Genomic DNA, 72,089 nt, shown 5'->3' on the forward strand with positions numbered 1-72,089 from the left:
AGCAATAGGCTACTGTAGTAGAGACTTAAGCCCTCCATAAAAATGTATATTGCATTTCTCGATAGTATAGGTTAGTGGTTACCGCCGCAATAGAACGGAACCCAGATTTTAACATGTTGCCAGTTAACTGGGAGGACTGTTCATTCTCCCATCTACTTTGCAATAATAGGCTAGGATCCTGCTCATGACGGACCCTCAATTGTTTATAGTATTTAGAGAGGGAGGGTGGGCAAGGGTGGCTAAAAGATAAAAACTCTTCTATTTTATGGAATACTGCAGTCTGTATCCTCTCAGTGGGCAGTGAGTGTATATGAATAAGTTGCAAATAAGAGTACATATGTACGCTGGATAGGCCATATATAGCCTTTAATTCCGACCAGGGAAGCATCGCCCCCTGTGCAGCCAAGACGTGGCCCAAGTCAGTAATCCCCATCGAATACCAGGTTTTAAACCCTAGTGTCTGAGACCCAGGAGTAAACTCAGGGTTTCTCTTGAGTGGCAGTAAATATGCACAAAGCCACGGAGTAACTAAGTAGCGGGTGAGGGACAACCATGCACGCCTAATAGGAGCTACTAACAGCCCAATTTCCCTAGGGAGCATTAAGCGTCGGGTATCTACTTACAACGTGAGGTGTAAACCAATTGGACCCAATAAGGTTTGCTCCGCTGCCAGATTCACCCAGGAAGAGCTCCCCAGCACCCAGTCTCATACTATACGAAGATTACCGGCTACATTATACACCCCAAAGTCTGGGACACTCATGCCCCCTCTCCCCCAATTGAGTTTTAGATAATTAAGTGGTATTCTTGCCTTTTTTTTCCCCCTCCACAGAAATGCCCTCAGGGATCATTCCAAAATATCTAAGTCCATATGCTTCAAAACAATGGGTACATTTTGGAAGAGATAAAGCCATTTGGGTAAAATGGTCATTTTGAAGAGATTTATCCTCCCACTCAATGATAGTGGCAAAGACATCCAAAGCTGTAACTTATCTTGCGTATAGGACATAAGGTGTTTGACATTCAAGTTATATAACTGGGAGAGTTGAAAAGGGATAACCACGCCTAAGTATTTAATTGAAGTCTGAGCCCACAGTAATGGGAAAGGTCCTCTCCATTCCTCGCAAAGTGCTCCGGGGAACGCTAGAGCTTCAGATTTATCCTTATCCAGCCTAAGTCCTGAGAAGGAACCAAACTGGTCAAAAAGCTCCAGTAGCGAGGAAGACTAAAATGGCATTCGCAAATGTGGCATTTTTTAAGGTCTCCTCTTGGAATCTCACTCCCTTCACCACCCTGTGCCCCTGAATAGCTAGCAGCAGAGGTTCTAATTGCAAAAGAAATAATATAGGGAAAGGTGGCACCCCTGCCTAGTTCCTCTGCCCACCTGGAACGCCTCTAATGTTTCACCATTAGCTACTATTTTCGCTACAGGGTCCATGTATAAGAGTTTTATGGCATCATGAAAATAACAGGTAAACCCCATATGCTCAAGTATGCGGGACAGATATGCTCAATCCACCCTATCAAAAGCCTTTTCCGCATCAAAGCTGATGGCTAGATAGGGCGTATCCATCTGTTGGCACAGTGTCAATGCCACCAAGGTTTTCCGAATGTTGGTGTTATGGGTCTATTGAGCCCATCCGCCTGCTCTCTTGTTAACTGGGGCAATGTAAGTGTGGAAAGGAACTGGTCACAATTTCTGGAGTCCCACGGCCCAGCTTTGAAGAGATCTACGTAAAAAGTTTGAAAGGTGTGAAGAATTTCAGCGGTATCTGAGGTGGGTTGACCTGCTCTGTTCCTTAAAGCCATTATACAGCAGGATCCCTGATGGGTCTTCATAAGGTTGGCCATAAGTTTACCCAGCTTATTGCCATTGTGAAACAGCCTATGTTGGTAATGCGTTAGGCTTTTTTTCACACGCTGGTGAAGCAATGTGTTGAGGGCTCCCTGGATGGATCTGAAATTATCGCGATTAACCTTGGAATTGCTACGTGAAAGAGAATCCCTTGCCCGGCGGAGCTGAGTTTCGAGAGCCAGAATTTGCTTATCTCTCATTTTCCTACGTCTAGTCAGATAAGAAATAATGTCCCCCCTGATAACAGCTTTGGCTGTATACCAGAATAGCTCGGGGTTCTCCCTATGCACCCCATTAAACAGGGAATAGTCCTTCCAACGCTTATGAAGATAATCTTTGAAATGACAATCATCGGCCAGGAAATAAGGGAACCGCCATAAAGCTGTGGAAGGGTGAGTAGAAAAACCAGATAGAGTCATCCCCACCGGCGCATGGTCTGATATAATAATGTCATCTATATGCGCTTCTTGGACCGCAGAGAAATGGTGCTTACTGATAAGAAGGTAATCTAAGCGTGTTTGCGTGGTATGGGCCCGGGAAATATGGGTATATTCCCTTTCTGTGGGGTGCAACGTGTGCCAGACATCAGTTAGTGCAAGAATCATTTAAGGAAATCACCCCATTATCTGACGGCAGATGGCGCCTGGGGTGGCGGTCTCTGTCCAGATGACCATCACGAAGGGTATTTAAGCCGCCTCCCAGAATAAGGGCCTGATCTTTATAGGCTACTAAGAGCCGGTACACTTGACGAAAGAAAGTCAAACCAGGATTATTGGGAGCGTATATATCACAAAAGATATAGGTTTGCTGTCGGACTTCGGTAACTAAGATAATATATCGCCCCTCCGGATCTTTGATCTCCTGTGTAACCGTGATAGGAGCATGTTTAACAATTAGTATCGCCACCCCTGCTGACTTATTTGTTGCTGATGCATAGTGGACCCCCCTACCCAGGCCCTACACAATTTCCCATGTTCTCTATCGTCTAAATGCGTTTCCTGTAGAAATGCAACATCAGTACTTTTTCCTTTGCAAGGCAGACAATATTTTGGCTCTTTTGATTGGGGAATGTATACCACAGACATTCCAGGTGTACAATTTCAAACCTTTGTTAGCCATTTAGCATAAGCTTAGCACTATCCTGATAATAAAGTGAAAGGAAAGGAACAAAATCATGATGGGAACCCCCCCAGCTAGGGCACCCATCCATCTAAGCAGCCCGATGCCGCCTGGAGATTAAGAGTAAGAATCCAGCAATATAACCTTACGAAGCAGTATAACGGATTGGTTTGATGTACGTCTCAGATAACTATCCCTCCCCCCATGTCCCGTCCCCCCACCATCCATCCAACCCCCCATCCCCCCTTTTTTCCCCAACTATTCCCAACATATGAACAGCAGTGAAGACCACGTATTCTGATAGTTCCCCCCCCCCCTCCTTCCATCTCCAACTCAGTAACTTAAAGCTCTACCAAAAAGGGGATCAGCAGTGCGTGACAGAAAAATAGAGAGAAAATATATATCGAACCCACAAACATGGATATTAAACAGTGCAACAATTTTAAACCAACAAGGAAACTCAGCAACTGTTCAGATTTCTCCAGCATCAGCAGGCATCGATCAGCTCCAGGAACACATTTGTGCCGGATCGCAGAGGCAATTTGTAAGGAGCATAAAAAACCAGCCTGACAGAACCTCGCCCTCAGGGTGCCAGGATACATCCATACCACCTGCTACAACTCTGAAAGTATGATCACCAAACGACCAGTTCTTTTCAGTATGCAACGCAATGGAGGCCTCGGTGCTGCACCAATACATCCTCCGAGCGCTGATTTTCATGGCGCTTTAAAAATTGCTGGGCAGCTTCCACCATTTATTTATTTATTTGTTTATTTATTTATTTATTAATTAATTAACTTTTATTTACCGACATTCGTGCAGCACATCATGCCGGTTTACAAAGAACTCAGGTGGGCGATACAATAAAACAATAAAACAATGTACAAAGAATAAAATAAAAGTAACAAAACATAACAATATAACCTTAGAACAAAATACTATTTCTTACAAAAGGACACATTAACCGATCGTGATCAAAAAGAGATAAATTAAGCAGTAGAGGGGGATGTTGTTTCTTCTAGGGTATCCATGGGTGGTGTGGGGGGAAGCGGGGAAACATAGGGAGGGGTGGAGAAAGTTCGAGCAGAGGGGGCTGGGAGAAATTAAATTTGGTTTGTGTCGGGATAGGCCTGTCGAAATAGCCATGTTTTGACTCCTTTCTTGAAAATTTGCAGGGATGTCTCTTGGCATAGGAGGGTGGGGAGGGAGTTCCAGAGGGTGGGGCCAGCGACGGAAAAGGCTCTCTCTCTGGTGTGAGTAGAATGTGCTGCCTTTAGAGATGGGGTGTGTAGAGTGCCTGCATGGGTTGTTCTTGTGGGTCGGTCGGAGGAACGGTAACGAGGCATTTCATCGAGCCAGGTGTGATTATGTTTGTGTAGGGAATTGTGAAGGATGGTGAGGGTTTTGTATTGTGAGCGGAAGGAGATGGGTAACCAATGTAGGTCTTTTAGTATGGGGGTGATGTGGTCTCTTTTTTGTGTGCCTGTTATGATTCTAGCCATGGAGTTTTGTAGAATTTGGAGGGGTTTGATGGTGGTGGCGGGGAGCACTGGGTGCCCTGAGAGGTGGTCACTCGTAAGAGCGCAGGATACATCAGGGCAGGTTTGAGGCCCAGCGCATAAAGCTGTGAGCAGATGGGGTAAAAGCCAGATGCTTGGCAGTAAGGGCAACAGAAAAATCCTGTAACACTAAAACTTTTTTATTGTCATGCAGGAGAGACTTGCCCGACCATAATGCTCACATGATTTCACTTTTATTTATTTATTTATTTAATACATTTATATACCGTTTCACCAAATACTAGAAATGACCGAAGCGGTTTACAATATTTTCAAAAGAAAATTTAAAATAAAGTAAGTTTATAGAAATTAAAATAAAAAACGGATATGAAATAAAACTTACTTAACTAAAATAAAAACCAAAATTACATTAAAACATCATGATCAAATCCAACTAACCAAAAATAAAAAAAAAATGGATATAACTTAACATTAATTTATAAAAAGAAGTTTAAATAAAAACACTACAGTTTGCAAACTTATTTGATATTAGGTTGACAGCTAAACGACTAACCTTTCTAAATAGTATCTAGAATACTGAAGGCTTCTTTGAAAAAATGAGTTTTTAAGGCTTTTTTAAATTCTTTTTTATTATAAATTTGCCTTAAAGGGTCAGGCTAGGCGTTCCACAATATGGGTCCCGCAACTGAAAATGCTCTATGTCTGGTGACGTTTAAGGCGGCCTTTTTTACTGAAGGGACTTCTAGGAGATTTCTTCCTTTTGATCTAAGATCCCTAGGAGGTTTATAAATTCTGAGTTCGGAATAGAGCCAGGTAGAATCGATATTGTTTAGTAGCGAGTGAATAAGATTAAGAATCTTTATTTTATTCGATACTTTACCGGCAACCAATGTAATTTCTGTAAAACTGGGGAAATGTGTTGCCTCATCGGAGTAGCTGTAAGTAGTCTCGCTGCAGAATTTTGAATAATTTGAAGCAGTTTAATGGTGGATTCGGGTAAGCCTAAATATAGGCCATTACAGTAGTCTATACCAGAAAGACTTGCAAGACTGATCTGAAATCATTGAAAAATAATAAGGGTCTTAATCTTTTTACCACATGTAACTTAAAGAATGAGTTTTTCCACAACCTTAGTGATATGTTGTGTAAGTGATAAATTTGAATCAATCCAAACTCCCAAGTTCTGGGCGATTTTGGTAATTTGGATGGTATCTTTTCCCAGCTTAATATTTACAGGAGGAGCATTTTTTGAATTTGATATAAAGCTCAGTAATAGAATTTCGGTTTTCTTTTTGTTTAATTTTAAACAGTTATGGGCCATCCATTTTTCGATGGTACTTATATATAGCTGCACCATAGCCAATGTTTCTGTCCAAGAAGATTTATACGGTACAAAGAGTTGAACTTACATCAGCGTAGATCTTATACTGTACATTCAGTGCTGAAAGAATATGACACAAGGGAAGCAGATAAATATTGAACAGTATTGGTGATAAAGATGATCCCTGAGGTATGCCTGTAGATTGGGAATAATGGGAAGAAGAATGGGAACCTATATTGATTTGACATTGACGGTGTTCAAGAAAGCTTTTAAACCAATTTAGTACTGTAGAACGCAATCCTATATAATGTAGGATAGATAGTAGAATTTTATGGTCCAAGGTGTCAAATGCAGCTGATATATCCAAAAAGATCACCAAGTAATCTGTGTAGGAGTCAAAACCTCTCAGGAATGTATCGAAAGATGAAAGAAGAAGAGTCTCTGTGGAATAGCCCTTGCGAAATCCATGTTGATTTGAGTTTAGAATACTGTGTTCATTCAAATACTCTTTAAGTTGGAATAGCACAACGGATTCTAGGGTTTTGGCTAAGGATGATAAAGAGGCTATAGGTCTTAAATTTGAAAAATCCGAGAATGGGAGAGAGTTATTCTTCATTATAGGCAATACTGATGTTTGTTTCAGCGCATCTGGGAATTTTCCCGATTGTAATGACTGATTGAAAATTTGGCATATATGATTGGGATTATTCTCAATAACGCCTCTAAACAATGATCCTGGACACGAGTTAAAAGGCAAATTTGAAACTTTTTGTTTGCTCACAATTTTTTGTATACTTTTATGTGAAAAGTTGAGAATTTTTGCAATCGCCACCCTTGGCCTGCTGCCATCTTCCCGCTGAGCCCCCAAGCGATGTGCCCGCTCCACTCGCAGTGGGCCCAGAGCTACAGGGAGCTGGAGTTCCCTGGTTAGCCATGTTTCCAGAAAGGGTGCCAGGTCTTGGTCTGAAATAGATTCCGGGAGGCTCACGAATCAAAGATTGGAGTGCCGGGACCTGTTTTCTAGATCCTCGATGCGTTCCTCCTGCTTAGTGAGCTGTACCTTTAAGCCTGCAAGTTCTGCCTCATGGGCACGGTAGCCATCTTGCTGGTCTGACACCCATTGTTCCAGGGCTGCGAATCGTGGCTCAATTCCCTAAAATTTAGTGGAGGTCCGAGAGTTGTGCCAGGATGGACTGCAGGTCGGACCTCAAAGCTTCCTGGACAGCTGCTTTGATGTCCACAAGTGCCGCGAGCGGTGATGAGTCAGCCAGCCCCCGCTCCTCCTCCCCCAACGCGGCATCCAGTGGCTTGGCCCTCTCCTTCTCTCCCATTTCGCGCCACAGGCTGCCATCACAAATAAATTGTGCCGAATCAGAATCAGCAGATCCGTGGAGAGATATACCCGGTCGGGAAGATTTGAATTTCTGGCATTTGGGGCCTGAAAAGCGCCGAGAAGTAGAGCCGGAGAGGGAAGGGAACACGACCTCCCTCATTACGGCATCACGTGGTCTCCAAAATTCCAGTTTTGATTCTCTTCAGATTGCTGATAGGAGCAATCAGATACACAAAAACACAAAGAGAGGCAGCTACCATACCACATCCAGACAGGTACCTCACAGTAACAGCAGCACAAACTCCTTCCACTGCCAGACACATAGTAAACTAATATTAAACCCTACAAAAAAGACACTCAAAATCTATACAGCAAACTTATAAAATAACAGTAGTAACATGAAGAACTCAAACAAGAACCCTACCTGTGAAAAAGCAGCACTATAATATTACACTGGGGCCCAGAATACCAATACACCACCTACTGGGGAAACAAAACAAACCCAATCGCTATAGATCCCTACACAGTCACTACACACTAGCAAAATCCCTCACCTTGGTCCCACGCACAGAGCAGAAACAGACCCTCCCGAAATAGAGAATAAAAGATCACAAATTAGAACCAGCAATATGCAGACAAAAACTGAAATGGAAACTCCAAGAAGCTAGACTCTGTCTACAGTGTAACAATGGAAAATCAGAACCACCATTCCTCATAGAACAATAAAATCTAGAAACATAAATCATCAATTACAATAGTATGATCATACAAATAAACGAATAAATATTTCAAAACTACTGACAAATAGAACATCTTTTAAAGTCTTATACATTTTGTTAAATGTCCCAAGCATCCATAAAATATTTCAAAACAGCACACATATCAAATAACACCCAATAATTTAAACTAATGAGGATTTTAAAAAGCCTCTGCTGTCCATACCTGGGAACTTGATTTCCAGTCACCCTGAGATTGTCAAGAATTAGGGGGCTAGGGGGCCATCCAAACTTTATCCTCTCTTTCTCACACACATGTTCATTCTCTCTCAAACATACACATATATACATGCTGTCATACATACCCACACACACTCATACACAGGCTCTAAGTCCCTCTCCCTCTCCCCCTCCCATGCACAGCAAAGCTCTTACTCCTCCAGATTCCCTCATATACACCCAGGATTTCACCCACACAGACCCCCAGACAAGCACCCCATTCATTCTCACACACACAGACCTCAGGCAAGCACCCATTCTCACACACACACGTACGCAGACCAACCCTCAGGCAGGCACCCATTCTCTCACATACAGCTAGATCAACCCCTAGGCAGGTACTCATTCTCTCTCACACACAGAAGCTACAATTCATACACATACACACACACTGAAGGCAGGCCCCCTCTCTTTGTTTTGCCGGCAGCCTCAGAGCCTCTCTCATTCCTGCTACCACTGTCACTGCTGCCATGTGGCTGTTAGGGAGGAGCTGATCACGTGTCGCTGCTTCTGGCATTGCTCGTTCTTCTGCCTCCTCCTCGGTGCAGGCCCCGTGATACTAAAAATTGGCAGGACTAGCACTTTCTCCATGCAAGATCAGCATAGTGAAAGTGCTACTCTCGCAAATTGTACTACCACAGGCCTGCACAAACGGGATGTCCTCTGCTCAGCCATCGGTGGGATGTTGTCCACCAGCGGCTGCATGCACCTTCTCCCTCGGTAAGACATTCACGGCCCCCCCCCCCCCCTCCAGTCTAGAGGATGGAAATGGAGAAATTGGGTAACCAGTGTTGACTCTAGGTATAACATTTCTGCATGAGAGTAATATACACAGAACGACAGTCACTATCATTAACAGAAGGCATAGGATGACTTACATGAAGTGGCAATTACAACCCTAAACAATTTGCTGGGCAGACTGGATAGACCATGTGGGTCTTTATCTGCCATCAATTACTGTTACATTACTGTAATAGTAATAAAGCACTGTCTGGGGCTCGGGAATCTTTTTTGTTAATCTAATAGAAATAAGGCACAATGTGGGGCTCCAGTACCTTAGACATTACAGTAATAGTAATATAACCCCCCGAATGTGTACATAAAATGATGGAATGGGATTTCCCTGTTGTGTAGTGGTCGTCCCCTCCAAATTTATTTTGTGGGTTCTTCAGAATGGTCATTCAGATGGCAAAGTGGACCTTGATGGTGACAGTACGATTTAATACTACTCTGTTTCACTTTTGCTGTTAAGACAGAGAGGAAACCTGCTCACTCCCCTCCACTGTCTCTGACTTCATCCATAGGAATAGGCTGGTGTAATGGAGACTGGCACATTGTATCAACAAACCAACAGTAACTTTATTTCCTGGAATATCCAATCAGCCAGAATCATGTACATGGATGAGACGGTGTCATACATAGTTACTGAACAAGTCAGAAAATCATGGGCTTCCATAATGGTGAATATTACCGCTACTACTGGATGGATAGATCAACCTGTTATGTTCTCCACTGTCTTTTTCCTTCTCTCAGCTGTAATGGGTGGGCTGAATAGTTCAAACCTAACCATATCAAAACTCTTATCCATTGGGCATCAAATACATAATCACATTTTCCATAGCATTACTCACTCCTTATTTAGCCCTGGACCTTTCCCCTCTTAGTTCAGGCTTCCTCAGATACCGTGTATCAAAGACACCTTGGACATACTTTCACATGAAATCACCCCGCTCAAGCTTTTACTCTACACCTGTTTTGGGTAGTTCCTAGGGAGGAAAAAAATACAACACTCCACACGCAGGCCTCTGGCCTCTCCATTTCACCACCCCAGCAAGCTCCTCAGGGGGAAGAGAAAACCATTCCTTTCTATTTGTGCTGGTTTCTCAGACCTCTGCACATCAAAGGACACACTGAGGCACTAATTTTGTGAACTCAACCGAATCCTGTACTTCTCTTCCTTACTGCATGATAATTCCCTGGGGGGGAGGACAAAACCAACTCCTTGCCGCTCAGTGGTCACCATCATGTGCTTCTCTGCTCTGGTCCAAACCCCATAAAGGAGGTGGACTCCTCTTCTTGGCCTCAGGCCTCTCCCCCTTGAGGGGAAGAGCCCCTGCAGGATCCCACTCCTCTTAGAGAGTCCCTAGACCTCCCAACCCACAGGCTGTCTATCAAGTTGATCACCTAGGCTGAGGTCCCTAATCCTTACCCTATATGGGCAAGGGCAGGGGAAAAAAGGGCAAACCCCCACTAAAATGTTCCCCTTTATACTGTCCACTTCTCTTTCAGTAACCAATCAGAAAAAACAAAACCTTTAAGGAAATATATACACATTTTCCTAAATCTCATTATCAACTGTCTTATATTGCTTACACATGCCATCCTGTGGTCTTTTAGGGTATTACAACAATTGAAACTTATTTTACCTAAATTTGCGAACTGTGATAGTTTTTCGGAGTCTCCCTCACCCAGAGTCTTCTGTATGCTCCCGGGCTCATAAAAAAAAAAAAAAAAAAAAAAGCTGAAATAATTGTAGGTCTCCTCACTGTAACAAGGCATGTAGTAGGACACTCTCTACACCTTGTTTTTTTTTTCTCTAGGCTATAATATTCCTTTGGAAAATATGAGATCTGTTACTCCCCTTACCTGGTCAGATCATTCCCTAGTCACCTTTTGTATAAATAGTGTTTCAAGTTGTCATCCTTGAGGTAAAGTTCTGACTGCTCCAAAATGTGAACATGGCCTTTGCAGCTGACTTAAAGGGGATAATTTTTAAAGCCATTGATGCACTTAAAACCTGCTTTTCTGCATGTAAATGGCTATATATAAAAAAACCCCAAGAAAAACCATATTGGGTCAAACCACATGTCCATCAAGCCCAGCATTCTCTCTCTGACATTGTCCAATCCAGGTCACAAGTATCTGGCCAAATCCCAAAGAACAGATCCAATCTTTCTTGCTTGTAACCAGGGATAAGCAGTGGCTTTACCAAGTCTTTGTGGCTAATAATGGTTTACGGACTTTTCCTCCTGGAACTTGTCTAAATTCTTTTTAAACCTAGCTATGCCAACTGCTTTTACCATATCCTCTGGCCACAAATTCTACAGTTTAATTGTGCACTGTGTGAAAAAATACATTTTCCAATATTTTTAAACAACCTACCTACTAGTTTCATGGAGTGTCTCCTAGTCCTAGTACTATTTGAAAGGGTGAATAACCTTTCCCTGTTTACCCATTCCACCCCACTCAACATTTTATAGACCTCTATATCTCCTAGCAGCCATCTCCAGGTTGAAGAGCCTTAACTTGTTTAGTCTCTCATCTTATGGGAGCCGTTCCATTGCCTTTACCATTTTGGCTGCCCTTCTCTGTACTTTTTCTAGGTCCACTATATATTTTCTGAGATGGAATGACCAGAATTGCACACAGTACTCAAGGTGCAGGCACACCATGGATCTATCCAGAGGCATTATTATTATATCTTCCATTTTATTTCCATTTCTTTCCCTATAATACCTAATTCAATTCGCTTTTTTTTTTTTTTCAACCACCGCCATGCACTAGGCCAAAAATTTCAAAGTACTGTCCACAATGATTCCAAGATCCATTTTCTGAGTGATGATGACTAATATGGAGCCCAGTATCATGTACCTATAGATTGAATTATTCTTCCCTATATGCATCACTTTGCACTTGTCACATTAAATTTCATCTGCCATTTAGATGCCCAGTTCCCCAGTCTCACATGTAACCCCTGGGTTGGTATCGCCTTGCAGGACCACACCTCAAACTCAGTTTCAGATGTCACAGTTCCCCTCCTAATGTCATTATATTTTGAGTCTCCAAGATTCCCTGACTGGGGGGGAGGGGGAGCGATTACTCTTCTAGGCCCTGGGCATTGTTTAGTTCTCAATCAAGCACTAAAAGTCCATTGTCAACAGCACTAATATTCACACTGGAAGCTGATGTGGTTTCCAACTTAATCTTTTACTGATTAAAAATGAAACTGATGGAAATGTTCTTTTCAGTTCTTGTTATTTACAAAGTCATTCATACACTTTAGTTCTTCAATAAATTTGTGACCTTAAGCTTTCATTACATTTATTCAGATGGTAAAGTTAATTTCTATTTAGGAATTTATTCCTTGGTGTTCCAAACACTGGGCTGGTTTCTAAGCTTTACTAAAGAATCTTAAACCCTTACTTTTTTCCAATGATTTCCATTCAGTACTACAATCATTAATCTTAACATACATTGACTTCTGTACTTCTTATATGTCAGTCTTCCAGAATATTCAATACAACCTCTTCAACTAATTCAAAATTGCGCTGCTAGACTTCTTACCAATACTCCTCGCAAGGCTCATATAACTCCTGTACTCGAACAACTTCACTGGTTACCCATTCGACAATGAATACAATATAAAATCTTGACAATAATTCACTCTCTGCTCCATAATACTTCCTCCATATGGCTATGTTCTACACTTCAACTGTATCAACCACCATGCCATCTTTGTTCCTCTGAAAAACAACTACCTCCAAGTATCCAATGTCAAAACAGCTCACCTAGATCTCACTCGAAACCACGCTTTCTCTGTTACCGGTCCCAAATTATGGAACTCTATGCCCAATCAGGTCTATCAACTTACTACCAAGCACAACTTCAAAAAAGCATTAAAAACCTACCTATTTTCTGTGGCTTTTCCAAACTCCCAGAGTTAATTTCCTGTATAAGATTATTAAGTTAGTTTATTTTTGTTATATTTCTCCCTGTTCTATTCTTTATATATTTTTAATTGATTTTATGTATGTTAAAATTTTGTAAACTGCCTAGATCCACCATTGTGTGTATATGCGGTATATATTAATCTTCTAATTAATTAAATAAATAGATAGATAGATAGATAGATAAATAAATAAATAAATAAATAAATAGTGATGATAGATAGGATTTCAACCCAATTTAGATGTGCTAGTATTAGGTCCTATTTTGCATACCTTTCCTGTAGTTACCCCATATTCTCTTCCCTTCTCCTGTTCCATATCTGAGTAGTACCATTATTCTCCTCTCCTGCCCTGATGATCTCCTTGAGATAGTTGTGGATTACCTTGAATTGTGCAACCAGTTTCCTCCTTAAGAACATAAGAACATAAGAAAATGCCATACTGGGTCAGACCAAGGGTCCATCAAGCCCAGCATCCTGTTTCCAACAGTGGCCAATCCAGGCCATAAGAACCTGGCAAGTACCCAAAAACTAAGTCTATTCCATGTAACCATTGCTAATGGCAGTGGCTATTCTCTAAGTGAACTTAATAGCAGGTAATGGACTTCTCCTCCAAGAACTTATCCAATCCTTTTTTAAACACAGCTATACTAACTGCATGAACCACATTCTCTGGCAACAAATTCCAGAGTTTAATTGTGCGTTGAGTAAAAAAGAACTTTCTCCGATTAGTTTTAAATGTGCCCCATGCTAACTTCATGGAGTGTCCCCTAGTCCTTCTACTATCCGAAAGAGTAAATAACCGATTCACATCTACCCGTTCTAGACCTCTCATGATTTTAAACACCTCTATCATATCCCCCCTCAGTCGTCTCTTCTCCAAGCTGAAAAGTCCTAACCTCTTTAGTCTTTCCTCATAGGGGAGTTGTTCCATTCCCCTTATCATTTTGGTAGCCCTTCTCTGTACCTTCTCCATCGCAATTATATCTTTTTTGAGATGCGGCGACCAGAATTGTACACAGTATTCAAGGTGCGGTCTCACCATGGAGCGATACAGAGGCATTATGACATTTTCCGTTTTATTCATCATTCCTTTTCTAATAATTCCCAACATTCTGTTTGCTTTTTTGACTGCCGCAGCACACTGAACCGACGATTTCAATGTGTTATCCACTATGACACCTAGATCTCTTTCTTGGGTTGTAGCACCTAATATGGAACCCAACATCGTGTAATTATAGCATGGGTTATTTTTCCCTATATGCATCACCTTGCACTTATCCACATTAAATTTCATCTGCCATTTGGATGCCCAATTTTCCAGTCTCACAAGGTCTTCCTGCAATTTATCACAATCTGCTTGTGATTTAACTACTCTGCACAATTTTGTGTCATCTGCAAATTTGATTATCTCACTCGTCGTATTTCTTTCCAGATCATTTATAAATATATTGAACAGTAAGGGTCCCAACACAGAACCCTGAGGTACTCCACTGTCCACTCCCTTCCACTGAGAAAATTGCCCATTTAATCCTACTCTCTGTTTCCTGTCTTTTAGCCAGTTTGCAATCCACGAAAGGACATCGCCACCTATCCCATGACTTTTTACTTTTCCTAGAAGCCTTCTTCCTTCATTCACTTACTCCTGCTCCCTGGGAATGAATGTAGATTCATTCTTCTCCAAGGACACAAATGGTACCATGGTTTTCTATGAAAGACATCACCTCCTCTGATGTTACAGAACTCAGCTCTAGGGTACTCAGGTGAAGAACAAATAAAAAATTCTATAAGGGAAACCAAAACCAAGAGGAAAGAAGGGTGGAAAAATCTTCTGCCTCACAAAAGAAAGGTTTCCAAAAACCATGGCAAAATAGGGAAAGGCATCTTGCCTTCTTCACTTAACCCAGGTCTCAACCCCAGAGACCTCAGGGTTCTTCCCTAGGAAAAACAAAATAAAAGGCAGCAGCAAAGAGACATGCTTACCCTAAGAGGGTCAACTCAAAATCCACAACTTAAGATGAACAATTCCTAGCAATTACCACAATCTCCTGTTAATGTACCTCATCAAATCTTTGTAAATGTACCTTGTCAAAGTTAGATTAATATATTATGTTAATTTTTTCATATCACTTCTCTGCTCCAAGTTGTACTTATCCCTATTATCCCTGTTTTATTGTAACTGTAATTGTTTTTTGGTTCAACACAAGTTATTTACTTTGTTCTCTATACCTTTCATCACTCCCCTGTTTATTGTAAACCGGCATGATGTGACACACTCATGAATGCCAGTATAGAAAAAAACTTAAATAAATAAATAAATAAATAAATAAATAAATAAATAAATAAGATAGTGGCAGGGGTTTATATAGACTGGGCGTGCACCATCTTAGGCATCCACCTGGGGGAGTTACAACTCACAGTATCTTTGCTATACTGTTCCCCCAGTAAAGATGAACTGATCCTCTTAGAAGGAATCCACTGGATTCTCTACACAAGGTGCTCTTGTAATTCCTCACAATTGATTGGTGATTTTTGAATAATTTTGAATCATCAGCAAATTTTATCACCTCACTCATCGCTCCCTTTTCCAGATCATTTATAAATATATTAAAAAGCACGAATCCCAGCATAATTACTGGGGCACTCCACTGTTTACTTTTTTCCAGTGAGAGAAATGGCCATTTAATGCTACTCTCTGTTTCCTGTCATTCAGCTATTATCAATCAATAAGACATTGCCTTCTACCTCATGACTTTTTAATTTTCTGTGAGTCAAAAGCCTTCTGAAAATTAATATATTTGGGGTAGATTTTTTTAAAAAGCGCGTTCGCGTACTTTTGTTTGCGCACCAGGCGCAAACAAAGGTACGCTGGATTTTATAAGATACACGCATAGCCGCGCGTATCTTCTAAAATCCTGGATCGGCGCGCGCAAGGCAGCCGATTTTGGGCAGCCGGCGCGCGCCGAGCCGCGCAGCCTGCCACCGTTCCCTCTGAGGCCGCTCCGAAATCGGAGCGGCCTCGGAGGGAACTCTCTTTCGCCCTCCCCTCACCTTCCCCTCCCTTCCTCTACCTAACCCACCCCCCCGGCCCTATCTAAACCCCCCCTTACCTTTGTACGTAGATTTACGCCTGTGAGAAGCAGACGTAAATCTACGCGCGCCAGCAGACTGCTGGCGCGCCGTGCTCCGACCCGGGGGCTGGTCCAAAGGCCTGGACCACGCCCCCGGGCCAGCGCCACACCCCTGGTCCCGCCCCCGAAACGCTGCGCCCCGCCCCCGAAACGCTGCGTCATTCGGCCCCGCCCACGACATGCCCCCGACACGCCCCCTTCAAAAAACCCCGGGACCTACGCGCGTCCCGGGGTTCTGCGCGCGCCGGCGGCCTATGGAAAATAGGCGCGCCGGCGCGCAAGGCCCTGCACGTGTAAATCCGGGCGGATTTACGCGAGCAGGGCTTTTAAAATCCGCCCGATTATATGGCTGTCCTAAATTGAGCCAGGCTCATTGCCTGCAAAATTAAATGTAGAGTCCCCAGGTCTCCACCAGGTGGCCCTAAATCTCTGCCCTAGAAGGTAGACAGCAGAAAGGGAAATACCATCCCATCAGAAGCTCCCCAAGAGGATGTCTGAGATGGTTGGATGATTGCCTAGAAGAGGGGTCTAGGAGCTTAGTAAGTGTGGCCAGTTTGAGTTAGACTTTAAGGATTGAAGAGCTATTTTTTTTTGTACTTTATTAAGTTTCTTGATACATTTTACAATGAAAAAAGAAATAAGAAAACTTTTGGATTACATCACCCATATTTCTCCCCGGGTACAGTGCGGACCCTAATAGCCCCCTGTGGGTCCGGAGGGCCAGAACCCTGGCCTCTGACCAAATGAGGAATCTTAGCTGGGAGAGGGCCCGGAACGGGATCCCCCTGTGCCTCCAAGCTGGCCAAAAAAGACCTGTGTAGAAGAAGCACGAACTCTGTGGAAAAACCATGGTAAGGCTTGACAGGTACCTGTGGGGGAGGGGCCCTTTGAGAATCAAAATTTGTAACAGGGGGGCCCATGGGGCTTAAGTCAGGCAGAGAGTATAATAAATCAGGCTCCCCTCCCCCCTAAGGCTCTGAAACTGCTTCGAGGTCCGGGCGCAAAATGGCCACCGTTCCCACGATTTTCTGAGGGAGGGCTGGCCCGGATGCACGCTTGGCATCCCGACCCCAGGTCGTTGACTTAGAAGCAATCCCGGAGGGTCCTTCCCCTCTGGGTAAGCAGACAGAGCAGAGCCCTTCGCGGGAGAGCCGCGAAGCAGGCTCCCTGCAGGCGAGGCAGAGAGGTGACCTCGGCATCGGGCGGCAAGAAATCAGCTGAGCTGAAAAAAATAGTGAAGCGCATGAGCAGGCAAAACAGCTGTGAGGTGCTTAAATCCCTGCCGGACGGCGTAACAGCCGCATAAATAGACTTTTTCCCTCTGCTTATGAGGTGGACCAACGTAGAGGTTCAAAAGGTGCCTCACAGAGAACCCGAAGGACCAGGTTAAGACTCCAAGACGGGCATGTATGCCGGTCGGGCAGATTCAAATGCTTAGCCCCCTTAAGAAAACACACCACATCCAAACAGAAATACTGTCTCCTTTAATCCCCTTTGTGTTTTTTGTTTGTTTTTTTTTAAACTTTGTTGAACTTTCACCACAACAGAGGAATGGCAACATCTCTGCAAGGGGACCTGAGGTAAGAACATCTCAGGGGAGACCAAAACAGTAAGGGAGAGTGACTGGACGACCAGTATCACCCCTTGCAGAGAAATTGTTATGGCTACTGGGAATTGGAGTCCTAGGCTGAATAATCAAGGGGAAATCCCCCTTAGGACTCCTTAAGAGCTAGGAGACAGAACTGTCTCCTGTAAATTTAAAAACTCTGTTCCAACCTTTTTTTTTTTTTTTAATTTTAATAGTTGCTTGACCCAATATAGGAGAAGAAAACACTGAAATATCTCTGAGGAGAGGAACCGCAGGTTCGTCTGACTGCATCTGCTGGAACCAGAGAAGCGCAGGGTGAGCTATGCCCATATATGGTATGCCTTTCAGTTATTTTTTTCTCTGAATCCATCTGCTGGACAGGGGACACAATCCGCTGTCTGGACTGATCCATGGTACTACAGGAACAAATATTAGCAGGTAAGAACCAATTTTCCTATATTTCTTATAGTAATGGAATTTAAATGCATTAAAACTTCTACATCAAGTAAACTTTACAACAGGCAAACAGATATGTATGTACTTCCAAAATTTTAGTCCACTTTATAGGAGAGCCTGAAAAGAAAATATATTTAATGCAAAGTTCATACCAACATGAGCTATTAGGAGATAAAAATTACTTTTAACCAGTTTAACTATTTCCCACTCATGAGGCTGTTACTGTGCCCTCATCCACCTTTATCAGCAAGAAATACTTTAAGGTGGGCAGGATCTAAAAAAACAAATTTATTCTTTTGAAAAGTGACCAAGCACTTGCAAGGAAATTTGAGAAAGAAGCGTCCCCAAGGGCCAAAACTCTCTGTCTCAAAGATAGAAACTGCTTTTGCCTTAATTGTGTATTCCTAGAAACATCTGGGAACACCTGGACTCTCTGACCACAGAAGCTAAATTCTTTATTTTTAAAAACTTTTGAAGGATTAGATTTCTCTCCTGTTCTAAACCCGAAGGACCAGGTTAAGACTCCAAGACAGGCACATATGCCGGACGGGCAGATTCAAATGCTTAGTGGCTCTAATTTGTATATCATCAACAGAGGCCTCCAAAAAAGATGTTAAATTTGGGCTATCTGTTGATATAACATCCATTTCCCCCTCGGGTGCTAATACAGCTCGCTTCATATTGGATATAAAAATACATTTTTGAGATAAGCAGATCATTTGAGATACACAATATTTCTTTTACATATTTTTAAACAACTCGAGCTGAAATTAATCTTGTAGATGAAAAGTTCAAAAATCTTAGATTTTTATTCATTATATTTTCTAATCCCTCCAATTGCTTATAGATAATTAACATTTCTTTTATAAAGGTAGGCCCTGTTGATTGTAGAGACATAATTTGTGAGGTAAATGATGCACCCACTGTTTCTAATTGTGTAATATGCTTGCTATGGTCTTCCAAAGTGTTCCTCGTCTCTCCAGCAAAATTTGTGGATTGGGCCATGGATAAAGATAACATTTTTTCCATTTTTGTGACAGCTCTCCAAACATTCACTAGAGTGATGTTATCAGGATTTACCATCTCTGGTTCCAATTCTAAAGATATACCACATATCACATTGCTCTCAGCTACTGAGAGACAAGTCCCATCCTATCTCGGTGGTATAATTCCTCTGTCTTTTGGTGATGTTAAGTCCATCAAACCGGGGTTAGCTATTTTAATGCTAGCCCCACTGCTTCCAGAAGAAGGATTGGAATCCTGGTTTTGAGCGGGACTAGCAGAGGCTCCCGATGAAAAAGAAATGTCTGGGATAACCTATCTTGAGGTTTGACTCACCCTCCTAACGAGATGTTGATCCATCAGCCCTTTTACCTCCTTTCCACCAGGCGTGGAAACCACCGTCCTCACTTTCCTCTTTTTCCCCATCGAATCCAACAAACCCGGTGGCTGCGTGCCGCAGCACTGGGATTTAAATAGGTGCAGCAGGTGGCTCCTGATGACGTCAAGGGGCGTAAATCAGGTCTCAACTCCACCGAGTCTCAGTCCCTCTCACCCGCACGCCTCATGGCACGGCTTCTCCTCCGGTATGGCTCCCACCAACCTGCCGCTGCACTGGAATTTAAATAGGGGCAGCAGGCGGCTCCTGATGACATTAAGGGGCAGAAATCAGGTCTCAACTCCACCGAGTCTCAGTCCCTCTCACCCACATGCCTCACAGCGCAGCTTCTCCTCTGGTAGGGCTCCCCGAGGAGCTATTTTTGATTATTCTTTTGAGTTAGGGTACATCACCTTAACTTGGAAGGTTTTGTTTTGATGAGATTCCTTAAGAGCACTACCTGCCTTTGAGGATCTGCTTCCCTTTTGGAAAATAGACTTTTGTTATGATTTGGCTATTTTAGAAGTTGTGACTGGTGGTGAAACCTGGACCATCTTGGTGATGGATATTCCCTGAATCCAGAGGCCAGGAAGCTGAAGACCTGTGAGCAACTTTTTATTACAGAGAAGGAGCTGCAATGACAATGTCACCCCAGAGTAAGGTTTATTTGGATATAAAAAGTTGCCCCTTTTTGTATTATGAGGAAGTTTTTTTAACCACTCCTCACTGGGAAATTGGGCTGTGATAGCCAGATCCCTGTTCGCAGCAGAACTTTCCTCCAGAGTGGTCACGGCAGGAGACGTTAGGAGAAAGAAACAGGACTGTTCAGAAACCCTCCAGAGGACCTATAGCCTTGGGACACAAAACAGGCTTGGGAAGAAGACTAAACTTTGAGGACTCAGGTAGGATTGTGCTGGGGTTAAGGAGATCCCCTCAGCAAAAGATTTCCCTGCCCCCGGGACAATTTGGTCACTCTTGTTGTGTATGTCGGCCGCGGCAGACCCGGGCCTCTCCGTATAGCCAGTGGAGAGACACCGCCATTCAGCGTCGTGCCCCTAACTAGGGGCATGCGCATCACTGTCACTTATGAAGGGCCCATGGCGGGAACTTGGTCGCGGCCCCGGATGATGACGTCACCGAAGCTCCGGTACTTAAGGCTGGGCTCGGCTCCTGATTGTCGCCTTTGCAACAGGTCTCCACGCTGGTCATGTACTTCGTTGCCTCCTGGTGATTCCTCTGCATTCCTGATCCCTGCAAGGTCCAGTTCCTGTTCTCCTTCGTTCCTGCATTCCTGATTCCTAGCCTTCTTCCGATTGACTTCTCGGACATGACCTCTGCATTGCCTGACTACGCTACTGATCCTCTACAAGCCCGGACCTCTGCATTGCCTGACTACGCCTTTGACTCTCTCCTTGTCCAGACCTCTGCCTTGTCTTGCCACTACTTCCTGATTGCCGCCGGCCCTGACTCCAGCTTGCCTCACTACACTTCTTCAGTCTACGTCCTGGACATGGCCTATTCAGGCTTCGGCCTGTTCTTGCTCAGGCGCCCCCTGTCTGACTTTGGTTCTATTGGCGCCCGGGTCTCCGGAACTCCGCCTCGTCCAGTACAGACTTCTTCATTCCACTGTTGCTGCCTCTAGGCTGACCTCTCGATTCTTCCATCGATGACGACATACGGAGGCCCACCTAAACCCATCCGGCCCTGTTACCCAAAGGCTCAACCCACAGAGAACGAGGGCTGGTATTGGTGAATCGCCAGCCAGCCTCCATCCTTCAGCCCACTCCGCCTGCTGACGGTGGGGGCCCGTAGGATCCCTCCTATGGGTAGCGCCAACCCCACCTTGGCCCAAGGGTCCACCTCCGATGCAACATGTGTAAAACTTGTTTACGTCTCTCGGTGTCAGTGTAGATGAATTAATGAACTACTTGGTTAGGAAACCAATGAACAGATTCTGGTTTCCTAAGTAGTTTGTCGTATATATATAGAGAATCCTTCAAATACTGTAGACTCAGCAATAACATATGGTTTTATGAATCTGCTGAGCAGTTTCTTAAAGAATTCTGTGAAAGCCAGAATCACTTTTTGTAGAAAGCTCTGTTCTTGCTGCAAGAATGTGTTCAGTTGCACAAAGAGAGATAGCGTGGAATTAACAAACAACTCTGCCTTTGGATCACAGAGCATCTCCCGTATTCTCTGAAACTCTTGCGACAATTCATATGATTTGAGAGCCAGCAACTGATCCAAAACCCTCCTTACAACCTTATCAAGAAATAGCCAAGGAGTAGCCACATGTTTTAAAATATGTTTTCAATTTCACAGAATTCACAAAAATCCTTTAGTTGTGCCATTTTCTTTGAACTTTTTGAAAAGTAATTAAAAATAACAGAAACAACATAACCAGGATCCACAGACAAAGTGGATAATGCCTTTTCAGTGCACAGCTTAATCAGGTGACATAAGCACCTTTGTGCATACACAGTTTGATTCTGATCAGAAATCAGTTTCTTCATTTTAAGGACTTGAAATGTGGCATTTTTTCTTTATTTCCTTCTCTTTTTTTCCTTTTTTTTTTCCTTTATTTGTTATACGCCATATGATTTCTATTCAAGTATTTTTTCTTGAATTGTATACTGAAATTCGCATAAATAAAAAATTTTTAAAAAATAATCAGTTTCTTCAGACCATTTATCCATCCCATGCTCACACTAGCATTATCCATGAATGAGTCAACACAGTTTGCCCAAGGAATTCCTTTCTTCAAGAAGAAATCTTTCACTAGATTAAATATTCTATGTGAAGTAGAATTGTCACTGCAAAGCAGTATCTCGAGCATGCCCAGTCTAATTTGTCCTGATGATGGGTCAAGAAACCAAACCAATAAATGATACAACTTGTCTCCATATAGATCATTGCTTCCATCAAGACAAAATGTAAAAGGTTCTCTCTTTACAAAGTCCAGTATAGCATTGTTACAGTGTGGTGCAAGTGCATTGTTAATTATAGCTGTAGCTTGCAATGTCCAAAAGCATATTGCTTGGCAATGCTAGAATTGCTGAACATCCTTTTAAATAGTGGGCCTGCATGATCCGCTGCTGCTAATGGCAGGTTGTGCTTGATTAAAAATCCATTGAAAAGTATCTCAGCTGGAGGAGGAGAGAAGCGGGAGCAAGATTTTCCTTTGAATTGAGAACTTACTCAGGAGAGGAGAGACGTCCTGCCCCAGTGATTGATCTTTCTATCCCAGCTGAGTACAGACGCTGCTTAGAGAGGCATGGACAGAGGCGGACTTGGAAGTCAGGGTACAAAACTGAGAGGTCGGTGATCTTGTTCCCGAGGTGGAGAGAAGCGGGAGCAAGTTTTTCCTTTGAATTGAGAACTTACCCGGGAGAGGAGAGGCGTCCTGCCCCGGTGATTGATCTTTCTATCCCAGCTGAGTATAGACGCTGCTTCGAGAGGCATGGATGGAGGCGGACCCGGAAGTCAGTTATTTAACAGGATCATCAGCGGCGCGCAGCAGATGCCGGCACACCGCTTAAGCCGCGCGCGCTCAAGGGGCGTGCGGTTAAGCTGGGCTTAGCCAGGCTTCGCCAGGATTTCGCAGGGATTGTGCTGGTTTTGTTCTTATTTCTTTAAAAAAATAGTAAGTAACTATCCCTCTGGTCTCCACCTACATGAGATCCTCAAATAAATGACATGGAGGAATTGTGAAGTCCAGTTGTGTTAAATATTTCTATATGCCTCATTCTTCCCGGAAAAGGAAGGCCAAGGAGCGCCAAGACTCAGACGCTTCAGTGGCCAAACCTATACTGGGACCTATGGACGCACATATCCTCTGTAGGATAAATATGGAGGCAGAGAGCTCGCTGAATGAAAGGAGGGGAGAAGAAAAGCCCTCTAACGTTCCTGAGCTATTATTATCAATTCTCTCCTCTGAGGGGAGATCAACACCACCAAATCCAGCCGTCAGACTCCAGGTGGAGTGGGGTTCAGTCGGACCACCCGGAGAGGAGGATCGGATGGAACCACCTTTGAGGCAAACAACCCATATGGATGAACAGGCGGAACAAATTACCAACTTGGAGGTGGTGAAAACTCCGATGGAGCGACTGATGAAGCCTCTGGAGGGGACTCTACTGGGTTTTCCTTGATACAATTTCAAGAATTGGTAAGACCCCAGAACTTTACTATGCAACTAATATGGGAAGCTATCAATGCTTTAAATAAAAATATGGGGACACAAATGTCAATTCTACTTGGAAAGATGAAGGAGGTAGAAAGTAGAGTAGTGAAAACAGAGAAGGATAATTTACAGCTTAATTGTGATGTTAATTTTGTTAAGAATGACATAAGAACAGTTAATGACATACAATGTGCCATGATAAAAGAAAATCAAAATATACATTATAAAGTTGAAAATCTAGAAAATGTCTCTAAATGTAGGAACATTCGTTGCATAAATTTTCCAAAATCATTGATTTCAACTCCAATGCAGCTCTGGGGGAGATATTTAATGGAGGTATTTGGCATACCAGAAGCTACATTACCTATTCTTTCAAAAATATATTTTCTTCCTCCATTGAAGAAAACCTCCGAAACTGCAGTGGGAGAAAATATTCCTATGCAACAATTAAAATCGGTTTACGACGTGAACGTAAATATTTCAGATATTGGAAAGAGCAGAGACTGAGCTAGTGAATCCAGCTACACTCCTTGTAACTTTTATGTTAGAGTCTGACAAGGATTGGATTTTTAGAAAATATTTCCAGAATAGGACAAAGGAGTTTATGGGCTGTAAAGTCCAGATATTTCCTGATCTATCTCGTCAGACTCAGAAACGTAGAAAACAATTTCTGTTACTAAGGCCTCAGGCAGTACAACTTGATATGTTTTTTATTTTAAAATATCCCTGTAAGTGCTTAATAAAATTTAATGAAAAGACATATATATTCCAACAACCAGTTCATCTAACAAGATTTTTAGTTGAGAAAGGAAAACCATTGATGAGTTCATCTCCAGAGGCAACATAAAGGGCCGGATTTTAAATGCCCTGCGTGCGTAAATCCGGCCGGATTTACGCGCGCAGGGCCCTCGCGCGCCGGCGCGCCTATTTTGCATAGGCTGCCAGCGCGCACAGAGCCCCGGGATGCGCGTAAGTCCCGGGGCTTTGTAAAAGGGGCGTGTTGGGGGCGTGTCCTAAATGACGCGGTGTTGCGGGGGCGTGATGATCGTTGCGGGGGCGGGCCCGGGGGCGTGGTGATGGCCCGGGGGCGTGGTCGAGGCCTCCGGACCAGCCCCCGGGTCGGGTGATGGCGCGCCAGCAGCCCGCTGGCGCGCGCAGATTTACGTCTGCTTTTAGCGGGCGTAAATCGTGCAACAAAGGTAAGGGGGGGGGTTAGATAGGGCCGGGGGGGTGGGTTAGGTAGGGGAAGGGAGGGGAAGGTGGGGGGAGGGCGAAGGAAAGTTCCCTCCGAGGCCGTTACGAAATCGGAGCGGCCTCGGAGGGAACAAGCAGCGCGCGCTGGGGTCGGCGCGAGCAGGTTGCACAAATGTGCACCCCCTTGCACGTGCAGACCCCGGATTTTATAAGATACGCGCGTATCTTATAAAATCCAGCGTACGTTTGTTCGCGCCTGGTGAGCGAACAAAAGTACGCGCTCGCGCAAAATTATAAAATCTACCCCAAAGTGCTCAGTGTAAGGAGTTTGGATCTTCCAATAGTAATAATATCCTATAGTCTAATTGCTTTGTTTAGGTTTATGCATTATTGTATAAATTTACTTGGAAAAGTGTAAAGGATCTCATTTGAGGGCTTGATAGATAGGAATGAAGGAAGTCAATATGTATTTGTTTGTGTATAACAGTGATGTGCAGAGCAAAATTTTATGTTCATATTTCTTATGTCCGAAAGGGGGTCCCACTTGCGGCCAATATGGACATAAAAAAAATCCAATGAGTTGGGTATATGTACATATGTGCAAAAAAAAAATTTAAACCCCCTCACCCTCCTTAATCCCCCCCCCCAGACTTACCACAACTCCCTGGTGATCGAGCGAGGAGTGAGGACGTCATTTCTGCAATCCTTGGCGAGAAGCATGTGACGTCGGCGGCACGTCGAGTGAGGCCGGCGTCACGTGATTCCCGGCGAGTTCGCGCCGGACGGCTCGTTCGGCCCAAAAAGAACTTTTGGCCAGCTTGGGGGGGTCAGGAGGCCCCCTCAAGCTGGCCAAAAGTTCTTTTTGGGCCGAACGAGCCGTCCGGCGCGAACTCGCCGGGAATCACGTGACGCCGGCCTCACTCGACGTGCCGCCGACGTCACATGCTTCTCGCCAAGGATTGCAGAAATGGCGTCCTCACTCCTCGCTCCATCACCAGGGAGTTGTGGTAAGTCGGGGGGGGGGATTAAGGAGGGTGAGGGGGTTTATATTTTTATTTTGGCTCAACAATCGCGATTTCCCACATATCCAACATATCTATGTTGGATATGTGGGAAATCCGATCGTTTATGTCGAATCAATTTTTTAAGTTAAAAAAAAATATGAGTAGCGTTTTACTAATGCGGTCAATCCGAATGCACACCCCTAGTGTATAATGCATGAAAATACATGTATAAATCGGTGACATTAATGGTTCATTCCTGTACACTATATTCAAGTGTAATACTGCTTGATGTATTAATATATAAAACTTAATAAATATTAAATTAAAAAAAAGAAAAGTATCTCAGCTTCAGTTCTTTTCGAAGAAAGATCACTTTTTAAACGTGTAAAATGTAATTGAGTGCAATTTATCTTCTAACGCAGTTACTCTGTGAAGCACTTTCTATGTGACCTTTACAATCACAAAGACACTTGTGTTTAATTGAAACATCCGTGCAGCAAACTGAACAAAATATAAAATTGCTTCCCTTGTGTGATCTTTTAAAAACGGGATATTCAGCAGAATAGCTATCCTTGTAGGTGCAGCTGTATTTTCTTTTTGACATCTTATCAGAATTTAAATTAACCAGGTGACTCAAACTGTGATCTACAAGCTCCACAGAATCCCTAGCTGGAATAGTTTCTTTTTAAAAATTAGAGAGCTCTGTGTTAGACAGTGCTACAAAAAATATACTGTAGCTACTGGTCTACAAAATATTGTGTTAACCAGGCACCGGAAATGTGCAGATAATGCATGCACCCTAGATATGGCTGCATGGAATTTCCCCTTCCACTACAGACATGATCTTTTATCCTCTACCCTCTTCCACTGCAAAACTTTTCTTTTCTTCCCCTTTCACTGCCAACCTTCTCTCTTCTCATGTTGCAGACCTTCTCTCCTCCCTCCTGCCACAACAGACCTTGGATTCAGACAGCAACCAATGAAGGCCCTGACTTTTGCGGTTTGAGGAACAAATAAACATGGATGTAACTTGCTGATGCGGCTTAACCAATAAGCCCGATACTATTTATGCAACTCCATCATTGCTCTCTGCTTCAGCGGCAAGGGAAACTGGGAATTGGATTCAAACAGCAATCAACAACAGAGATTTGAATCGGAACCGGAATCAGAACCGATTCCGGTTCCGATTCACATCATGGTTTTTTTTTTCGTCCGGCCCGATCGCGGTTTTGTTTATCGGCTGCGCCCGAGCCGATAAACAAAAAACCCACCCCGACCCTTTAAAACTAATCCCTTAGCTTCCCCCACACTCCCAACCCCACGAAAAACATTTTACAGGTACCTGGTGGTCCAGGTACCATTGGCCGGCCCCTGTCACATGGAGGGAGCACTGGATGGCCGGCGCCATCTTTAAAAATGGCGCGGGCCATCCAGTGCTCCTACCATGTGACAGGGGCCGGCCAATGGCACGGATACCCTGTCACATGGTAAGGGCAAAGGGCCATCGGCGCCATTTTGATTAGTGGCAGCCGACGACCCGGGAGCGGGAGATCACTCCCGGGACCCCCACTGGACCACCAGGTACCTGTAAAATGTTTTTGGGGGGGGTCGGGAGGGTGGGGGAAGCTAAGGGATTCGTTTTAAAGGGTCGGGGTGGGTTTAGGGGTTATTTTTGTGTGCCGTTTTTCCTGCCCTCCCCCAAAATGATAAGAGAACCCCCACGAACAATATCGTGGGATTTTCCTATCGTTTTGGGGGAGCCCCCGATTTCTGACGATTTTGAAAATATCGACGATATTTTCAATCGTCCGAAGCCCGATTCACATCCCTAACCAACAAGGGCCCCAGCCTTTATGGTCTGGGAAACTGATAATAAGCACGGGGGTAACCTGCACACTGCGGCAGATACTAGCATAAGCTTGCTGGGCAGACTGGATGGATCATTTGGTCCTTTTCTACTGTTGTTTCTCTGTTTCTTCTTTTCCCTCTTGCTGCAGACTTTCTCCCTTTCTGCTGCAGTTGCAGAAATTCTCTTTTGTTTTCTTCCTCCTGCCACTGCAGGTATTCTCTTCTTCCTCTGTCTCTGCAGACCTTGTATTTCTCTCTTCTCTCTTTACCCCCTGCTATTGAAGATCTTCCTTCTTTCTCCTACTTGAACTGTCATTGAAGCCGAAGGAAGAGTTATATTTCAACTGTGTTGTTTGATTTAGTTATTTAATTTCAAGACTTCCCCCAACAATTGCCTTTTTTTATTTTATTTTATTTTTATAAGTTAAAAGAGCAACAAGCTCTTACCTTTTATTTTCTTTATTTAAACACTGGGGCTCCTGGAGATCTGGGAGGGGGAGAGTTCACCTATTCAGCTGGGCCACAAGCTCTGAAGCCCAGCTGAGCTCTGATCAGACACTGCTGTAGGCCTTCCGGGAGCAGCCAAGGAGCCTTCTTTTCCAAGTAAGTTTTATTTCTAGTTTTCTTTTTGTACGTCTAATGCCCTCCTGTGCACTCTCTTTTTAATTTTGGAGCACAGGTTCACTGGTTCATTAAAAACTTCACTGTCATTTCACTTATTTTTACACATTTAATTTAAATTTAAAAAACAATGATTAGAAAAAAGGAAAAAATCACCTTTAAAAGACCCTTCTCACCTCCCTTTTATTTTCAGTAGAGGGTGCTTTAATCCCAGTCCCCTTTGCCTATATCTCAATAGAAAGAACAGCCTGGGCAGTGGGGAAGAAGCAGCCTCAAGCAGGCCCTAAGAAAGCTGGGGGTGGGGGGAGGTGTCAGCTGGAAGTCAATACCAAAGAAGAACATCATCCGTGACTTTCTGGCTGGCACCCCAAAGCTGCAGCAAGAACATCAGCTGCAGCTGCATCCCTAGCACCTCCTTTCACTGCACCCCATCAAAATGCAGCATCTAACCCAGCAGCAGCTAATAATGACATCTCTGCTGTTGCTGGGCGCAATACTCCTGTCCCAGCACTGTTATCTGCTGGGGCAGAGACCCCATTTTGGGGGTACCCTTTAGTGGCTGGCACTACTACACCAGCCACTGAAAACACCATTCCTGCTTCAGATCCTTCCACCACTGAGGTGGCCATTCTGGCCGACACTACCCTTCCTTCCACCTCAGAGGTGGCTGCGTCACCGGCCAAAGAGACAAGCGGTATCCCTGCTGCTGCAGAAATTATTAACATACCTCAGGCAGCAGCAGGGCATAATAAGGATAAAACTCAGAGCCCAAGTTCCTCCCCGGTCATTGCATCCACTTCTGCTGCAGTCAAACTGCGCAAAAAAGATCCTATCTGGCAGTGGTATCAGGTGCAGCAGCTGATGGCTCTGCCGGGAGGGATATAGGACGAGCACAACAGCCAGGATCAGGCAGTAGAGCCCCATACCCAATACAATATAACACCTACCCCTTCCACAGGCTGGGGTAAGGTGTCCAGCAATGGGAGGGGCAGCTATCGAGGACCACATCAAGGCACTGGGCAATGTAGTGGGTCCTGTAGCCATTGTGGTGGCTGGCAGGATGTATGGAAAAATAGTATTTTTCTTCTGTACTCTGGCCACTACACATAAGCTATTGTAAAGGGTTTAGAAGTGGAGGGGGGTCTTTGTACCAGCTGAGCCTCTGGAAGTCCCCAGAAAAAAGGTGGTACTATCAAATGTGCCACCCTATATTCCTGAGCAGTAATAATGGGTCGCCTATGCACCCTGGGGAGAGGTTCGCTCTCCCATCACTGTGATACCCCTGGGGTGCAGGCACAGGACTATACTCCATGTCTTGTCCTATAGACTGTAGGTGACCATGAAGCTGCCTTAGGGAAGGGAGAAAGTGTAGGGCTCTTTTATTATCCCACATGAGGGGCCCCCACACATTATCTACTACAACACAGAGGAGATGAGGTGCTTCCTATGCCGGGAGGTGGGGCATACCCTCAAAGTATGCCCCAAGGCAAAGCAAGCCAATAAGTCCACTCCCGAGCTGCCCTCCTCTGCTGCCCCCTCATTTGTAGCTGCTACTGACACCTTGTCAGCTGCAAAACCCTCCACCCTGAACTCCACCTGTACCTCTGTGGGCCAAGGTCCTAGCATCTCTACCACCTCTGCTAGGACCCGCCCAATTGACACCACTCAGGTCTCCCCTTTCACCGCCAAAATTGCAGATGCCCATCACCCCAACATAAAAGCCAGTGCTAGGGGGACCCTCTAAAACCATCTCAGAGATCCCCAGGGACATCACAGCCAGAACCCCTACTGCCAAGTATGGGAATAAGTTGACAGCTTCCTCTAGCATGCCAAAAAAAGCTACAAAGAAAACTAGTAGGGCATGCCAGAGTGATGGTGAAAATGCAGTCTCTCCACTCACCATCCCAAAGAGGCCTGCTCCTCACCCCAGTACTGTTGAGGTAGCTACCCTTGCAAATACCACCTCGCAGGGAACCACCTTGGATGAGAATGAGGCAGCCACCCCTGCAGAATCCACCTCAAAGAGGATTTCCCCCTATGAGTATGTGGCAGTCATCCCTGCAAATTCTAACTTGCAGGGAACTGATGGGAATATGGCGGCCACTCCTGCATATTCCCAGGGGGACCACATCTAACGAGAATGTGGATGCCACCCCAATGCTACCACTATCAGTAGAGGACTTAGCCGTCTCCCCAATTTTAGCAGGGAGGATAGGGACAGCCTCTGGAGATTCAGCCACTGCTGAAAAGATAATAGAGCGGCTTAAGGAAGGAGCACAAATGCTTTCCCTGTCAATATCCACACCTGAGTCCACCCTCATGGAGAAAGCATTGACCCCTTCCATCTCACCTCTCCCCTTGACAACACTTCTGTTGGAGGAGAAATAAAGTGTGGAAAGAGGGAAAGGGAGGAGCCAGGGTGGGCTGGGTGAGGGGTAAATACACAGGGGAGGAAAAGCCTGCTCCCAAATTCAGGAGGAGGATGTTGGTCCCTTATGGGACAATATAGAAATCCCATGTATATTGGATAAGTGTGACTTCAGTGGATATCTTTGACCACAGGGTCCTATTGGAGTGGCTGGAACAACAGGATTGTCTCTGACTGCTTCCCCATCTTGGCTCCTGGGAGTGGAGATGAGTGAGCCCGGGGTGAGAGGTGAGATCTCCCTAGAACCTATCTGGACTATGAATCTTACTATTTCCAAGAGATTCAACAGCATTGAATATCTACTGAGAGACAATAAAGTGAATATAGAGAGAGTGGAGCAATCAGTTGTATCTTTTTCTGAGAAGGTTCTAAAGTATGAAAGAAAGGTAACTTCAATTCAATCCAACATTGAAAATTTGCAAAAAGATAATTTAAAATTTCAACGGAAGTTGGAAGAGATGGATTTATACTGAGAGTTTTAAACTTGAGAATTTTGAACTTTCCACAGACTTCTCTGGTTAGTCCAAGGGAACTTTAAAAAATACCTATTGGAGGTTTTAAAGTTTACTCTGGAATCACTGCCACCATTAAATAAGATATTTTACCTTCCAAAAGGAAATGTGTTAGTTGGCCTGAAGTACAGGAAGAATCTGTGCAGGAACATCTGAATATAGATACCTTAGAATTGTCTGCTTTTTTAGAGAATTCGCAGGACGAGGTTCCCTCTTGGGCAACCTTGTTAATATCTTTTGTTTTTGAGCCGCTAAAAAATTCTGTTACACAGCTTTTCTTTCAACATAAAGAATCTCTGTTTATGGGTCAAAAAATGTGGTGTTTTCCAGATCTATCTTTTGAGACTCAGGCCAGACACAAGCAATTGTTGCAGATAAGGCAGGATGTGCTTGATGTTCGGGGTGAATTTTTTCTTCATTTTCCTTGTAAATGCCTTGTGAAGTATAAAAATAAGCATTATATTTATTTTTGACCCATCACAGTTGAGAATATTTAGATTATGTTAATAAGAACACTATTCGATTGTAACCATCAGGACTTCCTCTTCTCTTAAGGTTGTTTCTGTTTTTCTCTTGTGTTGCTTCTCTGTATTTCCTTCCCTCCCCCTCTTTTTTTGTGGGCTTGTAATTGGTTACAGTTTCATTGTCTTTAGTTTCTGATTAGTACTATGTCTCTGCACCTATTTTTCTTGCAAATATTAACGTAATGTTCTTATTTGTCAAAATTTAATAAATAAAAGGACAAAGAACCGTGAGTATTAATATCAAATTGAATAACATCTGAGGACCCCTACTTGGAGACTTCACCCCTGGGAGAGAAATATTTGGGTTTGTGTGCAAGGACTGTGAAATAGTTTATAGTTTATAGTTTATTAGTTTTCTATACAGCCTCATTGGCGTTAGCCTTCGCAGCGGTTTACAACTTACACACAAAGAGAAAATACAATAAATAAGTCCAGTAAAAGGTAACAGCTAAAATTATTTAAAAGCCTATAAAAGTATTTTAGCTGTGCAAGTAGAAATAAAATTGTGAAAGGCTACTCCTCGGTGCATTATTCAAGGGTAAAAGTTAAAACAAATTAATAAAACCAACATAAATATAATATCACACTCACACAACATTTATTTTTTTATTTATTTATTTAAGATTTTTATATACCAGCATTCATGATACAATCACATCATGCCGGTTTACATATAACAGGGGTGTACAATGAACAACAGTGTAACCTGTGGAAGTGAGCAGTTACAAATAACAAGGGAATTAAAACTTGGGAGAAGAGAAGAAAAAAGGAGAGGATAACTTTAGATAAAGAAATTTACATTAGATAAAATCAGTTCTGCCTTTAGCTTAAAGTTTGGAGCATTCATTTAAACCTATAACTGGCCATTTAAAGTTTATATAAATTTGTAGCTTATTGTTCGTTTTCCAAGTATGCGCATTTAAATAGCCAGGTTTTTAAATCAGCCTTAAATTTTTTCTTATCGATCGTTAATCTCAGTTTTGTTGATAGATTGTTACAAAGTTTGGATCCTGCTATCGACAGTGCACGTTCTCTCACCTGACTCAGTCTTGCTGATCGTATTGTTGGTATTTATTTATTTATTTATTTATTTGTTATTTTTATTATACCGAGTTTCATGATAGGAATCACATCAACCCGGTTTACAATTAACAATGTGAGTAAAGGCAGAGAGTAACAAAGTAAAGAACATTTCCCAATACAAGAACAAATATAGTATGAAACTTAACAAATATTATAACAATATTTTGGATGTGAGAAAGTTACAAAAAACATGGAAAAATAACTTGGATATGAAAGGGGAAGAATTGTAGAACGACTATAAGCATTTTAACCAGCTGTATCAATTAATAAATATGTATAATATTATAAAATGTAGATGTGTAGCAAAATGATTAGATAAGATATTGTTGTGAAGTATAATAAAATGTTGCTGTGACTGCGTGTGAAGTTAGTGGGATTTTTTTATTTTTTTTTTTTTTACAGTTCCTAACTTTTGTGTTTATGCTGATGATGAGTGGGGAATTTAATCCAGATCTGGGAAAGCTTTTTTAAAAAGCCAAGTTTTTAGTCTTTTCCTAAAAGTTGGAGCGCATGGTTCTTGTCTTAAGTCCGGTGGGATGGAGTTCCAAAGGATTGGACCTGCTGATGAGAGAGCTCTTGAGCTGTAGGATTTATGATGGTAGGTTTTGGCATGTGGAACCTGTAGTGATTCTTTGTAGTGTTCCCTGATGGGTCTGTCTGATGTGTGTTTTTTAAAAGGGATTTGTAGGTCCAGTTGAGTGTGTTGATGGATGTTCTTGTAGATAATCATGATGGTTTTATACATAATTCTGAAGTGGATCGGTAACCAATGAAGGTCTTTGAGGATGGGGGAGATGTGGTCGATTTTCCTGGAGTTTGTGAGGATTCTGGCTGCTGTGTTCTGTACCATTTGTAGAGGCTTGGTGTAGGAAGCTGGGAGGCCTAGTAGAAGAGAATTGCAATAATCTAGTTTGGAGAAGATTATTGCTTGCAGGATTGATCTAAAGTCATGCGCATGGAAAAGTGGCTTTATTCTTTTCAGGATATGTAATTTGTGGAAGCAGTCTTTGGTAGTTCTGTTAATGAATGGTTTGAGGCTAAGACGATTATCTAAGAAGGCTCCTAGATCTCTTACATGGGTGGTTTGTAGGAGTGTTGGAGGCTTTGAAAGTGTATTGTTGTTTTCAGGTGCTATAAGGAGATATTCCGTTTTCGACGCATTGAGGACTAGGTTTAGGCTGTTGAGGAGGTGTTTGATTTCTAGTAAGCAATTGTCCCAGTATTCCATTGTTATCGAGATTGATTCTTTTAAAGGGATCACAATCTGTACGTCGTCAGCGAAGAGGAAGTGTTTCAGGTTTAATTTTGTGAGTAATTGACAAAGTGGTAGAAGGTATATATTAAATAGAGTGGGTGACAGGGAAGAACCTTGTGGCACCCCTCTGGTGGAGGGGTGATATTGGGATTCTGTATTATGTATTTTGACCCTGTAACCTCTGTTTTCCAGGAAGGTTTTGAACCATGTTAGTGAAGTAGCTGTCACTCCAATATTTGCCAGTTGTTTTAGCAGGAGGTAATGGTTGACGGTATCAAAGGCCGCCGAGAAGTCAAGGAGGATTAGTAAAAATGTTTTGCCTTTATCGATTCCGGAGAGGAGGAAGTCTGAGAGTGAAAGAAGTAGTGTTTCTGTGCTTGCAGCTTTTCGAAAGCCATATTGGTTTGGAGACAGAATTCCATGGTCTTCCAAGTAGTTGGAAAGTTAAGTGTTCACCAATTTCTCCATTATTTTGGCTATGAATGGAAGGTTGGAAATAGGGCGGAAGTTGTTGGGATCATTTGGATTTAGATTCGATTTTTTTAGGAGGGGTTTGATTGAAGCTGTTTTTAGCTCATCTGGGTAGATACCCTGGGATAGTGAACAGTTTATAATTTCAGCAAGTGATTTTGATATAATATCAGGAATGAGAAGTAGCATTTTGGAGGGAATTTGATCAAACGGGTGTGATGAAGGTTTCATTTTCTTCAGCACCGATTGTATCTCTGTGACAGTGATATCTTTGTTAGGGAGAATATATGTGTTATCTTGAGAGCTAGTGGTTAATGGCAATTGATTAAGGAGTTCAGAGTTCAGAGGTATTGAAAGGAGAGCCTTATTTGTGGATCTTAAGTTTTTTTGTGGTACATGTAATTTTAAAGATAAGTTCAGCCATTCTGTTCAATCTCCATATATCAAATTGTGTATAAGGCAAGCGACTTTGTATTGTATTCGATATTTTTGGTCAGCTGAAGGGGGGTTTTCCTGTTGCGCTGGAGGTGGACCCTTGGCCTGGTGCAGGATTGGTACGGCCCTGCCACCAGGAGGAGGAGCACACGAGGAGACAGAGGCTAACTGGAGCTTCACCAATAACAGTCCGGGGTTTCCGCAGGTTGAATCCTTGGGTACCTGGACCGCCTGGACTTAGTGGGCCTCAGATGGTCTCCCGGAGAGGTAGCGGAGAAGTGTGCTCACTACGAGCAAAGGTGCGCGGCTAACGCAGATAGGATGGACTCGACCCAAATTGGAAGCTCCGGAGACCTCAGGGAGGTCACAGTTCAGGAAGGTTCTCCGGGCGAGACAGGCAGCATCTACGGATCTAGTCAGGTGAAAACCATGAGTGGATTCCCAGCAAGCTGGTCTGGTAGTCACAGTGGGCCAGAAGAGAGTGTCCGAGTGAAGCGCAAGGGTCAGAGCCAGAGTATCAGTCCAGAAGTAGTCAGCCAAAGCAGGAGTCAATACCAAGGTCAGTCCGAGCGTAGTCAAGGCAAGTGAGGGTCAGTTTCAGGCAGCAGAGAGGAGAATGGTCAAGCAGGCAGAGGTCAGTTCCAGGTGGCAAGCAAGAAAATGGTCAGGCAGGCAGAGGTCAGTTCCGGGCGGCAGGCAAGAGAATGGTCAGGCAGGCAGAGGTCAGTACCAGAGGTCAGTCCGAAGGGGTACTATCTGGGAAGAATGCAGGAACACACGGAGACTCAGCAACAGGAAGACGCTGGAACGAGGAGATGCTGGAATAAGGAGACACTGGAACAAGGAATGCTGGAACACAGAGTAGGCAAACAACACTACTGTGTCGACACGATTGCCAAGGCGAGGTCCTGGGGGACAGGGCCTTGCTTTTATATGAGGTTTATGTGACATCATCGGGCTGCGCCACAGAGCTGGTTCCCGCCCTTGGCCCTTTAAAGGGCCGGGCGGTCCGCGCGTGCCTAGGGGCGGGGGCAGCGCCGGCGTGCAGCTAGGCCCGACGTGGAAGGCCTGGGAGACGCTGCCGCGGAGCACCATGGATAGGAGGCGCTTGCAGCGGGAGAGAATGGCCCGGGACCCGACAGAGCAGGAGCAAGGTGAGCAGGCCTGGGCACGGGCCTAGCGCGGACGGGACACGCAACATTTCCATCCCAACATGGAAGCCATTACCCACCTGGGAACCTCATTAATTCAAGCCCTGAATGGTGGGTGTTTCCCTTGCCCCCTGGACTAAGAAACAGAGACCCTTGCACAGATCGAGAGAGAGAAAGTACTGAAACAGCCACCTGTCAAAATAATTTATTTGAACTATACCATCTGCCATTCAAAGAACACTTTCAGTAAAGACTAATTTTGGAAACTCAGCGGTGTTTTCCTGCAGTATCGGCACTTACACTTTTTTTTTTAGCAATGAAGTGGATACTGTACCACTCCCAGGGAACCAAAGTAATGTCACCCCTGTCATATTTGGGCCTTCAAAGGACTTTTTTTTCCTCCCCCACCCCTTCCACATCCAGATCCTGGGGAAAGGAACAGTAATGGAACTAGCCAGGAGTAGATTCCAGCCTCAAAGAGACTTTAAATATGTTATGGCCCCATCGGTGAGCAGTCTGCACCCAGGGAATTACACTTATTTGATTTTTGTAATCTGGCCTGAGTCTTTTTTCTACCTGCTGAAAATTTGAATTAGTAAAATTTGTATCTCTGTTTGGAACACAGCAGTTTTTGTGTGAACTATTTCTTGCATGAAGAATGATCCCCTTAAGTGTCCTACAGGTTTATCCTGTCCCCGTCACAGAATCCATGTATCCAACCCTGCAATGAGTGAGCCAGTGCTCAATGGGGAATTGGAAGTGTGACCCCCTTGCCAGGGGAGGGGTTAAAGAGGAAAAAAATAGTGACAGGGAAGGAATAGCACTGTTGAAAGAGGGAGAATAAGCCAGACTGAATAGCAAAAGACTAAAGGGTGAGGGAACTTAGTTGGGTAGAGTTACCTCAGCCTGGAAGAAGCTCAGTGAGAGAGACAAAAGACTGGTTGGGTGAGAGAGAATGCAGGCTCAAGAAAGTGAGGGTGGAAGACACAGCAAAAAGATGTATTACAGAGAAACAAACAAGATCCAAAAAGAAAGATGGTAGAGAAAAAGAGAGGCTGTGGAGAGAGAAAGAAGATTTTTTGTTTGAATTATTTGAATATTCTGCCCCCATACATGGTTAACCTTTTTGCCTTTATAGCTCTTAATCGCAAATTCCCAGATCAGTGTTTATTGTAAAGCAAAATTGCTTACCTTGTAATAGGTGTTATCCCAGGACAGCAGGATGTAGTCCTCACATATGGGTGACATCAGTAATGGAGCCCTATACGGAAAAACTTCTGTCAAAGATTCTATGAAACTTTTGACTGGCACCCAGAGTGCCTACTGAGCATGCCCAGCATGCCATGGTATTCCTGGCGACAGGGGTCTCCCTTCAGTCTGTTTTGTAGCAATTAGCGTTAGCCAAAAAATAAAATAATAAAACGTATCGTACCCAACTCTGCGGGATGGCGGGTGGGTTTCGTGAGGACTACATCCTGCTGTCCTGGGATAACACCTATTACAAGGTAAGCAATTTTGCTTCATCCCAAGACAAGCAGGATGCTAGTCCTCACATATGGGTGATTAGCAAGCTAGAGGCTGAATCATTTGGTATTGAGGCAACAGTGAAGTATTGTTGTTGAAATGAATCAGCCGAAGATCACAGCAGGTTGGATGTAGAAGGAGTTGGGATTACACTGGAAACAAGTTCTTTAAGGCAGATTGTCCATAGGCTGAATCTTGTCTTCCTTCTTTGTCTAAACAATAGTGAGCTGCAAAGGTGTGAAGAGAACTCCATGTTGCTGCTTTACAAATGTCCAGAATAGGTACAGAGTGAAGGTGTGCTACTGAGGTTGACATTACTCTTACTGAATGTGCCTTTACTTGCCCTTGGAGAGAAAGGCCTGCTTTTTCATAGCAAAACTGTATGCAATCAGCTAGCCAATTGGATAAGAGTATGTTTACCCACTGCTTTACCCGGTTTGTTTGGATCATAAGATACAAATAATTGACTGGATTTCCTTTGGACTGTAGTGCGGTTTAAGTAGAAGGATAGTGCACGTTTACAGTCCAAGGTATGTAAAGCTCTTTCTCCCTGGTGAGAGTGAGGCCTTGGAAAAAATGTTGGTAAAACTATAGATTGGTTCAAGTGGAATTCCGTGACTACTTTTGGAAGGAATTTGGGATGAGTACGGAGGACCACCCTGTCATGTAGGAACTTTGTAAAAGGTTCGTATGTAACAAGAGCTTGTAGTTCACTGACTCTTCTAACTGATGTAATGGCTATGAGGAATACAGTTTTCCATGTAAGATATTTAAAGTCACAGGTATCTATGGGTTCGAATGGAGAACGCATGAGCCTGGCTAATACTACGTTCAGATCCCATTGTATGCTTGGGGAATGAAGTGGAGGTTTAAGGTGAGTTAAACCTTTCATAAATTTACTGATGAGAGGCTGTGTAGAGATAGGTGTGTCTCCCAGCTTGTTATGGTAAGCTGAGATTGCACTCAAATGTACTCTTACAGATGAAGTCCTAAGACCAGAGTCTGAAAGATGGAATAGGTAGTCTAGTAGTGAGGTAGTGGGGCAAGTGAAAGGATCTAAAGACTTCTGAGTGCACCACAAAGTAAACCGTTTCCATTTGTAGGAATAATTCTTTCTAGTGGAAGGTTTACGTGAAGCTATAAGCACTTGAGATATAGTGGTTGGAAGGTTGAGTGGTTGTAAAATCAAGCTCTCAACATCCATGCTGTCAGGGATTGGGATTGAAGGTTGGGATGGCGCAACCGACCCTGATCCTGAGTTATGAGAGTGGGAGCTACTCCCAGACGAATGGGATCCCGGACTGAGAGGTCTAGCAGTGTGGGAAACCATACTTGTTGAGGCCAGTATGGGGCTATGAGTATCATGGTCCCTTTGTCCTGTTGCAGCTTCACTAGAGTTTTGGTTATGAGTGGTATCGGTGGATACGCATATAACAGGCCTGAGTTCCAATGGCGAGCAAAGGCGTCCTTTGGTAGGCTGTTCTCCTGTTGTAACAGGGAGCAGTAATTGTTCACTTTGTAGTTCAGATGGGATGCAAAGAGATCTATGGTCAGTTGACCCCAGCGTTGGAAGATCTTGGTTGCTATCGTTGGATCCAAAGACCACTCGTGTGGTTGGAACTGATGACTGAGGCGATCGGCTATTATGTTGTGGATGCCTGCCAGGTAAGTGGCTTGTAGAAGAATTGCGTGTGCTAGGGCCCAGTCCCAAATCTGAGCTGCTTCCTGGCAAAGGAGGTAGGAACCTGTCCCTCCTTGCTTGTTGATGTACCACATGGCTACTGTGTTGTCTGTCTGTATCAGAACAGTCTTGTGTGAAAGGCAGTCCTTGAACGCATGTAGTGCATAACGTATAGCTCGAAGCTCTAGGAAATTTATCTGAAAAGAGGCTTCGGTTTTTGTCCACGTCCCTTGGGTCTTCAGATGACCAATGTGTGCTCCCCAACCTAAAGTGGAGGCATCTGTAGTTAATGTTACTTGTGGAACTGGTTGCTGGAAAGGTAGACCTTTGAGCAGATTGTTCATTGATGTCCACCAGAGGAGGGAAGAACACAGTTCCTGAGTTATTTGAATGTGAGAATGCAATGGTTGAATGGCTTGAATCCATTGTGTTTTGAGTGTCCATTGCATTAGTCGCATGGTCAATCTGGCCATGGGAGTGACGTGAACTGTGGAGGCCATGTGACCGAGTAGGGTGAGGCACTGATGAGCTGTAACTTGAGATTGAGTTCGGAAAGAGTGTGCCAGGAGAGCGAGTGTTTGTGCACGGTCTCTTGGAAGAAAAGCTTTTGCTATGATGGTGTTTAAATCTGCACCAATGAATTGTAGAAGGTGAGATGGTATGAAATGGGATTTCAGATAGTTGATGAGAAACCCCAAGGAGTGGAGTAAATTGATTGTGAGCTTGAGGGAATTGAGAGCTCCTTCTTATGTCTGACTCCTGATGAGCCAATCATCTAGATAAGGGAATACATGCACCTTTTGTTTGTGGAGGTGTGCCACCGCCACTGCCAGACACTTTGTGAACACTCGAGGTGCTGAGGCAAGGCCGAATGGGAGCACTCGGTATTGAAAATGTTGTCCTTCGACTAGAAATCGCAGGTATTTGCGGTGAGGAGGAAAGATGGGAATGTGAGCGTATGCGTCTTGAAGATCCAGAGAGCAGAGCCAATCTCCTTTTTGAAGTAGAAGTAGCATGGTGCCTAACGATACCATCCTGCATCCGGCCTAGCAGGCCTTTGCCGAGACTGAGGATGCTGAGTTGGACGAGATTGTCTTGCCAGGCTCAATGAGGGGTAGTAGCGTCGTTGGCGGTAGTAAGGCCTCCTGATATCCCTTCTAGGGAGTCTCCTAGAAGGAGGATGTGACTCTTGAGGGATTAGTGAAAGTTGTTTGAGAGTCTCAGTGTGGTCCTTTATCGTGGCCACTGCTTCCTTAACCTTGTCTCCAAACAGGTTATCACCCAAACAAGGAAGGTCGGCTAATCTCTCTTGCACCTCTGGTCTTAAGTCAGATGCCTTCAGCCAAGCCCATCTACGAGCCATAATCCCTGAGGCTGACAGTCGAGAAGCAGTTTCAAAGCTGTCATATGTAGCCCTGACTTTGTGCTTGCCTGCTTCTAGGCCTTTATGCACGAGTTGTGAGAATACTTCTTGATATTGGTCAGGAAGATCATGGGTAAGGCCTTCGACCTGCTTCCATAGGTTGCGTTGATATTGGTTCATGAATAGCTGATAAGCAGCTATTCCTGAAACCAACATGAGGTTTCTTCCTAGATTATCCAGGAATCGATTTTCCTTTCCTGGTGGTGTGGAAGCATGTGTCTTGAGTCTTTTCGCCTTTTTCTGGGCTGACTCAACTACCACCGACTGGTGAGGTAGTTGAGATTTTTTAAATCCAGGGATTGGCTGGACCAGGTACGTAGCATCTGATCTTTTATTAACTGATGCCACTGACCCAGGATGTTCCCACAATCTGTACATGAGTTCCTGAAGTACCTCATGTACCGGTACAGCCAGTATTTCCTTGGGTGGATCTACAAACTGTAGCACCTCTAATGTTTTCTGTCTGGAGTCAATTTCAGAGAGAAGTTGAAAGGGTATAGTCTCCGACATTTCTTTTACGAAATTGGAGAAAGAGAGATCCTCCAGAGGTGACTTTCTCCTATCTTCTGGAGGTGAAGGCTCAGATAGCATTTCCTTGTCTGTAGAGACATCTGTATCAGAATCAGTTCCAGTGTCTCTTGGATGACCTGATGGTCTGAAAGGCATCGATGGCATGAAAGGAAACCTTGGAGAATGTGGATTCCGAGGTGGAACAATACCAGAGGGACCAGGTATTGGTTCTGGAATTGTGCCTTCATCGGTGTCTTGAGGCTTCTTAGATACAGCCTGGATTAGGGTATCCAACTTTTCCATCAAAGGTTGAAAAATAGAGACCTCTGGAATTGGCATCGATGGTTTCCTCGGTGCTGGCGTCGGAATCGGCATCGGTGCCGGAATGGCTGGTGACATCGGTATCGAGGGCAAAATATCCGTCGGTACCGGAATCGGCATCGATGGCATCGCTGGTGTCGATGGTTGTGGCCTCGGTATCGCATCAAGGAATGCGTCTCGTACCGCTTGACGAATATAAACTTCAAGTTCCACCCGCATGGATGGTGAGATCAGAGCAGTCATGGGGGGAGGCGGTAGTGGCGATGCCGGTACCTCCTCAGGGCCCTGAGGAGGTACGGTTCCCTGCACCGGTATTGGTGGGGATCGCCCTGGTATCGAAGGCTCTGGAGCCTGCACGTCCAACCGAGGTTTCTTAGCAGTCGATTCCATCTCCGTCGATGGCACTACGGGTATCGGATCAATGGTTGATGTGTGTGGCCTTCGATGCCGATGTCGATGCTTTTCTTTTTCTTTGGCCTTTTCGCTTCCCGATGTCGATGCCCTTGACGATGGAGAGGGGGAGGAAATAAAAGCATCTCCCGACTCACCTGGGACTCGTTTCTTTAGCACCACCTTACGAATCGATCCAGCCAGAGACGATTGCGTAGAGGATGATGCTGCGGGTAACAGTTGAATTTTGAAGAGCTGTTCCATCTTCTCCATCCGGAGTCGACGTCCCTTTGAAGTCATGGTGGCACACAAGGAGCAGGCTCTGACATCATGGTTCTCACCAAGACAGAGAACACAATCTTGGTGGGGGTCCGTTATAGACACATTTCTAGTGCACTTAGGGCACTTTTTGAATTCCGAGGCCATTTTTAGGTTGGACAGCCGTCGACGACCGTGGACCGTGAAAAAACGGTCAAAACATCGGTACGGAACCGTGAGGTAAATGAAAAACTTACCGTGATGGTATTCTAAAGGGAGACCCTTGCGGCTAAAGTTTTTCCAACTTTTTTTGAAAAGTTTGAATTTGTGGAGAAATTTCCACAGGACTCCTACTAACCGGCTCCACAGAAAAAAGAAGACTGAAGGGAGACCCCTGTGGCCAGGAATATCATGGCATGCTGGGCATGCTCAGTAGGCACTCTGGGTGCCAGTCAAAAGTTTCATAGAAACTTTGACAGAAGTTTTACCGTATAGGGCTCCATTACTGATGTCACCCATATGTGAGGACTAGCATCCTGCTTGTCCTGGGATAAAGCCTGTTGCTACATTATGTTATACGTAAACCGATGTGATGTTCCCAACGACTGTCGGTATATAAAATTGTATAAATAAATAAATAAATAAATAAATAAGATAGGAAAAAAAGAAAGGCGAAAGAGAAAGTGAGGATGGGAAAAAGAGAGAGAGAGTTCAATTGATAGGCCAAAGAAAAGTCAGATTGTATGAAAAAGACTAATTGTAAAAGTTTTGGGCCTTGACTAACTCAATGCATCAATGAATAGCTTATGAGAGCTATGCTCACTTTATCAGGTCAGTGAAGAAACAGAGCAGTTACACTGGGTTTACATATGCATAGGCAGCTAGGGCTTAGGTCAGTGGTGTTCAAGGTAAGGCCCAGGGGCCAGAAAGTGGCAACGCCCATAGACCTTTAAGATGGCTCCTGATTGGTCCATTGCCACTGGGAAAAATACACCATGCATAAGCTCCTTGCACAGTTAAAGACCTCTCCATTTCCTGCACAGCTGAATAACAGCAGAAGAAAACATGGGACCACTCCAGTCCAAGCCTTTACTTCAGTCCCAGCCTTACCTGGCAATTAGCTGTAGTGGAGAAGGAAAAGTAGACCATGGCAGTGAAAAGTCCTACCCCAGCTCAACCTGGCCCCATAGTGAGCCAGAGAGGAACAAGACAGGCAGACCACTGTGCTGCAATGACTGAGCCTCACCTCGACGTTCCTTCTGACCTGGCCCTGCAGCACATGAGAACCAGGGGCGCTGAAATAGCCAGGTTCTGATGGCCTCAGAAATTGCAAGGCCCTCCTCCTTCCAGTGCCAGAGGAGAAGGTAACACAGCATAGCTAGCAGCAGAACGAGCACAGTACAGGGAGGAGTGGAGGCACAGAGCTGCAGACTGAGAGTACACTTACAGTATCAGCTGTTGGCAAGAGAAGCCGTTGCCAATGCAATTTGAGAGGGGTGCAAGGGGAAAGGGGTGGGAACTATGGAAGGGGGTTGCAGGAAGAGGAGTAATGGAACAGGTAAAGTTCAGCTGCATCAGTCGAAACTACATACACACATACATTCCTGCCCTAGCTGAAGAACAGCAGGAAGGAAGGGAGGTGGCAATTACCTAAAGGGGGGACCCCAGTCAGCCACAACATTGGAGGACTATCCCTGTCTCCAATCCAGATCTTCTGCAGCCCCATTGGATCTAAAGTGATCCCTGCTTAAAAAAAATAGAGAAAACTGGCTTAGCTGGTTTGCATATACTGTTATAACTTAATAAAAAGGCAGCTGTGGTTTGACAAAGATGCAGTGACAGTAAAACATTACAGTTCAAAGGGCTTATATCTGATAAGGATGAGAAAGTCATTTTGTGTTTGTTTTAAAGTGTTTGACAATCTTAATTTCAAATGTTTTGCATTCTTGTATACTCCTAAAATTCCCTTTCATTACCATGATTTTGAGAGAAGCTTTAACTCTTTTAGTTGCCTGTCACACCTTTGTATAGGTAGGTAGCTTCACAAGTCCATCAGCTATGGAGAAGTTAATGCTGTGAAAAATGATGTTTTGTGGAGCAGGCTGTTCTAACACTATATTAAATGATTTAATTTGTGGTGCAGGATATTTTAAGAAAGTATCAAATAATGTAGTGCAATGCAATACAGTTTATTCAAGTCAAGGTGCAGTGTGTTCTAACAAGAAAAGGCTATGGTATTTGTTTCTGTGGTCATGGCTGCTGGTAAAGCAGAGCGCAGGAGTCAGAAATATCAGAGCGGCAATGCACGCAATGGAAAGGAATCGGTCTTCAATATGCTAGCATACTGGCCGATACAGTAAAAATCGCGAGAGAGCGGGAAAGCGCAGGCTCTTCCGGTGCGCGCACAGGACACTCTCCTGTGCACGTGATACAGTAAATTAATTTATTAAAATTAGGGCTGGCGGTAAAAAGAGGCGCTAGGGACACTAGCGTGTCCCTTGCGCCTCTTTTCGGACAGGAGTGGCAGCTGTCAGCGGGTTTGACAGCCGACGCTCAATTTTGCCGGCATTGGTTCTCGAGCCCGCTGACAGGCACGGGTTCGAAAACTGGACGCCGGCAAAATTGAGCGTCCGGTTTTCAACCCGCGAGCCGAGGGCCTATTTCAATTTTTTTTTTTTTTAACTTTTTTTTAACTTTCGGGACCTCCAACTTAATAATTTGGAGGCCTGTAAACCACTCCAATAAAAATGGATGCCCCATCATCTTTTTTTAGGTTGGCTCATAGTGCTTCTTCTTTGCCCCATCTTCCTTGTTTCCGACATAAAGAGCCACTTCTCCCCCTTTCCTGTCCTTTCTGTCCTTCCTTAACAAGTTATAGCCCGGTATTGCTGTATCTCAATCATGAGATTCCATGAACCACGTCTCTGTGACAGCAACAATGTCCAAGTCCACCACTACCATTAGGGCTTGCAGCTCTGGGATTTTATTGCCCAAACTATGAGCATTTGTGCTTATAGCTTTCCAGATTTTCTCGTTCAAGTTACTGCTTTTCTTGGACTCCTTTTGTGACTTATTTAGTTGAGTTTTGTTATCTACTTCACCCTTTTCCTTTGCATTTGTATTTGTATTTGGGGGGTGACATTTCTGTATGCATTGGGTTTCTTCTTTCTTTTCGGATATCACTTCAATCTCTTTCACAAGAGCTTCTTCAATAACTAATACAGAGAAGGCTTTTTGCGCTTGTATCACTTGATACAGTGTGTGTCTCCGCACCACAGGTCTCATTCTACCAGAGCCCACTGTAATTCTGTTTTTTGAGTTCCTTAATGTCCTGTTGTTATGTTTTGTAGGGTTTGGGTGGACCCTTGGACACTGCGGCAGCTAACCACGCCCACGGGGGAAGTCCCGCGAGGGGCCACAGGTCAGGCTCAGCTCCAGACACACAAACACAGATTATATCTTTTATTAGACAGTTTATGAAGCCACCAGAGGTGGCGGTAGTGACGAGTAGAAGATGGAGCCCGGCTGGGCTAGTATTCCTCGGGGCACTCGAACAGCGGCTTCTCCGGTAGCAGTGCTGTAGGAAGAACTGAGAAAATGAGTACACTGAGATATTCACAGAGTGCCCAGTAGGGAGAAGCCCCGAGACAGGGAGAGCTGGCCCTCGAGGAGCGAGTACCAGATCCCTGAGCACAGAGACTCATTGACAAGTACTCACACAGCAGTTCTCCGTGGAAGATGGCACTGGTGCTGGAATGGAGGCAGGCCCTCGAGGAGCGAGTACCTGATTCCAGGGAAACAGCTCTGAGGAGTAGATGGTAGTAGTACTCACATATGGTCTCTGTAGTGAATTCTTCCAAGTAGAAGAGGAGTTGGCACAGGCAGCGAGTCAGGGAACACGGGCCCTCGAGGAGCGAGTACCGGTTCCTGATAGCGACCTGAAAGAAGCAGAGAGGCCCCCGAGGAGCGGGTACCTCATTAACAGCAAAGAGTCCAAATAGAAGTTGGAGGCAGAATAGCTGGGTACGGAGAGCGAATCCCATCCGTAGGAATTACCCTTGCTAAATCAAAGGCTAGCAATAAACAACAGGCTTAAATATCCGGGCAGCGTGACGTCATCACAGGGGGACGCCCCTGAGCTTCGTGCCATAGAGGAAATAAGAATGAGGGCCGCGCAGCGCATGTGCCCTAAGGTACCTGAGGAGCATGGCGGGATGCAGCGCCCAAGCTGGTCCGGGGACGCCAGAGAGGACGGCGGGCAGACACCGCAGCAGCCAGACGTCCACAGGGAGCAGGAGGAGTTGCAGGAAAAGAAAGGTAGGCAGAGTGAAGCCGTCGGGCCGCGACGGTTGCAACACCTGTGTGAGTGAGGGGGTAATCTTGAGGGCTGCACAGCTGTCAAAAACAGGTGTCTGTGGGTCACAGGTCTAATCCTGCCTGAGCTCACTGTAAACCCCTTTTTCCTTGACTTTTGGCTTTTATGTGATAATGTGGAATTAATTCCTGAATAATATGAAGTGGGTGAAACTTTCTTTATTGCAGCTAATTCAGCTGTAACTTCAGCCACCTCTTTTTTTTCAAGGAAGAGAGTTCTGAGCAAATAGGGTAAGCCCTAAGTTTCCAGATGATTTCCTTGAGAATAAAGGCTCCACAATAGTTACATTGGATAGTCCTCATTTTGTTACATTTATTTGATGGATAACGCCTAAGGAACTAACGTGGACATAGAGGAGTCTTCCCCCTCCCAGAGCCTCTTGTACGGCTACCAAACTAAAAAAATGTGTACCATATTTGAGGGTCTCCGTACACCTGTTTTTGGTCTCAGGATTCCTCTCTGAAGGAACTCCCACCACCACTTGCACAGTTCTTTAAAGATAAGACAGGGCTGGTGGCACTTTTAACAGTTTTGTTGAGGCAGAAGTTTGACAACCATATGTTGCTTCACCTCTCATCTTGACTATTGTAAAATTTAGGATTTTAGGTACGAGATTGAAATCCAGAACCTCCACATTAGCATTTTTAGAAATGCTTCCAGCTACATGTGCAGGGACCCGAGGCAGGCTGAGCACTGGAGTCTCAATATGTGTATGAGACTAAGGTGTAGAAAAAAGGGTTTTAGATTTGTTAGGAACTGAGGGACATTTTCAGGAAGGGAAAGCCTATTATGACGTCTCTGAGGTTATGTACTGAAAAAAAACAATTTAAAACTGACCTCAAGACTTGGCTATTTAAATGTGCTTTTACCGAATATGAGCTTTTAACATCGAACACCAAATAATGAAGACCGTAGTAAGATACGAATAAGAAACACCAGCTATACCAGCACTGTTGAATTAATTGGGCTCAGTCTTTTATGGTTTGTCTGCTGTTTTTGTGATTTTGATTATTTGTTTTAATTTTATATTTTAATTGACCTACTTTACTTTTACTGCTTTTAATAACTAACTTATTTCATACTTTTTAACAGAGTTAGTTATTACTATTTTATAAATGTATTGTATTTATTATATGTTTTAAACCCTGTAAACCGTTGTGAAGGCACGTCTGATGTGACGGTATAGAAATACAATAGACTAAACTAAACTAAATGACAGAATGGGCTCTATTTCTAGTGAGATGGGAGCTATCCAGTCTTTTGTATTAAGTGCCACATGTATGATCATTTTCCTGTTGGGGAGAGGTTATTTGGGTGCTGTTGCGCTTCCTGGCCACATACGCTCCATGGCCGGGCCTGCTCACCTCTCTCAGCCGTCCACGAGCTCAAGCCTCACTGACACTGTCAGTCCCAGCCACCCTCGTCGCCCTCCTGACCAGAAGTGGTCAGAATAGCTAAACCGAAGACCTTGCTAACTCGTTCATTAGGAGCAAAGCGGAGGCTTAAATACCCGGAGGTATTGACGTCATGCGGTGGGGACCCCCCCGAGGTTCCTGCCATGACGTGTAGATAAGCGTAGGCAGCGGGTGCGCGCACGCCCTAGGAGGCCACAGGAAGAAGCATGGTGGACGGTGACACCCATGCTGAGTTGGAGACGCCGAGGGTTTCGGCACTCGGCACCAGAGGCAACCATCTTTCCCATCGAGGAGGAGAAAGGCAAAAAAGAGGGAGGCAGAGCGGTCGCAGCCATCTGTAACCGACGGATGCAACAGTACCCCCCTTCAAAGGGTCCCCTCCAGGACCTCTTCCTGGTGGTCTGGGTTTACGTGGGTGTGCAAGATGGAATTGACGTACCATGTCCTTATCCATGATGTTGGCCAGCGGCTCCCATGAGTTTTCTTCTTGTCCATAGCCTTCCCAGGAGATGAGGAGTCCCATGTCTTCCTCTCTTATGGACATCCAGGATGTCATCCAAGGCATAGTCGATATCGTCCTCAGTGTCCAGACTAGTTGGTTCTGGGGTCTTTTTTAGAGAACTCTGAGAGTATCAAGGGTTTAACAGAGAGACATGGAAGGTGTTGTGTATCTTCATTGATGAAGGTAGTTTCAAACTGTACGTCAGATTTCCCAATTGCCGAAGGATAGCAAAGGGTCCTACATAGCGAGGTGCAAAATGTGCTGAAGGTAGTTTAAGACAGAGAAACTTGGTACTCAACCAGACTTTGTCTCCAGGCTGAAACTGTGGTGCCTCTCGATGGTAAGCATCGTAGATCTTCTTTGCTTTCTGTCCTGCTCTAAGAAGTAGCTCCTTCATTTGCTTCCAAAGTTGAGATGCTGCATTAGCCTGAGCGGCAGGAGAAGCCACTGATAGTGGAATTGGCAGAGGAGGAAGCGGTTGTCGTCCATAGATGAGTTGGAAGTGAGATGACCCCGTGGAAGTAGCAGGATGCGAGTTGATATCAAATTCTGCCCACGGCAGTAGTTTAGCCCAGGCCTCTGCCTTGAATTGACATAAGATCGCAGAAATTGTTTCAGTGTTCTGTTCATTCTTTCAGTCTTCCCATTAGACTGAGGGTGGTAAGCAGAGGTTAAGTCCAATGCGATGTCAAATTTTTTACATAAAGCTCTCCAAAATTTAGCAGTGAACTGTACTCCTCTATCAGATAGAATATGCTTATGCATCACATGAAGGCGAAAGATGTGTCTAATAAAGAGTTTCGCTAACTCCACAGCGGAGGGTAATCCTGGTAACGCTACAAAATGTCCAGTCAACTAAGCGCACAATAAATTTGATTTGGTCGTGGTTATAATAACTTCATATATTTTAAATGGTGACTCCTTCTTTACACCCCTTTTTTGACACGGTCCCATGCTCCTGCAGACCTGTAAGATTGTAACCACTAAGATATACTAAGAATCCCCCCGAAGCAGCCGACAGGCGAAACACGGGACCGTGTCAAAAAAGGGGACTGCTGTTAAACTGTATGCCTTATCTGTGTGGGATGTAAAGAAGGAGTCACCATTTAAAATAAATGAAGTTATTATAACCACGACCAAATCAAATTTATTGTGCGCTTAGTTGACTGGATAATTTACATTGTAAAGTGCACTTGGAGCTCTGGTTGTTTTGTTTGAACGCTACAAAATGTGCCATTTTGGAGAAGCGGTCAACTGTGACCCAAATGGTGTTGTTTCCGTTGGATGGTGGCAAGCCTACCACAAACACGGTTGCTATATGTGTCCAGGGTTCATCCGGCACTGGTAGAGGTTGTAACAAACCCCAAGGATGTCCGCATGGCAGCTTTTGCTTGGTACAAACAGCACAGGAATCCACATAAGCTTGTACGTCTTTTTTCATGGTTGGCCACCAATAGTACTGCTGTAGCATTGCCAAAGTACGACTCTGTCCCGGATGGCCGGCCAGATGGGAATCGTGCGCCCACTTCAACAGCTTCTTCCTTTGATTTCTGGTCACAACCGTCTTCCCAGCGGGTACCACATGAGTGGCTGCAAGAACCACTCTCCCGGGGTCAATGATGTGACGGGGTTCGTCTGGCACATCCTGAGGAGATAAGGATCGCGCATTGATATAAGTCCCATAAAATGTCGTTCATCATATTTTGAAAGACTGCAGGTGCATTACTCAAACTGAAGGGCATGATGAGATATTCGAATATGCACCAAGTTGTAAGCTCCTTTAGGGTCTAGTTTGGAGAATATCTTGGCTCCTTGGAGCCTGTCAAGCAGGTCAGAAATTAAGGGCAGGGGATACCTGTCCTTGATGGTAATCTCATTCAGACCCCTGTAGTCGATGCAGGGGCATAAGGTGCCAACTTTCTTCCCTACAAAAAAGAAGCCTGCACCAGCAGGGGATTTGGAAGGTCTGATGAATCCCTTCTGAAGGTTCTCTTGTATGTAGGCAGACATGTCCTTAGTCTCAGCTACAGAGAGAGGGTAAACTCTTTCTTTGGGAGGTTCCGAACTGGGTTTCAGGTTTATAGCGCAGTCAAAAACCCTATGTGGTGGAAGTATATCTGCTGCTTGCTTTGAGAAAACATCCTGGAAAGAGGCGTATTGTGGAGGTAAGCCAAGTAACAATGGTGTAGTGGGCATGCAAATGAGCAGTGAAACTTCCACGAGTCATCGACCATGACAGTCAGGTCCCCACCAGGACAATTCCAACGTGGCCCAATTAAATTGTGGCATATGATCTTGTAGCCAAGGCAGTCCAAGTACCACCGAGTGCATGGCTTTTTCCAATACAAGAAATGATATGGATTCAGAGTGTAGAGCTCCGGTGCACAGGCCAACAGCCTGGGTACTTAATGAAACTTCTCCAGTAAGTGGTTTCCCATGGATAAAGGACAATAGCAATGGCTTAGCTATTGGTGTGGTAGGAATCCGTAGATGTTCTACTAAGCGTTTCAAGATAAAATTACCTCCGGCTCCGGAGTCAATGAGAGCAAGAGTCTGAAATTCAAGACCTCTGCAGAGCAGAGAGACTAGTAAAGATAATGGAGGAGTAGGAGAGGTGAGGCCTAGGAGAAATCCTCCTGCAGATCCTAGGCCCATCAGTTTCCCGGACAGATGGAACAGGTTTGGACGGCATTGCCTGAATGGCCTCAGTACATGCATAACCCCCATGCATTTACAAAAACGTCTCTCCTTGGAAGTTAAATGGCTTTGGCCTAGTTGCATAGGCTCTTCCTGTTCTAAGGGAGCAGACAGTATGCTTGAAGCAATAGGCACAGGTTTAGGATGGTTAGCCCCCGCAGTGGTCTTTCATGGACTCTTAGCCTCCTGAGTTCGGTCTCAAATATGGCAGTCAATTCTCCCAGCCAGTTCCATCAGAGACTCAAGGGTATCAGGCAAATCACGAGCCACCAATTCATCCTTTAAGCGAGAGTTGAAGCCCTCCATGAAGATAGCACATAGACATCCAGTGTCCCAATGTAGTTCAGATTCTAAATTCTTGAATTCTATCACATAGTCTGTGAGCGGCTTATTACCTTGCTGGAGATTAAGCAAAGCAGAGCCAGTGACAGTCTGGCGAGCCGGGTCATCAAGGGCAGACTTGAAAAGTTTTAGAAATCCTGGTAGGTCGTTCAGGATAGGATCTTCACGTTCCCATAATGGGGACACACAAGCCAAGGCTCTGTGAGAAAGAGGGTAGGCTGTAAAAAAAAAATGATTGCTGCATTGATTAACAAACCCTCTACACATATTAGCCTCACCCGTGAAGCGGGTAGGTGTGGATAAAGGTACAGTGGTCTTGATGGTCACCACTGGAGACAGCAATTCTTTCACTGGAGATGCTGAAGTATTCAGTTGAGCATGCAACTGATTGAAGGCAGTAGCTAGGCTTTCCAGAGACTTATGTTGCTCAATGATCCGCTGGCTAGGCCAGGAATGGCCTGCAAGGCCGCGAGCTGAGCCGAGTCAATGGAGTTAGCAATCTGTTGGGTTCAAGGCATAGTGTGGACTCTTAGTCGCAGTGGTGATGACTCCTCACATGGGGAGGAACCCCATTGGGAACCACAGTGATAGGCTAGACTCAGAGAGTAGACACTGGAGATGGAAAGCTTTATTGTACTGCTGTAGATAGATGGTAATTGTGCAGGAACAGATGGCACCGAAGTCCAGCAAGGTGCCAATATGCTCAGACAGCCTCAGATGAAGAAGTCTCACCCAGATGTACAAGGTTGGTAGTGTTCCGCAGAGCGGGCTAAGCTGAACCTGGTGGGTGGAAATGGAGAGCCGGATCATAGAGGTACTCACTGAAGAGTAGTGCAGGAATCCTCCTGGTAGATGGTGAAGGTGGGACCCGAGGTCCGTGCTGCATAGCTGAGCTGGATAGGCCCTCGAGGAGCGAGTACCTGGAAGTGCAGATGATCCTGATAAGAGAAGAGAGACCCCCAAGAAGCGGTTGTCTAATTAGTAGTAGAAACCCCGAAGGGTAGTTGGAAGCGAGAGGCCCCCAAGGAGCGGGTGCCCAGAGCTTCTTCAGGAGCGAGATACCCCGGAGGGTAGCGAGGAGTCTAAGCGTGCAGTTTAGAAGCAGTCAGAGTAGCTAAACCGAAGACCTTGCTAACTCGTTTGTTAGGAGCAAAGCGGAGGCTTAAATACCTGGAGGTATTGATGTCATGTGGTGGGGATGCCCCCGAGGTTCCTGCCATGATGTGTAGATAAGCGTAGGCAGCGTGCACACGTGTGCCCTAGGAGGCCACGGGAAGGAGTATGGCAGACGGGGACGCCCATGCTGAGTTGGAGACGCTGAGGGTTTCGGCACTCGGCACCGGAGGCAGCCATCTTACCCATGGAGGAGGGGAAATTAAAAAAAGAGGTGCGGCAGAGTGGTCGCAGCCATCTGTGACCGACGGACGCAACAGGAGGTAGTAGGTGCTTACCTTTTTTGTACTTTTCAGAGCCAGTCAGAGGGAACAGGCTAACTCAGCCTGGGAATCCCAACCCTGGTCAGGAAGGTAGTCCTGCCAGTCTTCTCCCTAGCTAGTCTGAATACCCCTCTGGGTTGTTTTCGGGATTTTGAGATTTTCTTAATAGGAGACTTGCTGGATACCTGGGCCTTTCCTGAATTCAGGGAACAGGAAACCCTGTGTTAGGGAAGACCTGCCCATCTGAGGTGGTGGCCCGCTGCAAAGGATAACTCCGGTGATATCTTCGATTAAGGGAAAGATTATTAAGTTAGATATCCAGGAGGAAGATTGTTTGGCTGACCCTTCCTACCTGCAATGGATCAGGGTAAGAAAACTTGCATCTGGGCATCCCTCCTATTGGGGACCCGAGGAGAGTCAGAGACTGAAATAAACCTAAAAAATTGGAAAAACCTGCTAATCATGAGTAACAGAACTGTAAAGATTCTAGAGGACACCCATCAGGAATCTTCAACTCCTGGGGAAAGAAAAAGTTTACTCTCTGTGCGAGGACAGGATTTTTGGCCATTCATGAAAGGGATTTTCCTGACCAGGACCCTCACCTCACCTAATTCAGGAGAGTATTATTAAGATCTTTTCCTTACTGAAACATTCCTGTACAGAGAGAGGTGAATGCTGTAATCAAGAGAAGAGAGACTGTGGTGCTGGAAACATATTTATTGTGCCATCTGCGACTATTTTATTCAGTAAATGTAAGTTTGGACACCAAGCCAGTGTGTCCAGTGTATTAATTTTGGCATGCAGCACTCACAGAGAAGAAAAGCGACCCCTCTCCCAGGGATAATAAAATGGTCAATTTTCTCAGTGGAAAAAGGTAAACAGTGTAGTGCCTCAGGGATCTGTACTTGGACTGGTGCTTTTCAATATATTCATAAATGATCTGGAAAGGAATAAGACAAGTGAGGTTATGAAATTTGCAGATGATAGAAAATTATTCAGAGTAGTTAAATCATAAGCGGATTGTGATAAATTGCAGGAAGACCTTGTGAGACTGGAAGATTGGGCATCCAAATAGCAGATGAAATTTAATGTGGACAAGTGCAAAGTGTTGCATATAGGGAAAAATAACCCATGCAGTACTTACACAATGTTAGGTTCCATATTAGGAGCTACCACCCAGGAAAAAGATCTAGGCATCATGTTGGATAATACATTGAAATCGTCGGTTCAGTGTGCTGCAATAGTCAAAAAAGCAAATAGAATGTTAGGAATTATTAGGAAGGGAATGGTTAATAAAACGGAAAATGTCATAATGCCTCTGTATCGCTCCCTGGTGAGACCGCACCATGTGTACAGTTCTGGTCACTGCATCTCAAAAAGATATAGTTGCACTGGAGAAGATACAGAGAAGGATGATTAAAATGATAAAGGGGATGGAACAGCTCCCCAATGAGGAAAGGCTGAAGAGGTTAGGGCTGTTGAGCTTGGAAAAGAGATGGCTGAGGGGGTATATGATAGAGATCTTAAAATCATGAGAGTTCTAGAATGGATAGATGTGAATTGGTTATTTATACTATTGGACAATAAAAGAACTATGAGGCAGTCCATGAAGATAGCATGTCCATGAAGATAGCATTTAAAACTAATCAGAGAAAATTATTTTTCACTCAATACACAATTAAGCTCTGGAATTTGTTGCCAGAGGATGTGGTTAGTGCAGTTAGTGTAGCTGGGTTTAAAAACGGTTTGGATAAGTTCTTGGAGAAATCCATTAACTGCTATTAATCAAGTTGACTTAGGGAATAGCCTCTGCTATTACTGGCATCAGTAGCATGGGATCTTCTTAGTGTTTGGGTACTTGCCAGGTTCTTGTAGCCTGGTTTGGCCTCTGTTGGAAACAGGATGCTGGGCTTGATGGACCCTTGGTCTGACCCAGCATGGCAATTTCTTATGTTCTTATGATATTAGCCACCCCTGCCCTGGGCTTAAAGGAAACTTCCTGCCCCCCCCCCCCCCCCCCCAAATGAAAAGAATCCACACTCTGGGGAAAGGAGAGCTAGTCAGGGTTCCTGCCCCAAAGAACATACAAATACTTTTATGGCCCCACCTGTGCAGGGCATGCACACCAGGGTGGGGTTACAATAAAGAGCTCAAAGCAGAGCTTCAGCCAATCATAGCCAGGTCCCATGTCATACCAAGCCCTGTGAAACTCTGAGCTCCCTCTATTACATGACTTCTAGTTCCTTCCACTCATCGTAGTACGGGAATGTCCAGAACCACCTTTTCCAGGTGATGGCACAGGTGCTGCAACCCATGCCCAGCTTGATTCATGTTTACATCAGCTTCCCCACAAAGAGGCAAGAATTCCATGGCACAGTTTTCCAATGTCCTAAGGGAAATTGACTGCACCTATGTAGCTCTCATCCCATCCAGTCAGAGTGAAGATTCATATTGTAACCCAAAGCTCTTCCACTCTCTCAATGTGCAAGTAGTATGTGATGCACACATGCATATCCTCAAATGGTGCCAAGGCATACAGGAGTCCCAAAGATATCTATCCTACAGTAATCAGTACTTTTCAAGTAAGATGGGCAGTATGGCAATGGCTGACTACTGGGTAAGTGCCTTTCAAGCTTCTTTCATTCAAATCTCTATTCATTGTCTTTCATGTATATGCCAGGGAGATATTTACCAGCTAAGGAACAGAGCACATATCAAGCTTAATTTCTTTAGAACCATTTTCTCTACATCCTTTTACTGCCTTGACATACAGCTTCAGTAGTGGGGAGTGGAGGAGACTGAGGGAGGCCTAAGAGCTGGGCCAACCACCTTTTAGAGGCAGGACTTAATTTGTGGGATAATGGTCTAGAATGCAGTTCCACTACTTCTTTTCAGACTTATGAGGCAGAGCAGCAGGAGTGTTCTGCTCCAGACCCTCCCTTTAAGGCAGCCTGCAGAGAAAAGGAGGAGAGGAAGGCAGCCTGGAGCAGACAGAGCAGCAAACAGCTATTGTGCTCCCTAAACTGGTCCCTTCCCTCCTGTTCTATAGGGAACAGGAGGGCGAAGGGGTGATACTGAAGAAAACCCTGCAGAGCAAGGGGACCCCAGCAGCAGATCGAGCAGTCCCCTAAGAGGGTGTGGACCCCAGTGGCAGATCGAGTGGTCCTCCAGAAGAAGGGGACCCCCAGCAGCAGATCAGAAGGTGACCCTGGGTCCATCTTGAGCAAGGGGACCCCAGCTGCAGTTCAAGTGGTCCCCAGGGGGATATGGACCCCAGCGACAGATTGAGTGGTCCCCCAGGAGGAATGGGACCCCCAGAAGCATATCAAACAGTCCTCCTGGAGGAAGGGAACCCTAGTAGCAGATTGAGATATCCCCCCAGGAGGAAGGGGACCCCAGCAGCAGATCAGGAGTTGACTCTGGGTACCTCTTGAGCAAGAGGACCCCAGTAGGGTGTGGACCCCAGCAGCAGATTGGGATGTGACCCTGTGTCCCCCTTGAGCAAGTGAATCCCAGCGGCAGATCAAGTGGTCTCCAGGGGGAAGGGGACCCCAAAGGCAGATCAAGAGGTGACCCTGGGTCTCCCTTGAGGAAGGGGATACCAGCAGTAGATAGAGCAGTTCTCTAGGAAGAAAGGGACCCCAGCAGCAGGTCCAGAGGTACAGTTGGGCTACCCAGGAGGACAAGGACCCCAGCATTGGCATGGATCTTTCAATGAAGTAAAAGTGGCACCGAGATGGCAGCAGTTTAGATACAATGGACCCCCCAGGCCAACACTGCCTACCAACCCAGTTGCGTCTTTTCACATGGGTGAGACTTGGGGGAAAAATGGGGAGGATGATAATAACACTTGATTAAGCGAGAAGTCAAGAGGTTCCTTCTAATCTATATGGTGGTATACTATGGGGGCCAACAACCCCAAATTGCCAAACTATTAAATGATATTGTTACCTTGTAGAAATGTATAAAGTTGTGTGGCCTGAGACTATTAACTATGAGTAAGTAAGTGTGCTGTTTGACATCCTATTAGTGATGTACATAGAAATGTATATACTTATGAAGTCTAATAAACCTGTATATATTTGTACATACTGCCAGGCTTGTTCACAGTCCCATTTGTTTTCCTGGGGTGAAGCGAGAGAAATCCCACCCACTAATACCTTGTTCCCCAGGTGGCGGCACTAGGCGCCAAGAACATGAGGACCGACAGAGCATGCCCTAAGGGGGGCTCTCACCATGTTGGTCCCGAACCCAGGAACGCCCCACCAGTAAGTGGTCAAGGAGGCGTTACACATGTAAGCACAATGTCCTTTTATTTTCTCATCCCCTAATAACTTAAAATATCAACTTAACCCAGTAGATGAAGAACTCCTGAGACTCTGTTTCTTTATCTTCAAATGTTCTCTCCATGAGAGGGTGGGAAATCTTTGCCTGATGCACTATCTCCATCCCTCTCCATCTCTGTTATTGCAAAAGCTTCCCTATTTATTGCACTGACAGCCTACAGTTGACGGATGTGGATTCCTCCTTGATCTGCTGCTCCATGGCTCTGCTGAGATCCTCCTGGAAGCTAACCCTGGGAAAGCTGGGACATGTAGAGATCCATATTCAAAAGCATTTAGCCAGCTAACTCAGAAGTTAACTGTCTAAATGAATATTTGGGCACATATCCAGCCAAAATCTAGCTGGTGCCATCTGCTAGAGTGAATAAGCTGGTCATTTGGCATTGAAAAGCCAAAGAAGGAAGATGGACCATGGAGCTCCCAGGCCTGGACACCAATGCCTAGGCTCTGGCATTGGGAGCCGGCCTCCGGGTAGGGTTGCAGCATTGGCCTCGGTTCAGCCCAAGGCCCTGGGTCAGGTCACGGTGCTGGGCATGGTTCCAGGCATGATGACCCAGCATCTGGGTTGGGTCACGGTATTGGACCTACGTCTGGGCCCTGGCCCAGGCTGAGACCTTGGTGTCGGGACCTGGTCTCCAGGCCAGGTTGCAGCATCGTGTCTGGGTTTGGGCTCTGGTCTAAGGCATTGTCCTTGAATAGGCTGATGCCTCTGTGACCTACTGCGGCCTCGGTCTACACAAGTCCGAGGCTTCGGCCTAGCACTGATGGGTAAGTGAGGACCGGGGGGATCCTGGCCCTGGCATTTTTCTGGGGGGGTGGGGGGGGGTGGGAGGGAAGCCTAGTTTTCATCTTTTGGCTGTTTTGGGGAGGGGTTAATTGCTTGATTTTTTTTTTTCACACGAATCAAACAAATCAGGCAATCCACAAACCGAAATTCATGGAGAAAAAAACTCCCGAAAACCAAAGCATGAAAACACATTTTTTTTTTCCTGCACACCCCTAGGTCCAATCACTGTTAGACTCTTTTATAACCCCAAGCCAGAGTATCTTCTTTACTTCTGTCTCAATGATGTCGTGCCTGGCCTCGGAAATCCACAATTCCATGAGACACAATGATGTCATGCTGCACCAGGTAGGTATGACCAGGCAGGTTCAAGAAAATCTCCTTGTTCTGCCCTACCAGATGCTTTAAGTCAACTGTCTATGCAGTGGACAGCTGCTTTCCGAAAGGAACTTGGACTAAGTCTACTTTAGGTCCAACCTCTGGGCCAAACTCTCCTTGTAGCACTCTGCACTCCTACACAACCCTTCAGGAGGTTTATGTTGTAGATTTGAGTTTTCTTTTGTTTATCTGGCTGGTTTATTTTGTAATGCATGGGCATTGTTTTCTCCAAAACGTCTTAGAGTCCTTGCCAACGGGCTAACAACTTGCTTTCTGAAGATGGGAGAAGGACAAGGATGTAGTCCCATGGCTGGAATACTCTTTGGACCGTGGGGCAATTGTAAGCTCAGGCTTGGATATCCTTTTCTAGGCACAGGTGAACCATCTTTCCAGCCTTTATTAGGCGATCTTCCACTCGGAGAATTTAGTCAACGAGGTTTTACCTGGGGTTCTTCCAGAGCTATTGTTACGCCCGTCGGTCGCAGATACCTGCGACCACTGTTGCTCACCTCTTGCCTCACTGCACTGACTCTGTTGGGTAGACTTGCGGCCTCTGCCAGCTATCGCTGGCCTGCCTGCCCCTGTTCCTGGGCCTCCCTGGACAGCGTGGACACTGCGGACCGCCATCTTGCCCTCAGAGTTCCTTAGGCGCAGGCATGCGCTCTCGGGCTAGTCTTATGCACGTCATGGCGGGAACCTCAGGGACGTCCCCCCCGGATGAAGTCATTCATCATGGACTCTTAAGCCGGTTGGCCCTGTCTGCCTACGACTTGGCAATGAGTACCCTCATTGCTGAATCCGCTTTGCTCACTACGGACTTCTCGTTCCAGCTCCTGCTTCCTCGGCGTGAGACGTCTCGGGGACCCGCTCCTCGGGGGCCCTTTCCTCGTCTCTGGCTATCCACTCCTTGGAGGGTCTTGCGCCTAGGACCGCTGCCTGCCCTGTTCCCCGGGGCTTCCTCTGGAACCATTGCTACTTCTACAGTGAGTACTCCGTTTGCGGACCACTATCGTATCATCTCTACTGAGGAATCCTTATCGGTGTAACCCGCTCTGCGGACCATTTCCGTATCATCGCTACTGAGGAACCTTCATCGGTGTAACCCGCTCTGCGGACCATTTCTGTATCATCTCTACTGAGGAACCCTCATCGGTGTAACCTGCTCTGCGGACCATTTCCGTATCATCTCTACTGAGAAACCCTCATCGGTGTACCCCGCTTTGCGGACCATTGTCGTATCATCTCTACAGAGGAAACCTCTTTGGGTTTAACCCACTTCACAGACCCCGTGGCATCTCTGTGTCTGTGTGACTTTCTTGATATACTCCCCGCTCAACGGGCAGTGTCACTCTCTGCTCTCTCTCCAATACCTGCTGTTCTATGCACCCAGCAGCTGAGACCTCGCCTCCCGACAGTGAGGCTCACGGGGCTCCTCCCCGTGGGCGGTACCATCTCTCACCTCGGCCCAGGGCCCACATACCCACAAACCCTAACAGATTGCCAAGTCCATGGACCCAGCACAGGTCTCAGCGCTTCAGGCCATCCCTGGCCTGGCCCAGCGAATTACAGAACAGCAAAAGATTCTGGAGACTTTGACTAGCGCCATTAATCAATTGAGCAATCAGCTGGACTCCGCCTCGACGCCTGCCAAGCCAAGCCCAGCTTCTCATGCATCACCATACTGGCCTACAGTACCTTTGCCGGCACCCCCTCGTGTCGCAGGTGACCCCTTGTTGTGTAGGGGCTGCATGAACCAGTGCAACATGCACTTTTCTTTACAATCTGCATATTTCCCTGATGTAGTTTCCAGGACAACATACATCTTGCCCCTTCTGGATGGAAAGGCATTGGCCTGGGCGTCACCCCTTTGGGAGTGAATGGATCTGATCCTTCATGACCTGCTGGCCTTCCTCGCCCTATTTCGCTCAGTATTCGACGACCCAGGTCGAAAGGCCATCTCAGGGTCTATGCTCCTGCATGTGCAACAAGGTTCCATATCTCTGACTGAGAAGAGGGAAGAGGATGTTGGCAGGGGTTGGGGATGCTGAGCAGGGATGTGAGTGTGAGGGGATGATTGAAAGGGAGTAATTGAGAGAATTGAGAAATGATTGGGCATGGAAGAGGAAAGACGGGGTGTAAGAGCTATGTCAGTTTTGGGAATGTGCATTTCTTCTATCTTTGTACTTTGCTTAGTGTAGGAAGATATGTATTTCTGTTTCAGGTTCTCCAGTTTTCCACTGCATGCAAAATGGCATCAACTGGGCCCAGAGAGAGGGTGTGATCTTGGCCCCCATTATACCCCAGTGAGCCTTCGGAGGGGAAGGAGGCTGAGGTAGGGGGATCAGAATGCCCCCTAGACCATCAGGGTCTTTTTTTCTGGAAGGGGAGGGTGAAGAGCATGGGGGGAGGCCACTAGACCCCAGGGATTTTGTCTTATTTTCACTAGAGGGAAAGAGAGGCAAGGGGAGGGAGTGAAAGCTGCTGCAGGGGAATTAATGGAAGGGAGGAGGTTTTGCTTGGGATGAAGTTTTAATAGCAAGTGGAGTGGCATTTGATATTCCACTTTTTATCGTAAATGGCCTCAATGTATAAATATGACCACGATAAGGTGATATTGCATGATAAATGGCATTTAACACACATTAAACGCTGATTAATGTGTGATATAGCCTTACCATGGCTTAGTAACTGAACCTTTATGTTAGGAGACCCTATTCCATGTGTTTAGAGATGCCTAGATGTTTAAGATATTAGTTTTGCAGATTCAATCTGCAGGAGGGTAGCTGAAGAGTGAACGCCTCACCTATAAAGTTCTAGCTGCCAGTTTGAAGAATTCCAGTAACACACCCTACTCCTAGGCTAGACCAACTTAATGTCCCTAGGAACTCTAACATGGCACAATTGGTAGAATCTCCTCTTTCTAGGTGCCTTTTTCTGTTGTCAGCATATGAGAATTGTGAGCAAATAATCTCTGTTGTGACTGAGAGGGTCTAATATCTTGGCTGGAATGCCTTACTCCTTCTGGGACTCCAAATGTTCAGGATTGCCAATTAATCTGTACCAAATTCATGAACTCAGGAAGGTATGAACTCAGCTAATGCAGCAATTATACATGAGATGCCTGTGAGTCTGAACTTCTGTTTTGGCTAATGTTTCACCCAGACTGAAGAGTCTGACTGTATCCCCAACTATTTCAGAGCATGGATATTAGATGCCATTTAGTCATTTACTGTGAAGTTTACCAGTTTATTAGTCTTACATAAGAACATAAGAAATGCCATACTGGGTTAGACCAAGGGTCCATCAAACCTAGTATCCTGTTTCCAGCAGTGGCCAATCCAAGTCACACTTACCTGGCAAATACCCAAACATTAGATAGATCGCAAGCTACTTTTGCTTATTAATTACCATAATAGCACTTTATGGATTTAACCACTAGGAACTTATCCAAACCTTTTTTAACACTAACACTAACTGCTGAAACCATATCCCCTGGCAATGAATTCCAGACTTTAACTATGCGCTGAGTGAAAAATAATTTTCTTTGATTTGTTTTAAATGAGCTACTTGCTGACTTCATGGAGTGCCCCCTGGTCCTTCTATTATCTGAGAGAGTAAATAACCGATTTACATTAACTTGTTCAACTCTTTTCATGAGTTTGTAGACTTCTATCATATCCCTCCTCAGTCATCTCTTCTCCAAACTGAACAGCCCTAACATCTTTAGCCTTTCTTCATAGGGCAGCCGTTCTATGCCCCATATCATTTTGGTCGCCCTTCCCTGCACTTTCTCTTTTTGAGATGTGTTGACCAAAATTGCACACAGTATTCAATGTGCAGTCTCACCATGAAGCGATACAGAGGCATTATGACATCCTCCATTTTATTTTCCATTCCCTTCCTAATAATTCCTTTTTTGATTGCCACAGCACACTGGGCTGACGATTTCAATGTATTATCCACTATGATGCCTAGATCTCTTTCCTCCTAAGATAGAACCTAACATTGTGTAACTACAGCAAGGGTTATTTTCCCCTATATGCATCACTTTGCACTTGTCCATGTTAAACTTCATCTGCCATTTGGAAGCCCAATCTTCCAGTCTCACAAGGTCCTCCTGCAATTCATCACAATCTGCTTGAGATTTAACTACTCGGCATAATTTTGTGTCATCCATAAACTTGATCACCTCACTGGTCATACCCATTTCCAGATCATTTATAAATATATTAAAAAGCACCATTCCAAGTACAGATCCATGAGGCACTCCACACTGTGAAAACTGCCCATTTAATCCTACTCTCTGTTTCCTGTCTTTTAACCAATTTGCAATCCACAAAAGGATATCGCCTCCTATCCCATGACTTTTTAGTTTTCTTAGAAGCTTCTCATGCAAGACTTTGTCAAACGCCTTCTGGAAATCCAAATATACCACATCTATCAGTTTACCTTTGTCCACATGTTTATTCACCCCTTCAAAAATATGAAGCAGATTTGTTAGGCAAGACTTCCCTTGGGTAAATCCATGTTGACTGTCTTTCATTAAACCATGTTTTTCTATATGCTCTACGATTTTGATCTTTTGAATAGTTTCCACTATTTTTCCCGGCACTGAAGTCAGGCTCACTGGTCTATATCTGATCTCATGGGACCTTTCCAGGAACAAGGCTTACTCTGGAAGCAGATCTTAATGTCCAGTCCTGGGCATGGAAGGGGGCAGAAAAATATTTCCTTCTCAGTAGATGGGCGAGAAAGTATACAGGTCCCTCCTGCACTTCAAGAGAGGGAATTTTTGCCTCCTAGAAAAAGCAGGTCTGGCCAGTCCCAAACTTATCACAAGAGTAGGAAAAAATAGACAAAAACTTTCCTCGAGTCCTTCTTCCTTCCAGTCTTTAGTACAAAGCACTTGCAGGGCTGTGTCTCTCACTTGCTGTGCTAGGTTGGGGCCTAACTCACAGGTCAATCCAGTACCGAGCGGTAGGAAGAGCTGCGTTAGTGCCCGGCGCACCCGCGGTTGCTGCACGCACAGTGCAGCTCACCTACCGCTCAATCCTGTATGTAAATAGCTTGCAAATGCAAGCTGCGTCTTAGAAGCATCTGTGAAGCATTAGGCCCGCGCAACCCGTTTTACTGTATAGAGCGCTATAGCGCTCTATACAGTAAAATGGGTTGCGCGGGCCTAACGCTTCACGGACGCGCTGGTATCTGTCATTTCAAATGTCATTTCAAATGGCATTTGAAATGACAGGTACCAGGCTCCGGACAGTTCTCCGACGCTCAGGATTGTCAGCCCTCTCTCCCCTCCTCCTGAAGCAACAAAAGCGAAAAAAGCGAAAATAAAAAAAAGTTGCAAGAGAGAGAGGGGAGAGAGGACGGGCAATCCTAAGCTCGGGATGGCCAGTCCCTCTCCCCTCCTCCCGAGGCAAGGCGCGAAAAGCAGCCTTGCTCCAGGAGGAGGGGAGAGAGGATTGGCAGTGTGAAGCGACCAAGCTACTTACTTTTTTTTGCAGCCCTCCGGAGGAGACGGCCATTAGCAGAAACGGATCGCGGCTCCCCTGCCTCCCGGCGAAGATGGATGCCTGCACGGGGGAAAGCGGCCCCTGTGCGTGCAATTGGCCGCTCAAGACGTGACGTCACGACGTTTGGCGTCACAGCATGTGACGTCACATCTTGAGCGGCCAATTGCACGCACAGGGGCCGCTTTCCCCCGTGCAGGCGTCCATTTTCGCCGGGAGGCAGGGGAGGGGAGCCGCGATCCATTTCTGCTGATGGCCGCTCAAGACGTGACGTCCATCTTCCTGAGCAGCTGGAGGCAGGAGAGGGGAGCCACGGTCGCGTTCGCTGATGTCCGGATGGGGGGCTGCAAAAGTAAGTCGCTTTATACTGCCAGTCCCCTCCCCCCTCCTCCCGGAGCAAGGCTGCTTTTCGCGCCTTCCTCGGGAGGAGGGGAGGGAGGACTGGCAATCCCGAAGGTAGGGTTGCCCGTCCTCTCCCCTCTCTCTCTTGCAACTTTTTTTTTCGGTTTTTTTTTTTTGGCTTCGGGAGGAGGGGAGAAGACTGGGGCTGCCCCGGAGACCAGCACCCATGGACGCGGCCAGGGCAGGAGAGCGGGGGCTGGGGGAAAGTTTGCCGCCTACCCTTACCCCTGCCTCTAACGCAGGGGTAGGGGTAGGCGGTAAGTTAACAGGTTAAACGCGGGGCAAAACAGCAGGGTACAATAGCGACAGTCGGGGCACGCGTTACTGGATGGTAGGGAATAGCTAATTCGCTCGTTTGCATGCAATATACATGCCGCATGTGGAGGGGGTTGCCCGGGGATTTTAGGCTGTGGTAGGAGTAGGTTAAAGGGGGTTGTGGATCGCAGGAAGGGCTAACGCGGCCGGGAAGTGAGTAGAACGCGGGTTAGGAGCGGGGTAAACGTGGCCGCACTTTACTGGATAGACCTGTCAGGGAGCACACAGAAACACTTCCTCCCTCTATGAAATCAAAACACATTGCCCCCTCTAACTAGGGCTACCACCCCCTCCCCCCCCCGGGGGAGGGCCTATGCAGGAATGTTGTCTCCACCTAAGCTAATATAAATCCTAAGGGCTAGGAGCTAAGGCAAATTAGTGGAGACTAAGGGGTCTATACATAAATAATGATCATACCTCAAGAAAACTAGTGTTCTAGTTCACTCTCTAAGCTACATCCATGCTGTTTACCACTACTCTCTGTATTCTCCCACCACAAGGTTTCTAATCTATTTGCATATCTTTTGTCTGATTGCTAGTCTTGGAAATTACGTGTTGTAGTTTTTTGGAATGTGGCACCATACCAAAGGCCTTTGTAGAATGCAGGGAAATGATACCTGTACTTGCGCCTCAGTGTCTATTAATGTTCATGAAGAAAATGAGATTAGTTTGACATATTTATTCTAAATCCAAATCACACTTCTGCAATAACTTCATAATTTTCTAAATGGTTTGCTTATTTTTCTTTAACAATAGTATTAATGTCAGTACAAATATGGCTATCAGATTAAGTTCCTAGAACACCACTAAAATTGCTAACTGGCAACATTATTACAGAACAGGCCCATCCACTTCTGGCATACATGAACCCATAGTCTACCTTTCCTTAGGTAAATCAGACCTACAAGCCCAGGCATGCCAGGGGTAAAAACAGGGCTGGTTCAGCCTATCCTAAAATATGGAACCAGTTAGTCACCCTCAAGCACTTTTTCCTGGGCAATAACTACATTATCATATCCACCAATATATTTCTCCTTCATTTTCTGTTGAAGATATTTAGTGCTGTAGCCACATAGATTAATGTATAGGAAGTTAGGACATTCTTTAGCAGCTTATCCTATGTGTCTTCTTTAAGTCTTTCATATGGACATTACTATTCTGGCCAACTACATGTCTCTTAAAATGCATGGAATAATGGACATTTAAAACTCAAAACAGATTAAGTTTTTCAATGGGCATACTAAGGATAAAATGGACATTTAAATATATACATTAACCAAACTACATAAGGAAGGCCTAAAGCCTTTTCCAGCATTTTTGGGCCTTCTGCTGGAAGGAATATTTCACAATATTTAAAATTCAGAACTTTAACAGTTTCAGCTACATAGTAAGTGAATTCTGTCACTAAAGGCAAACAGAAGCCTTTTTGGAACTTGGCGGTTCGTTATGAGCTGAGATTATAAATTGAAAGGGTTTAAAATTAGAATAATTGCCAGATATTGATCGGTCGATGAAGATACAAGAACTGTGTTTTAATAGAATACATTCTATATGTATTCCATAAGAGGAGGGCCAATCAAAAAAGGTTTCACAATATGGAGAGAAATCAACAAACGTGATGTTGTAAAAGACCCTCTTGGTCTATTCTGACCTGGAACAAACTGGACACCCTGACATTTAAGGAATGTGGATTCGTGTTCAGATCCAACCAATGAACTAAGGGATACGCAATCTTGTTGTTTTATTGCATAAAATAGCCTGGGCTCAGCCTAGAAATTTATCATCGGCCCCTACGCAAACAATACAGGCATCCAACTAGGCCCCAATGTGAATGTGATCAGAATAATATACCATGACAAAGATCCACAGCAAAGCAGATGTGACCAGACCTTTAGCATATGGGCATTCAATCAGCCCAGCTGCAGATGTGATAGGAAGAAGACAGACCAGACCATGTAGAAGTGGGCCTCAGACCTTCAAGATATGCAGAGGCAACATGGACTTCCGGCTATGTTACAAGATACTTTACTTCAGAAATGGTAAGAAAAGGGAGGAAACTGGGTAGTTAAAAGAACTATTTGCATATCATACAGTCTGGGGAATTGAAAATGAAACAATTGAATATATAATAAAATATATATTTACTTATCAAATCAGCAATAAATTACTTCATCTACATTATCTCAGAGTCTTTGAATCTGTGCCATCTTGTATGTAAAGTGATAGAGTAAATGTATGCTGACCACAGTAGGTATACATTGCCTGCTATCCTAGACTCTAATTGGCTTTTAAACCACAAGGGCACATGAATCATACAATAGGATAAGTGCTCAACCTTTTCATCATAAAACTTCCTGTAACACCTAATTTATACCCTTTCCTAACTAGAGAAAAGGTTGTGTCCAAATCCAATTTCTCAAGTCATTCTGCAACATCCGTCTGCCAAATATAAATTTCTACATTTCCCCATACAAGTAGTAGCACGAGATCTCTCACCACGGTCTATTAGAGTATGGAATACTGTGGGAGTATAAACATTGAACCTATTGAACATGATGGCCATGTGCATTTTCTCAATTTTCCTAAGCAAAAAATGTGCTTTTTTTGCAGGAAAAATCTATAACAGAGCTGAAATGCCAGAACCGGTGAAAAAGATAAAAGGGGACTTGAAAAAACTAGAGGAGTAATTAAGGGTTTGGAAAATGAATTTCAAGATTAAAAAGTGTTAAATCATGCATATCATTTAGAAGGACAAGAACCAGAAACTGTTAAACAAAGATCGAGACATAATCATAAGAACATAAGAAATTGCCATGCTGGGTCAGAGCAAGGGTCCATCAAGCCCAGCATCCTGTTTCCAATAGAGGCCAAACCAGGCCACAAGAACCTGGCAATTACCCAAACACCAAAAAGATCCCATGCTACTGATGCAATTAATAGCAGTGGCTATTCCCTAAGTAAACTTGATTAATAGCAGTTAATGGACTTCTCCTCCAAAAACTTATCCAAACCTTTTTTGAACCCAGCTACACTAACTGCACTAACCACATCCTCTGGCTGCAAATTCCAGAGCTTAATTGTGCGTTGAGTGAAAAAGAATTTTCTCCGATTAGTCTTAAATGTGCTACTTTCTAACTTCATGGAATGCCCCCTAGTCCTATTATCCGAAAGTGTAAATAACCAATTCATATCTACTCGTTCAAGAACTGTCATGATTTTAAAGACCTCTATCATATCCCCCCTCAGCTGTCTCTTCTCCAAGCTGAACAGCCCTAACCTCTTCAGGCTTTCCTCATGAGGGAGCTGTTCCATCCCCTTTATCATTTTGGTTTCCCTTCTCTGTATCTTCTCCATTGCAACTATATCTTTTTTGAGATGCAGTGACCAGAATTATACACAATATTCAAGGTGTGGTCTCACCATGGAGCGATACAGAGGCATTATGACATTTTCCGTTTTATTAACCATTCCTTTCACAATAATTTCTAACATTCTGTTTGCTTTTTTGACTGCTGCAGCACACTGAGCCGACAATTTTAAAGTATTATCAACTATGATGCCTAGATCTTTTTCTTGGGTGGTAGTTCCTAATATAGAACCTAATATTGTGTAACTACAGCAAGGGTTATTTTTCCCTGTAGGCAACACCTTGCACTTGTCCACATTAAATTTCATCTGCCATTTGGATGCCCAATCTTCCAGTCTTGCAAGGTCCTCCTGCAATTTATCACAATCCGCTTGTGATTTAACTACTCTGAATAATTTTGTTTCGTCTGCAAATTTGATAACCTCACTCGTATTCCTTTCCAGATCATATATATATATATATATATATATATATATATATATATCCGGTCCAAGTACAGATCCCTGAGGCACTCCACTGTTTACCCTTTTCCACTGAGAAAATTGACCATTTAATCCTACTCTCTGTATACTGTCTTTTAACCAGTTTGTAATCCACAAAAGGACATCACCTCCTATCCCATTACTTTTTTTTAGTTTTCTTAGAAGCCTCTCATGAGGGACACTATAAAATGCCTTCTGAAAATCCAAATATACTACATCTACTGGTTCACCTTTATCGACATGTTTATTAACCCCTTCAAAAAAATGAAGCAGATTTGTTAGGCAAGACTTCCCTTGGGTAAATCCATGTTGACTGTGTTCCATTAAATCATGTCTTTCTATATGCTCTACGATTTTGATCTTTAGAATAGTTTCCACTATTTTTCCTGGCACTGAAGTCAGGCTCACTGGTCTGTAGTTACCCAGATCGACCCTGGAGTCCTTTTTAAATATTGGGGTTACATTGGCCACCCTCCAGTTTTCAGGTAAATGGATGATTTTAATGATAGGTTACAAATTTTAACTAATAGATCAGAAATTTCATTTTTTAGTTCCTTCAGTACCCTAGTATATATACCATCCGGTCCAGGTGATTTGTAACTCTTTAGTTTGTCATTCTGGCCTACTACATCTTCCCGGTTCACAGTGATTTGGTTCAGTTCATCTGACTCATAACCCTTGAAAACCATCTCCGGAACTGGTATATCCCCAACATCCTCATTAGTAAATACAGAAACAAAGAATTCATTTAGTCTTTTCTGCAATGACTTTATCTTCTCTAAGAGCCCCTTTAACTCCTCAGTCATCTAATGGTCCAACTGACTCCCTCACAGGTTTCTTGCTTCGGATATATTTTTTAAAAGTTTTTATTATGAGTTTTTGCCTCTATGGCCAACTTCATTTTAAATTCTCTCTTCGCCTGTCTTATCAATGTTTTACACTTAACTTGACAATGCTTATGTTTTATTCTATTTTCTTCAGATGGATCCTTCTTCCAATTTTTAAAGGATGTTTTTTTGGCTAAAATAGCCTCTTTCACCTCACCTTTTAACCATGACGGTAATCGTTTTGTCTTCTTTCCACCTTTCTTAATGCGTGGAATACATCTGGACTGCGCCTCTAGGATTATATTTTTAAACAATGCTCATGCCTGTTGAACACTTTTAACCTTTGCAGCTGCACCTTTCAGTTTTTTTCTAACTATTTTCCTCATTTTATCAAAGTTTCCCTTTTGAAAGTTTAGTGTTAGAGTTGTAGATTTACTTATTGTCCCTCTTCCAGTTATTAATTTAAATTTGATCATGTTATGATCACTATTGCCAAGTGGCCCCACCACCATTACCTCTCTCACCAAATCCTGTGTTCCACTAAGAATTAAATCTAAAATAGCTCCCTCTCTTGTTGGTTCCTGAACCAATTGCTCCATGATGCAGTCATTTATTACATCCAGGAACTTTATGTCTCTAGCAAGTCCTGATGTTACATTTACCCAGTCAATATTGGGGTAATTGAAATCTCCTATTATTATTGCACTGCCAAATTGGTTAGCTTCCCTGATTTCTCTTAGCATTTCATTATCTATCTGACCTTTTTATCCAGGTGGACGGTAGTATACTCCTATCATTATACTCTTATCCAACTCACATGGGATTTCTACCCATATAGATTCTAATGAGCATGTAGTCTGTTGTATGATCTTTATCCTGTTAGACTCTTTACCCTACCGGACATAAAGTGCCACACCCCCACCAAGTTGATCCTCCCTATCATTGCGATATAATTTGTACCCTGATATAGCACGTCCCATTGGTTATCCTCCTTCCACCAAGTCTCTGTGATGCCAATTATGTCAATCTCATCATTTACTGCTATACACTCTAACTCTCCCATCTTACTTCTTAGACTTCTGGCATTGGCATACAGACATTTCAAAATGTGTTTTTTGTTTGTATTAACAACCTGCTTTTCAGTTGTAGGGATAATTTGGAAATCATTAGCTTCGGTGATTTTTTACATATAGGCATATGGACTACGTTTGCTTTTATTGGAACCTCTCTGTTGGGATGCCCTAAGTCTCCTGTTTCATTAGTATCCTTCAAGGATACATTTCTCCGAACCATGCACTGCTGAGTGACTGTCGGCTTTCCCCCTTTTTCTATTTAAAAGCTTCTCTAGCTCCTTTTTGAAAGTTAGTGCCAGCAGCTTGGTTCCACTCTGGTTAAGGTGGAGCCCATCCTTTCGGAAAAGTCTCCCCCTTCCCCAAAAGTTTCCCCAGTTCCTTACAAAACTGAATCCCTCTTCCCTGCATCATCGTCTCATCAACACATTGAAACTCTGGAACTCTGCCTGCCTCTGGGGACCTGCACGTAGAACAGGAAACATTTCAGAGAATGCCACCCTGGAGGTTCTGGATTTGTTTTCTACCTAAAATCCTAAATTTGGCTTCCAGAACCTCTCTCCCACATTTTCCTATGTCGTTGGTGGCCTCATATACCACAACAGCTGGCTCCTCTCCAGCACTGTCTATAATCCTATCTAGGTGACGCATGAAGTCTGCCACCTTCACACCAGGCAGGCAAGTTACCAGGCGGTCCTCACATCCACCAGCCACCCTGCTATCTACATTTCTAATAATTGAATCACTAACTATGATGGCCAGCCTAACCCTTCCCTCCTGGGCAGTAGCCCTGGGAGACTTGTCCTCAGTGCAAGAGGACAATGCATCACCTGGAGAGCAGGCCCTTGTTACAGGATCACTTCTTGCTAGGGATGTGAATCGTTTTTTGACGATTTAAAAAATCGTCTGATATATTTTAAATCGTCAAAAATCGTTAGAGGCACGATACAATAGGAATTCCCCTGATTTATCGTCAAAAATCGTAAATCTGGGGAGGGGGAGGGGAAGGGGGAGGCCGGGAAAAACGGCACACTAAAACAACCCTAAAACCCACCCCGACCCTTTAAAATAAATCCCCCACCCTCCCGAACCCCCCCAAAATGTTTTAAATTACCTGGGGTCCAGTGAGGGGGTCCCGGTGTGATCTTCCACTCTCGGGCCACGGCTGCGTTAATATAAATGGCGCCGGCGCTACCTTTGCCCTGTCATATGACATATGACTTGGGCCGTATTGCAAAATGGCGCCGGCCATATGGCCGGCGCCATTTTGCAATACGGCAATACGACCCGAGTGCAGGAGGTTGCTCCCGGACCCCTGCTGGACTTTTGGCAAGTCTTGTGGGGGTCAGGAGGCCCCCCCAAGCTGGCCAAAAGTCCTTGGGGGTCCAGCGGGGGTCCGGGAGCGATCTCTTGCGCTCGTGACGTCGGGGGACAGGAACCAAAATGGCGCCGGCGCTACCTTTGCCCTGTCATATGACAGGGCAAAGGTAGCGCCGGCGCCATTTCTATTAACGCAGCCGTGGCCTGAGAGTGGAAGATCACACTGGGACCCCCCCACTGGACCCCAGGTAATTTAAAACATTTGGGGGGGTTCGGGAGG

This window comes from Rhinatrema bivittatum, chromosome 4 (assembly GCF_901001135.1).
Source record: "Rhinatrema bivittatum chromosome 4, aRhiBiv1.1, whole genome shotgun sequence".
In the NCBI taxonomy this organism is placed as follows: Eukaryota; Metazoa; Chordata; class Amphibia; order Gymnophiona; family Rhinatrematidae; genus Rhinatrema; species Rhinatrema bivittatum.